At 40.6% G+C, this 62,325-nt stretch overlaps 1 protein-coding gene and 1 long non-coding RNA gene across 2 annotated transcripts; both read left to right on the forward strand.

Annotated features, from left to right (window-relative positions):
• The first annotated feature begins 5,049 nt into the window (after nucleotides 1-5,049).
• Nucleotides 5,050-12,366, forward strand: LOC135443384 (uncharacterized). The gene is made up of 4 exons (XR_010438988.1): nucleotides 5,050-5,129; nucleotides 11,167-11,212; nucleotides 11,317-11,389; nucleotides 11,503-12,366. It is a non-coding gene; the product is annotated as an uncharacterized LOC135443384 (long non-coding RNA).
• A 15,832-nt stretch (nucleotides 12,367-28,198) lies between these two features.
• On the forward strand, nucleotides 28,199-49,886 carry RAD21 (RAD21 cohesin complex component). Its single transcript, XM_064706584.1, has 14 exons — nucleotides 28,199-28,399; nucleotides 34,110-34,283; nucleotides 35,615-35,744; nucleotides 37,866-37,965; nucleotides 38,968-39,074; nucleotides 39,975-40,178; nucleotides 40,716-40,841; nucleotides 41,034-41,156; nucleotides 42,805-43,028; nucleotides 43,334-43,493; nucleotides 43,812-43,963; nucleotides 45,460-45,609; nucleotides 46,035-46,118; nucleotides 48,093-49,886. The coding sequence occupies exons 2-14, from the start codon at nucleotides 34,140-34,142 to the stop codon at nucleotides 48,282-48,284; spliced, it is 1,896 nt and encodes a 631-aa protein (XP_064562654.1). The 5' UTR covers nucleotides 28,199-28,399; nucleotides 34,110-34,139; the 3' UTR covers nucleotides 48,285-49,886.
• Nucleotides 49,887-62,325: the final 12,439 nt, after the last annotated feature.

The raw sequence follows: 62,325 nt of genomic DNA on the forward strand, positions 1-62,325 counted from the left end.
TTTATAATGCCTTTATTAAAAGTGATCAGCTCAGGATTGGGCGGCTCGGCAGGGCTGCAGTCCCCGTCGCGTCTCCCAGGGCGACTCAGAGGAGGAGGATATGCGCAGCTCCGTCCACTAGGGGCAGAGCCGGGGAATCCAGTCCTCGTGGGAGCTTTAGGGCGTGTTGTCCCCGTCAGATGTTGCTCCTGTAACCTTCCCAGGTGGCTAGTCCCGGCGTTGGAACCACTCCCTGCTCAGGGCGAGAGGGGCTCCGCATCTCTGCAGGCTCAGCCATCGGCTCCTCATGTCCAGACATCATTTTAGTCTCTCAATTCTTGGGTGGCTCGTTGTTTTTGGGGTTTTTTCCGTGGGTTTGGAGTCGGGGTCCCACAAAGCATGCTGGTCTTGGAGTCACTTTGCATAAACCCCCCCACACCCTCTCAGGTGTCTTCACTATGCTGGGAAAAGAGCACCTTAGCCTTGGGGAAGGGCCATTACCTCGCCCTAGCCAGGGCTTTTACTAATACAAAAGAAGGAGATAAGCCTTAACGACCCGGTATTACAATAACAAAGCACTAAGAACCCTGGCAGAGACAGATCTGGCTGTGTCTCTGTAACTCTTTCTCACAAAAAAAATATTAACCGATTTTTTGTTCATAACACAGGGACAGAGAAGGAGAGGCCAGAAACACACCCCAGGTATGAGCCCACTGACTTGACCTAGGGGTGACTCATAACATCCAGGTACTGATAGAAATATAATACATACATTGACAATAATGGTGGCATTAAATGACCAAACTCCATAGACAGATGGTACTACAGGACGTTCTGCCTCTTTCATTTGGTGCTTTAAGCACACATAAGTAGATAGTGATGTAAAAGATTGCTAAGAATTCCTGTTCACAGCTGTCTTTTTGCAGAGACTGATTTTTAGATGGTGTTTAATTTTTGGAAACAGAACATTTCAGTCCACAGAACAGGCTCATGAATGGACAGTAAAATCTTTGCCTTTATATTCTCCAGCCCCATTGCTAAGAGCTATATGAGTTACAAACTGTTCATACAAAATTTCACATTTTTCTTCACTAAAACCCCAACAGGAAGAAAAAAAATCTGCTGACATTGATGAAGATTTTGAATAAGCTCCTATGGTTTTGGCCACACCAGGCCAAACTATAAACAATTCCCAGTTTATATTCTGGGATTATTATCACAGTTTCATTTCCACAACAAAAAGGCTCCATTCTTTTCTTCAAGGTTTGGCCTTTAGCCCTGTCCTTGGTGTTCTGCATCAGAAATGCACTTGTGTTGTCAGCCCCTCTATTAGCACTCACTTATCGAGGGTGCCAAGGGAAAGTAAAAGAAAAAGATGTGTCTTAACAGGTTGCTATAGTTTCTTTTGTGCTCTCAAAATTTGTAGGCTTCAGGCATTTAAAAATGTAATTAACATTTGTGCATATGATAAATTTTAAAAATGGGTGAAGTTTTCACACTTGAATGTTAACAATTTCCATTGTCTGTTACCAGTAAATTTCAATGGCTGGTAATTTTTACTCTACAGATTTTGATCAGGCTACAATGCTGATAGGTTGTACTGAGCAGACTATGCCAGGTTGGGTGAGAAGGTAGGAAGGCATTGCAGAGGAATCCAGTCTGGATTCATGGCCCAAGACCAACTGCATGAGGTTCAACAAGGGCTGGGTCCTGCACTTGGGTCACAACAACCCCCTGCAGCACTACAGGCTGGGGAACAGTGGCTGGAAAGCTGCCCCTTGGGAAAGGACCTGGGGGTGCTGGTCAGCAGTGACTGAACATGAGCCAGGGTGTGCCCAGGTGGCCAAGAAGGCCAATGGCATCCTGGCCTGGATCAGACACAGTGTGGCCAGCAGGAGCAGGGCAGGGATTGTCCCTCTGTACTCAGCACTGGTGAGGCCACACCTCGAGAGCTGTGTCCAGTTCTGGGCCTTTCACTACCAGAAGGACATTGAGGGGCTGGAGGGTGTCCAGAGAAGGGCAACAGAGCTGGGGAAGGGTCTGGAGCACAGCTCAGGTGAGGAGCAGCTGAGGGAGCTGGGGGTGTTTGGCCTGGAGAAAAGGAGGCCCAGGGGAGACCTTGTCACTCCCTACAACTCCCTGAAAGGAGGCTGCAGCCAGTGGGGGTCGGCCTCTTCCCTCAGGTAACAGTGACAGGGTGAGAGGATACAGTCTCAAACTGTGCCAGGGGAGATACAGGTTGGATATCAGGGTGAATTTCTTCAAGAAACAGGTTGTTAAACATTGCAACAGAATGCCCTGGGAGGTGGTAGACTCACCATCCTTGGAGGTGTTCAAGAGATGACTGGATGTGACATTTAGTGCCATGGTGTAGTTGACAAGGTGGTGATTGTTCAAAGTTTGGACTCAATCTCAGAGGTCTTTTTCAACCTAAATGATTCTGTGATTTTACAGACACAGAACAGGAAACAACTGTTTAAATGTTCAGTGTAAAATAAAAGGTATTTTCCCTCCAAAAGTGAAAAAAAATAATTTCAATTATTGCAGGCTGGTAGGTGGGAGGCATCTTGCTAATATTACATATTGCCAATTCTTTTTCCTTTCACTGCCATTTTATACAGTCATTTAGTCACAAGCTATGAAAATGTGTAAATAATCCACTTCTGCTATGCCAACTTAACACTGCTCCATAAGCAAATCAAATGTGATCTTGGCAACATCTGAAGGGACAGCAAAATTAATGCAGTGGAGAATGGAGAGATCCTGCAGCCAGAGATCTCACATGACAGTGTTCTTCCTCTGAAGTATCCCTGTTAAATTCCAGAAGTCTAATTATTAATGGAAATATCATTTTACAGTTGCCCTCCAAGGAGTCTAGAGGTTTTAGCATTGTCTAGTTTAAAGCACTGTGGTATCTGCAGCACAAAACTGTATCATGGGTGACAGCCTGGCTGGCAAACTCACCAGCAAATCCAATAACTATTGCATTAGCCCCTGGTGCCAGCATTTGCAGGTCAGAGTAAGGTAACGCAGCACCAGGAAACCTGCACTGTGCGTGCTCTGGGGTACCAACCTGAACTTCTCTCTGAGGCTGGCAGTGATGCCTAAGAAAGGTGCTGAAATGCAGCTGAGGCTCAGATATTATACCCATCTGAGCAATGAGGTTTGGAAAGAGACAGAATTAAGTCAGTACTACTGAATTTTGTTGTCTCTTTAAAGATTGGTGCCCAAGAGAAAGAAAAAATGCTGTAACAGAGAATTTGGACATAAACACCTCAGCATTTTAATAACTGCAAAAGCCATTTTTGCTAGAATGCCATGAACATTATTGCTGTAAGACGAAGTGAAGGACAGTCCTATAAACAATACATAAAAAGACAAAGACACTGCTTATTTCAGGGCTAAAATGCTGCCTACAAGTTACTATTGCCCTATTTTAATGTTCCCAGCTGGCTTCTGCAGGGAAATGCTTACTTTTTCTCATGAAGGAATGAGACTATACTTTCATCTAATACAATTCATCAGGGAACACAGAAGTAGTATTTCCCTGTTACCTTTTTCTTTCCCATCTCCCTGGATGGTGAGACAAAGGTATACTAATTGCAGATCACTAGCAGTGATATGATGAGAATTTCTGGAAAAACCTGTAAATAAATCAATGTTTAATCAAAGGGATGTAATAAATTCAGTTGAGAAGCCTCACTCCATTGCATCTCTCCATGGTCTCTCTAGTTATAGGATGTCGAGTATATCTGCTGGTGGCAGGTGTGACCATCTCAACAGCATTAAAGGCATTCATCTGCCTGCTCATATCAGAGATAGGATGAAGAAACAGAACCCAGAATATTTATTCCTCCCTAAATGAGACCTGGAAAGAAAGGACAATGAAATAAAGAGCTTGGGAGTTAAAAAGAAAAAAAAAAAAAGAAAGAAAATAGAAAAAGAAAAAGAAGGGGGTGGGGGGAGGAGAGAGATGAAGAACGGGCTGCGGCTTGAGGTAAATTCTGAGAGGTTCTTGGAGGGACAGATTATCCAAGGCATTCAAACGGGTTACAGATTTGGACTCGTGAAGCAGATGAAATTATTCAGATTGGAAGAAGACATGATTAGAAGAGAAGGTGAAGAAGAGTTTAGCAAATTTGTTTCAGAATCAGCAAAAGGATTATTAGAAATGAGGGCAGAAAAAGATAAGTATTTTGACAACAAAGATAAATTGTCATGAATAGGCTTGGTGATGCTACGTAGAACAAAATAATTATATTTACTAAGTGAGTAGATGGAGAGACAGAATGAGAAGTCAAACATAACAGTAAGGCTACATGAAAAGGAGGAGAGTAAAATTCTGAACAAACAGAAAAGGGACAAAAGAACATCCTGAGGACATCTAAAAAAAGTCTCATGTGGAGAGAGTGTGAAATGGCAAGGTAATACCAAAGAAGCTATGTCAGAGACAAAAATTCACAACAGGAGGGAAAAAAGACTTGTAAGCAACAGAAATGGTTGGGGAGGATGAGGTAGTCAAAATAAAGACTATAAAGATAAAAGGAGGAGGGCTGAGGGTGAAAACTTGAACAGATAGTGGATAGGGATCTACCAGAGGAGGTGCTGAAGAGAACCTCCTCCTGAGAGTGTTTGATATTAAAGTAAAAAGCAGAGAGCAGAGCTCACCAAAAGGTAAGATGGAAAGGAAGAAGATGTGGAGAAGTGCCAGTGATCCTGGAGATTCCATCAAGGGCATCCCAGGTGGTGGAAGGGGGTGTCCACAGATACTGAAACTAGATTACTAGTTTCAGTAATCTTACTAGTTTCAGCAAAACAGAAAGTCTGACAAATACAAGATGGGAATGAATATTTGTAAGTCTAATTGGGCGTGAGAAAAGCTCAGTGGGGAAGTGCAACCATGGTTCCATGTGGGGGGATAGGATGCAAGAAAATAAAGAAAATAAAGATAGTGCAGAAGGTAATCTCACCCCTGAGGAGTTGCAGCTGTACTAATCACCAAAGATTAGGATCACACAGCTGTGTCCAATGAGGATGAATGCTAAAAAAGAGTGGGTTAGCTGGGTGGGCAGAGAGTTGGAGTTTGTTGATTGTGCTGTGAAGAAGGAGTCAGTTCTGTGAGGAGGTGCCCATGAGAGATCACCAAGAAGGTATGGAACTTTTGCAGTAAGGTGGCAACATTTCCAAGCTGACTGAAAAAAGCTGGAGAAGGGAGGCAGGGCAGAAGAGGAACTGTTGAGGAATGAAAGAACAAAGGGTATTGATTGGACTGTGTCAAACAAGAAGTACAGAGGAAACACCAAAAAAATCTTACCCTCTGAGGTAAAAAAAGCAAGATGAGTTTGGATTTAATTGAGAGTAAATAGAAGAAGTGGGAAAATCAAAGTGGTATTAATTGTCTTAAAGAAGATTTTGCTCTTTAATACTAGTAAAGGATTGCACACTTTGAAATTGTCACTTACAACTGCAAGATCCAGAAATCTCGATAGATGCAGTCCTGTAGCCCCATATATTAAACTGATGCTATGGTTGACCTTGTTTTCTGAAGGAGAGACAAGAGATTAATTTATATGGAACCCTTCCAGCCACTAAAAGCACAATTGAACTAGACAAAATATCATAAAATCTGCCTCAGTTATGGGGCAATCTAGCCATTAGCACTGGGGTGAAAACATTTTGGAGAATGATTAGGGTTGAATAGATTTATAGCCCTGGGAATTGCAGAATAAAACTCTATGGGAACCCTCCTTTTCAGGCTTTCTTTTTCTGAGGAGGGTACAGAACTACTGGGACCATAGCAGCCCAGTATCCATGCAGACTGGTTTTGCTCAGTAACTAGAAGTTTGATTCACCTGGTATGGGTTGAATGGAGAAATTGTGCCTAGATTATTAGTTTAGGAAGTTAGCACAGATCTTTTGTGGTTTTCAGTTATTAAATGATCATGACAAAGAAGCCTAACTCCCAATTTCCAAGCTACTTGTGGCTTACCAAGCAGTCGATGTTTCTCAGAAGGGCTGCTGATGAGACAAGCTCTACTTGCACATTGGCACCAACTATATTATGCCCTGGTTCCATGGCAAGGTGATAATGATGTAATGTACTGTGCCTGTACTGCCATGGAGACTGCAGGCCCCTGACAGATGCGGCTGATGCCTTGGAGAGGCTGCCTGGAACAGAGGCTAGCCAAAGTTAAAAGCATAAAGAAGGTATTTATTAAAAGGCCTTCAAAGGGACACCTTGGGCAGCGCAAAGCCTTGCAGAGGCTACACCCAAGATGGGCAATAGTCACAAGTTTTCAGACAGATGTAAGTCTTGTCTATTTGCATATCAGAGGTTAATTGTCCAATTAATTATAGCTTTAGGTAATGAAGTCCTATTTCCCTGGTTTGCTTCCCCCCAATTCACTTTTGTTTAAACTTCCTGGGGCCTGAGGCCAATGGTGTGACCTTGGTTCCCAGGCCCAGAAGGATTGCTTAGTCTAATCTAAATGTCAAGAAAGCTAACTAGCATTCGATCTAGAGTTCAGAGTTGTACACTAATGCAGTACAGAAACTGGAAAATGTAAAGGCTAAAAAACTTAAGGTATCACAGTGAGTTTGCCTCAAACATCCACCACTGCAGTGCCAGTGGCTGCTGTTGGCTACACCTCCATGGTTTGCAGGGAGTGTAAGCAGGGCTGACAGCTTTACTCCAGGTGAGCACAGAACCTGACCCACAGCAAGCCACTGACTAAGGCTCTCATGTCTTTATCTGAAATATAAAAGTGAATTTATGTATCCAGCAGAGAAAATGTGAGAGCACACCCCCCATTACCAACCGGAAACATATCCTTGCAAACTACATCCTACTCCCCTGCCACAGGACGAGACAAAGAAATTATAAAATGAGCTTTCTAAATATATTGTTCTCTTTTGTTTGGGTTGAAGAGTACCAAATAATAAATCACATGAGAATGAAAAATGCTTCTTAAAAAAGTCCACCTGCTTGAGTATGCTATAGCATAATTAAGTTCATTCAACAGGGCAGTGACTTGCCTCTTCTACCTATCCGCTTGCAGGCTGATCTTGCTAAAGACGTTAGAGAATACATTTTTAAGAAGCAATCACTCAAACTAAAAGATTGAATTTTATCTGCTTTGAAAATTATTATTTTTTAGAAATACAAAATCAGCAATAGAATATCAAAATAGAAAGCTTTCTATTTTGAAACAGCATGACAGGAGGAGGCTTTCAGGTTGTTGGTTTTTTGGGTTTTTTTGTTTTTTGTTTGTTTTGCGAAAATTAAATAGTCATTATGGTTTAAGTAGAGAAGCAGCCTAGCCTTGTTAGGAAGCTGGTTGACAAAAATTTCAGAGGCTCTATACAAATCTATACATTAATGCATCCGATGATTACAGTGTGTGAATTTCTCACAACTCAGATCAACTTATATCTATTAAGAGGCAAAAACTTTTGCAAAACTTCTAGTCAGAAGAACCCTGAATCTGTTCAGAATCTGTTTCCAGAAAAAGTGCAGTTTCTCTCAATTGCACCATTCTGTCCTAGAGGGAAATACGGAGAGATATAATTTCCCTATTCTTGCCTCTTATATAGATGTTGATAGAACTTCTACTTTCCTTTTCAAATCCTCACTCTGAGAAGTGCAAAGGAAGTATAAGAGAATGACAACATCTGTCAGATGAGATTTGCCACAAAATGCTTGAAAGCCAAAAGCATGCATGATTGATGAAAAGGCATGGCATCCTGAGATCCATCAGAAATTTAGAGAGAGCATGCACTGCATACTGCTCACAAACCTGCAGTTTTCCCCATGACTCAAAAACCAGTAATCTCAGCTGAAAAATACCCTGGGCACCACAAACCCAGGACAAATCCAGGTTGGATTTTAATGACTGAAATTCATCAATAATGGCTGGCTAGTAAAAAACCAGCTGTGGTCCAATTGCAAGTCCTTGTGAGTTCATTGCTGCATGGAAAAGCCAACACAGCATTTGACCAATGGTGACTGATGGTGGATCTCCAGGAGCCAAGAACCACACAGGTACAAAGCTGCAAGGTTTTCTCACACATGATGTTACTGGGGCAACTGTACTGGTGGCACATGGTAATAACTTTTCATTTTATTTGTTCTACAAATCATCATAGGATTTTGCTCAACTTCCTTATGATGGCACCTTTAGGTACCAGCTAAGTGACAAAACTCTGTACATGATCATGCAAATGAGAATTAAACCTACGGAGAACAAATGGAACTCAGGATTCTGAGATTTACATTTCATTTATTTTAAAACTGCTAGAACTCTACTTAAGTCTAATTATACACCTTAAAAATTAGGATATACCCATTTTTAACATAATAATCTTTGTAGAACCTACAAATTTTTACTTTGTGCATATAATTTCTTTCCTATTACTAACCCTTTCTTCAGCCTGACCTGACCTGGCTGGGTTTAGGAGCTGTCCCAGGGAGGTTTCAGTCTGAAAGGTGGCACTGGAGGTCCCCTCCACACCCCCACCTGAGTACTGGAGATGTGGCCTCAGTGCAATCCTCCCCAGAGCCTCTCTGAGGAGAGAGGGGAAAGAGAGCATAGCTTGAGTGGCACAGAGTGACAGGAGCTAAAACACTCCTCACATGCCTCAAGGACACTGCAAAGAGAGATGGGCGGAGGACCAGGAGTGTGGATATCACACGGGCACTGCCATCCAAGGATCCTGATGCTGTTGCTTAGTGGATAAACTCTGTATTTGGTTTTGTGTCCCTCTGTATTTGGTTTTGTGTCCCTCTGTATTTGGTTTTGTTGCCCATCACAATCAAACCACTGTGCCAGTTCTGTTATGCTGACAGAGCCCTCCAGTGGGAGGACAGCAAACACCAGACAAACATTTTCTGCAGAGCCAGTTCACAGTGGTTCTCCACAGAGCTCACCCTCAGGGTTCTGCAGCTGACCCTGCTGACCAGTGGTGTGGGCTTTTCCCTCCACCCCTGGCTGGTCACAGACACCACACAGAAACACTCTGTACTCACCAGCCTTGGCATCTGGGGGTTCAGGGAGCTGAGGTTCATTCTGGAGAATGGCTGCACTGGGTTATTGGCATTGCAGAGCTGGGAGCAAGGTCATTTATTCCAATGAAGGGACAGGGCAAAACTGGAGGAGTGCAATGGGCAAAGCAGGAGTGTGTGGTGTGCACAGAGCAGTCTGACAGGAGATGCGTGAGGTTTGCCAAGCTGTCAGCAGCAGGGGGAGTTGGCAAGTAAGGACAGTGTGAGTTGAAGATCTGTCGTGCTGTATAGCCCCTCACTGACCAAAGAAGTTTTAAAACCAACTTTGTCCTACTATGCAAGGATTTAAAGCATAAGCTCTGACATTAATCCCAAACATTATCCTAATCTTCAATTAAATAGCTGCCATTTATTTCAACTCTACATGGATTCTCTGAATTTCTTTCATCAGGAATGGCTAAAACAGTTCAGATACCCCTGGCATCAGTCTGGCATATGTAGTGTATACTGAGACTTCTTCTTTACCCACATTTATTCTGGTCTAAAACTGACATAATAGAGTCCTAAGTCTCCAGCCTCTGTGTTTGAGTTATCAGACATTAGCTTGAGTATAGGGAAAAAAAATAAATCAGTGTATCTGTTACATATTTCTTGTCTTTCCTATCTCCAGAGGCAAAATCATTTTGGATAGTTGCCCCAGGGAGCAGAAAGACCATATGTTTTCAGCTTTTGTGATATTTGTTGCTTATTGGATCAGAAGATTACACAGTAATCCAAAAAAAAAAACACCCACCCAGAAAAAACCTCCAATAATAATATCCAAATGTTATAGCTGTCTGAAGAAAAAACATCTTCTGTGAAGATTTTGCAATGAATTAGGAGGTGATAGAGAAGTTAATTTGGAAGTAATTCTTAAGGTTATTTCACTTGTGACTTGGAGTAGCACTACTGAAGAAAGCATGGTAAACCTCTCTGATAGGAGTTTATTTCAATTTATTTATTTATTTTACAGGACCTTTCACTAGCAAAGGTCCTGTCAAAAAGCTGTAGCAGTGGCCCACAGTTCCCAGGGAGCAGCTGATGCAGGCACTGCACACATGCAGCCTTCAGCACACAGCCCAGGATGCTCAGCTGTTGCTCTGCTTCTGCTCTCCCATTATCATCTCTTCTCTTTGCCCAAAAAAAGGCTCATGGAGCTGACTTTGTGCCTCCCTTCAGCCCCAAACTTCACAGTTTTCTCCTCATTTCTAAAAGGATATGCAAGTATAATCTTAGATAAGAACTTGTTTCCTAAATCTAAGCTCTATGAAAAACAGTTAGATGCTTAGTGAAAGCATTATTTCTCTTCATTCCTATTAATGTTGCAAAATAACAGCAAATACAATGACAAGGGCTCCCTCCCCCTGAGCAAACACTCACTGACACTCCAGTGGCTGTGGTTAAACTGATGAGTGAGCTGCAAGCACAAACTGCTGGCACAGAGGGGCTCAGGGCCAGGCACGTGTTTCTCACAGCTGTTACCTAGCAAACATGAAATTTACTGTTTGAAAAGACACTTCCTTTTTTGAAATTGTTGCTAACTTGGAGAAAAAATAACACATTTCAAGCTTTCTTTGCACACTGTAAAGGAGCACAAACAATAACGGTAAGATTGCGAACAACATTTAGAGATTCTTTGCCAGTCACCTTTAAAAACCTGCTATTTTCTGTAAAAGGATTCTGCTGCATATTTTTTACCATTAAATCCTGTATATTTCAGACCTTCTCAGTTCTTTGTTTCTGCTGGGTGGGGAAAGGTGTGTTAGCAATGTAATATGCCAGGGATGTGATGTGGCATACTACTTCAGCACAGCTTAAGGAATCATCTGGGCTGAGGTCAGATATTAGTTGATATTCAATTATCGTCTTAAAAGATGTGTTACACTCTTTTGGGAAAATGAGGGGAAAAAACAAGATCCAAAAATGCCATGGGAAGTAAACTGTAGAGACATACACTTTTTCCATAAAGAGACACTAAAAATAGGCTAAAGGGCCCAAAAATATGGAAGTTCACTTCTGTACTCATATGTCTTTTCTGATAGATGTTCAAATCAAGATCTACTTGAGGAAAATACAGCTGCTATGATAACAGTCATTTTCTAGACTGAAATATCATCCTCACCTACATTTTCATTCCTGTCATACAGATCGATCTCTTCCCAAGATGTACATCTGCACCCAGCACTATCAGTGGTAATATCTCTCTAAAATTTCTAAATGAACCTTTATGTGGTCATCCATGGTGCCTTTATCTTCACACTTTGTAATCTAAAAGTTGGCCATCTTGTCCAAACCAGCTGTCCAGCACCAGTAAGAGGAACTGCCTTCTGGATGGACCTGTGTCAGCTCACCAAATGTGGAGACAGCTAGGTGAGACAAGCTCAGCCTCTGCATGCCAGAACATGGGGGAGATAAAGCTCACCACAAATGTAACCTTGCACCAGGGCTGCTGTAACGCTCAGATTCACTCCATCTTTATTTAGGTCAACATCCAAGGTACCTATGGGAGAAGTCATTTCCCAGAGGGACTTTCTATAAAGACTGAAGAATAACAGGCACATCCTGAGAGTGAGCCCTACCACAACACTGCACAAAAGAATGTGAGAAAAACACTCAAATTCTATCCAGGCCACCAAACACCTGCTGGGAGACCACAGCCAAACCAGTGTCACCCTGTTCCATTTCAGGCAACCTGGACAAAGGGTTGGCACGTGTGATGAATCCCAGCCTAAACTCCACTAAACTGGATTTCACATGTAATGTACAGCACTAAATATATTGTCATAGCTTGACTTAAATTAAACAAAACCTAAGTAAGTATAAGGCAAGTTCATAATTGCCTGAAATGGTAGCTCTTAGAGACCTTTTATATAGCTGAGGAAACCAGATGTTGATTTTATGGAAGCAGTAAACTGTTTTAAAAACCATAGTACAATAGGATTTCAGCTGTTCAAACGGATTCTGCTAAGTCATCTCTTTATGCCCAAGGAGAAAACCTACCATTAATGACCATGTTTCTGCTTATTTTTAACTTAAAAACATCAGTCAGCATGAAGTATTGGATCCAAGAGGTCACCTGCTATGTTTATTAATTAATTTCAGTACAAAGCCATTTAGCTTTGTTTTCTGACATTGAGGTCTATGCACCATACTCCCTGATAATTCTGCTCACACTAGTGTGGTGCATGAAGATATGCACAGAGCTTGTGTCAGAGCAAAGCCACTGAAGTGTTTCTGTTCCAAAGCATCGAAGTCAAGAGTCCCAATGAGTATCCAAACCAGCACAGCAGGAGTCTGGCTAACCCATGAAGTCCAGTTGCTATGGTTTAGCATTCTTGTCCACCCCACACACTCTGCTCAGCTGTAATACCACTCTCAGCTGAATACAAAAAATTTATTTTTTCTCCAGTCTTCCCAGGTCCAAGCCCTACTCTGAAGTGCAGCTGCTTGGTTATTTTTGTGTTTACTGATATAACTGCTGTTACCTCAGTCCTGTTGGATCATGAAAGTAAAGTCAATGGTGCTGCTAACCTAGGCTGGGCTCCAGTATGCAAAGAGCCAAGGCCAGTTTAGTCCACTCCTTCAGCTTCACTCTACAAACCTCATTAGTTACAACCAGACATCCAGCTCCTCCTTCTCCTCACCAAACTGTCCATTCAGTCATGCAGGAGATGCTTAATGCCATATACCTGTTCATTCATTTTCTTTCATTACTAAGAAAACAACAGCATCCCAATGGTATTTGAGGAAAACATAAACAAAATATACATAAAGATAAATTATGAATATGAAGTAGTGCAATTAATGCAAGGGAATAGAACTAACAGCTATTTTTCTCCCTCCCCACACATGGTGGAGTTTTCTGTGCTTCTAAATAATATTACTATAATTACTATTAATATTACTATAATTAGATCTCATAGAAATTGACTTCAGATCTCTATCTGGGTCATTCTGGACATTTTCCCATCACCACTGATTTGCAAGTGCTTTCCTACAGTCTGATTTTTTTTTTTTTTTTTTCTGTGCTAAGCTAAACTTACCTTACTTAGAAAGAACATTAAAACCAAATCTATAGCAACATGTGGTGTTTAACTGCTGGAAACTGAGGATATTATATACTGAAAGTTTACTGGAAAGTTCAGAGCTCTGGGATTTGTACATATTAGTTATGACATCTCTAGGAATATTTAGATTTTGAATCAAAACTCAGGTGGGTTTTTGTGACATCAATTTTACCTCCAAAGGAATATTATCACAATACGTACTGGTTTGTTCCTATATAAGAAAAACTTAATTTTTATCAAAAATAATGTGCTGATTTGGTGAACTTCTCTGCTGTGCTGGAAGATATTACAAGGTTTGTGCAAAATCTTATTCTGGTTATATGTAGAGACCTCAGAATAGGATGTGAGGGGGTGTGTATATGTTTGGCTTTCATTCTCAAAACATTACAGTAATAATGGCAAGAAAAAAAGTGGGATTGTTGTGCTCCAGTTAGCTTGTTAAATGTTCACACTAATAGATATAGCTACTAACTGGAAAAAGAGCTCTTGATATATAGTGGTTAGAGATAAGCAGGAGTTTCTAGACTGAAACTAGAACAGGCATAGGTACATAGGCAGGTGATTTCAAGCAAAGTCAATTTATCTCTTTCTTGCAATAGAGGGAATCACAAGATAGGAAAAATACTGATTTATCACGTTAAGCCATGTGGATGTGTTTAGCAGCTTTAGTTTTCCAATGACTTGAAGCAGGAATTTGGAGTCTGGCACAATATAAGCATGATCCTACTGATCTGTGTTTGGCTTTCTCTGTGAAATGCTGCCTACAGCAGAGCAAGCTGATAGCCTGGATTTGAAAGGAAATGAGGATTATTTAATTAAGTTCTCTGTCAATCCTTCCCTAATAAGTTTTGAAGCAGATGGCCAGTTGAAAAAAAAAGAAAGGTAAATGGGATTGAAGTCTCTGCAGCTGGAAGTTCCTGGAAGATTTTGGAAAAGCCATAAATGCAAAAGGAAAGAAGGATTAAATATGGCATGGCCAGTGGAGAAGACAAGTGAGTTCAAGTTACCTCTTGTGTTTGGCAGCCCCTCAGCAGCAATATTTAGATTTGAAATTACTGCATGCAGCTTTTTTTTAGATATAACTATTATGGGGAAGCATGAAAACTCTTCCAGCAAATGAAAATGGATTCTAAAATACCTACAGTATGATCCATGGAATAGTATCCCAATACTTCCAAGGAACCATCATCCTGGCAGCTCAGAATCAGCCACAGTACCTGTTTCCTCTTGCCCTGCCCAAGGGAGAAAACTGAGGACACTTGGGTCAAAAAAATGGCTTTTAGGAAATGAGGAAGAAACATTTTGAGAAAAGGGGAAGTGCTAGGGGCAGTGAGAGAGGCTCCCAGGTGAGGGTACAGGGAATATGTAGTGACAGAGGATAGGAAATGAGATTTAAGTATTTCTGCATGTGCATTTTTAATGTGGCTTCCTGCTTATTAAACATAATCATCATAGGACCATATGTAAGCATTTTCACTGACCTGAGCTTTTGCAAGTATACATATACATCTATATATAAACCATCTATACATGTACATATTTAGATCTAATTAACCCCAATTTATCTCAACATCAGGCGCATAACATTATTTCTAGTAGTGACAGGAAAGGCACTTTAGGGAAAGGAAGAACAAGAGGTAGAAATTGAAAATGCTGTTTTCCTCTCCTAACTGTAAGATGAAATTTGGAGTTGCAGTATTTGAATTTGAAACTACTGCTTGTCGTTTTTTCCGTATAACTATTACAGTGAGCATGAAAGCTCCTCCATCAAATTATAACTGATTCTAAAATACTTTCAGGATCACCAGAGTCAGGAACTCCTTTATGTTTTGCATCACCTCAAAAAGAAAGCAAGCTTGAAAAATGTTTTGCAATGCAACAGATGAGTTTGCAGACCTACAAGGAAGGGAGACCAGTATGGTAGTGCCAATTTATTTTACTGCATTTTCTATTGCTGTACATCATATTTTACTTTCTCCTATTGCTTTCATGTTGCTGCTAGTTCTACTAGACAATATATATTCTATATTAAAATTTGTTTTCTGTAGTAAAATTTGCTATCAGAGTATCATAGAATAAAACTCTGACTAGTAATAGTTGTCAATAGAAGATGCTGGAAGCACTGAATTGTCGGGCAGACAGTTTGTAGACCAACCTCCATACAGGAGAAAATGTTCCCTTGTTTTCCTAACACAGGAATACTGGTTTTGTGTAATGATATGCTGCAGAAAAATCTATCTAAAAGAGTGGATATTATATACATAAACAAGCTTTTTACATACCTTAGCCCTTGATCCAAGTCTAATCATGAATGCCCTGGGTCAGCCCTTGCATAAGATGCTTCATGTTTTCTTTAATTAATTTTATAAATATTCCCTTCTAATTGTATTGAAGGTTCCACTGCAAGCTTTTGCTAGTGGCTAAATTTGGCAGCCTATTACAGACTAGAAGCAGGCTGCATTCTCATCTCCTTCTCAATCTGGTCCCTTTAAATAAGGGCTAGAAGGCCAAGTTTACAAACTTAGTCTAGAACAACTTACAGTAGATAAATTTTACCAGACACTTGAAATCCCGAAGATATAAATAAGACTTTTTCCATTGATCTTTTGGGATAGTAGCTGGAGCCATAAAAAACCTTCCTGTCTCCTGGCACCCTGGGGCTGCACTTGGCTAATGGTGTGTGTTTGCCTCTTGCATCACTTGTCTTCAGTACTCCTTGCTTAACCACCACTCAGACCCAACCTCTCAGTTTTCCATCACAGCTTGATTGCTTTGCTCCTTTGCTGACAAGATTCTCACAGGGAGCAGTGATTGAGAAAGCAGTTCAGAACTAGGCCTACCAGAGTACAATTTAGGAACAAATATAATAATCTCCATCACAGTAGAAAAAATTACAATACAGAAATATTACTAATGTGGGGGTTTTTTTGTACTGAAATGATACCAAAACAGCTTATGAACTTTTCAGATATTTGTATTTGAAATTTGAATGCTCTTCCTGAATTATCTGTAAAGATTTAGGAAATAAAATCACTGCTTTTAGGATTGTGAAATAGGAAACAATCTGCCAATCATGTTATATTACCTCCTTTACAAACTAACCAATTTTTGTATGAAAAACAGTTCCAGAGTTTTTTTTACTCACATTTCTATCCTAGAATCACAGTTTTCTCACCTTTGGAAATTTTAATTTCACAGTTTTCTTGTGAAAAATTTTTCCATGTTTGTCCTTGTGTCATTGCTGCTAGTTGGCTGAAGTGAATTTTCACTTTCACTGGCATTTACTTCTCTTGCAAAAAGCAAACTGCATTGTACACCTCTCTGCTTTTGTTTCATGAACTTAAATACAACAATCCTTTTTACTCTCTTGACATGGATGGGTTCTCTGTTCTCCTGACTCTCTCAGTACTCCCAGCACCCAGGCTGAACTGCAAACCTGTTCCTGGCACAACTTCAGCCCACGCCATCCAGTTTTCCTCTAGACATTGCATGGTTCAAGGGACAGAGCCGGTCATGGGCACTTCCAGGAGATGCTTTGGGATGGATCCTGGACTTCTCTTTTAGGTGTGGCACTGGGGAAGAGGCGATACATTTTAGCCTTATGAGACATTTACTTTCATATGAAGGCATAACCACAACATTTCAGACATTAATGACACTTCACTTAGATGCTGAGATACTCTGATTCAGTTGATGATTGCATTTTCTGTTTTCATGAACATACCACATGTATGATACCACATCAACTGACCTTCTGCAGAAGCTGCTTTGGTTTACACTTCAACTTAACTGTAGCTGAACTAATTTCTGATCACTCATTTCAAAGTATTTTCAATGACCCCCCTTTTCAATAACATCACAACACAAAGTCAGTCTTATATAGTACCATTTCTGATGGGTTCTCTAAATGTTTGATGCATGTTCTTTATAATACCAGGCTCAGAAGTATCTAGATTTTAACATTTGTTCTCCAGTCTATACCAGAATGACAGACACTAAATCGAAATTTGAGGGCAAATCTCTGGCAAATTTCATCCTCTCCCTTCAGGAAATTTTCTTGCTCTTTTTAGGAATCAGTCATCAAAAGGGACACTAAATTAGTAAATTAGCAAAACTATTTTTTTTCTTTTTGAAGTCCCTCTTATAGGGAGTACCCACTTATGGACTTAAGGATTTAGCTGTCTGTTCCACTCCAAACTGCCTTTAACATTTCTTCTGAAAATGTGATTTCAAATTATTTATTTCTGAACATTTTATGCTTTACAAAGATGGTTTCTATTCACTACTTTCCTGTTCTTTTTGTAGCATCTCATTTCATATTCTGCATTGATTGTTCTTCTTGCTTTAGTGCAAACCCCTTAAAATTACTATATAGATACTTCAGTTGCTTTTTACTTTTTATAGAAAAATTCTCAGACAGACAAGACACTGTCCTTGCTATATCTTCTTTTAATTAATATAAATACATGCTTCTAGCTATGAATGTTTTCCTACTCTTTAACCTATTCTTTTTTTTGTCTGTGTACTTTTCAATCAAATTTTGTTTTCTTCCTGGTAAAACCAGATGTCTTTTCCACTCCTTGCAATTTTTCTCGCTTCATCACTCACATAACAGACTCCCAAGAGGCCAGCATTCCTGGTGCTCAGTACTGAGCATAACTGTTTTCTAGAAGACAGATATCCCAAAGTCTTTTTTTTTTTCCACAAAGACAATTCCTGTGACTATGTCATATAATTACAGGAAAGATAATAATAATAATAATAATAATAGCTGCAGAAGTTACTGCAGATCATCAGATGCAACCAGATCACCAAATCTAACCATGCTGCTCAAGGCAAGGACAGATCTCAGGCTGTGGAAGCAGCAGCAGGAAGTATCAAAGGCGAGAGTGTCACAGACATCTTTTGTGGATTTTTCCCCCTTCTGGGAAGCTGAGGCCACAGAAGAAGAATGTAAACAATGGTTATCTGCTGCTGTGGAATGCAACAGGTGCACCTGTGATTGGCCCATGTTCCATGTTTACAATTAAGGGCCAATCAAAAGACCAAGCTCTCTCTGAGAGAATCAGAGAGAGCTCCTTTGTTGATTCTATTCTTAGCATAGCAGCTTCTGAACTTTCCTCTCTATTCCTTTTAGTATAGTTTTAATGTATTATATATCATAAATTAATAAATCCAGCCTTCTGATCATGGAGTCAAGATTCTCATCTCTCTCTTCACCCCTGAGGAACCCTTGCAAGCCCGGTAACACGAGAGAAGAGCAATAGGGATGACCTAGGAACAGGAATGTAGCGCCTGATTCTGGAGACCATTGCTACCCACATGGATGACAAGAAGGTGCTCAGGTTGCTCAAACATGATTTACCTTTAATAAAACAACTGAAATTATTTACCTTCTACAATGAAACAATTACATGGAGAGATGAGGGGATAGCAGTGGTTATTGTCTCCCCTGACTTCAACAAGGCTTTCTATACTGTCACTCACAATGTCCCAACAGGCAAACTCAGGAAGTGTGTACTGGATGAGTGGACAGTGAGGTGGATTGAGAACTGGCTGAACAGCAGATCCCAGAGGGTCACAGTCAGTGGCACATGCTGTAGTTGGAGCCCTATCAGTACTGGTGCTCCCTAAAGTTCAGTACTGGGCCCAGTACGGTTTAACTTATTGATTACTTGAATAAAGAGTGCCTCTGTGATGGACCAAACTTTGATTGGATGGGCTGGCTGAGCCTGTGACCAGTTGTTTCCCAAAGTGGGTTTGTGCCAGCTGAGGGAAAATGCTGATAAGAAGCAGCAATACTCCCCCAAGGGAGGTATTGGATCACTCCCACAAATATGGGGAATATATACATGGGAATTATATATATATGAACATAGGTAATCCATCAAACTCTTTATTGCATGTTCCCCCACTCCCAACAGATCAAGACTGGAAGTCTCACTCTGACCACGGACACTGAAATTGCAACTGTTAAGTCTTGTTGCTGGATCCACAGGTAATGATATTTTCCCTCTCTGTTATCTGCTCTTGTCCCTTCCTTCTTTTTCTTTCTTTTCCTTATATTTTTCCTCATGGTATTTTTATATAATTATAGAAAACCAAAATTAGTACATATCTCTTTTCTCTTCCAACCAAATTGTTTTAAAATAAACCTGCCTCATATAGGCGCTGGTAATCCAGCATCATTTCACTCGAATTCACCCCAAAGAATCTGTTAACAAGAACCTCAGTTACCCTGCCTCAGAGGTGGGACATAACAGCCTTCTCAGTAAGTTTGCTGATCTGGCAGGAGTGGCCCATTCCCCAGAGGGTATGAATGTATTGAATATGCTGAATGTACTGAAGGCATCAAGAGATTAGCAGTTCTTTATGATCCTAACACACACACAGCAGCTTCTTAGGACACTCACACAAGAGACAAAAAAGAGTGAGTAAATGCTGACAGCTCATAGAGGCGAGATGTGGGATAGGATTGAAAAACTCATTGCTTAGATGCTCTAAAGGATAGAGAAAGGCATGTGTAAAAATCAACTTTAGCTCTCAGCCTAAGAAGAGACCAGGAGAGAAGATGAGGCCTCAATAGCCAGTCCTTGTCCTTCAACAGGACACCTGTATTCAAGCATCCTGATGCCTGCCTGCTGGACAGACAACCTGGGTATATATGCCCTGGTGCTTGTTTGTGGAAGTCTGGGAGTCCATGTGTGAAATCAGCAATGTTTTAAAGTAAATCACCTTCCAATCCTATTTTCCTGCAACTGCTTCTTGTTCTTTTACTACCCTGTCTCTTCCAAAGCCCCTTTCAAGCAGTGTAAGGCTGCTCTTGGAGCTGACTGGAACCTGCTATTCCCTTGGCTGAAGTCCACTTTGTTCTGCCTGTCCTCACATGCCACCTCTTCCAGCTCTTCACCAAAGAGTTCAGAACTCCCTGCTCCAGCCTGGGCCCAGCCTTTAGAAGTGCTTGGGATGTGACTCACCAGTGTTAAGCAGAGGACAAATGACAAGGAATTCTCCATTTCCTGAGCAGCTCTGCCTTGACCGCCATTACCATTGCTGATCTATTCCAGGTCACGTTGTTTGTAGGCAGAAGTGTGACAACCGGAGGAGACTGCTCTGGTTCATCAGTCTACAAATGTAAATAAACTATGTCTTTGTCACCCTTCAAGGCTGCCATAACAGCCAGTATGTCTATGGCTTCCTTATGACCTTGGTATATGAAAATCTCTAACATCTTCCACTTACATGCTTCCAGGCACCTTCAGCTTATTCTATATGTAATTCACTTAAAACATTTATTGATCATCTATTAATTTCACATTAAGTATTTATAAATGCACCCTTCATATAAAGTATGATTCATTCATCCACAAAAATTTATTGTTTGTGGGGTTATCTTATATAAAACAGATCTTTATTATTAACAGAATGAAATTACAACATCCTGTAAAAATCATTCATGATTATGAAGATAGAGAAACTACACTGACATGTTTAATAGTACTAGAAATTAAGTAGTACAGCTATTATACTGTATATATAATATATAGGTTTTTATGGCTGAACAGCTGTTGGCTTCATTCTTTATTTAATAGCTATTTTCATCCCCTACATTGCACTAACTTCCATCATAATTCTCTATAAATCACGTCACCCACTTAAATGCTGTAATTAATTGTCCTACTTGATCAAAGAAAAAAATATAGCCATACCTATATATATCACTAAAATATCCAGGAGAAAATTTCAACAGATAGTCCCAGACAATTTGTACTGAAAAATATTTAAATTACAACTTTGAAGTGTAAAGCAACTGCAAATAGGAATTGTGAAATGTAAGAACACACAAAGAAAAAGTGCATAGCTAAAAAAAAAGGATAATTTCAGTGAGGTAATGGCCTTTTCACTCCTAAAAGATTTTAAGACCTGATACTCATTTGATATGAAATACTGTATTTCTACTAACTTCCAGTACTTGATTTAATGGCAGGCTGATTTATGCCACTGGACAACCTTGTTCAACATCCATTAATGTTACATAGTTTGACTCAGAATCTCTATTCCACAATTCTTCTCAAGACTTCAACCTTGCCTACAAGGTTACCTTTACAGTAGGAATATTCACTTTATTCATGTCACACTAATGGGGATGTTTCATCCATGCTCAATGTGATGATTTTTATTTCACCATGATGCCCCTGCATACAGAGAATTGAATTTATTTTGAATTACGTGATCAGCTTGGGGAAGGATTGCTTGTCTGTTCACTCCCCTTTCAAACACCACTTTTTGCAGGACAGCTTCTATGAAGACTCAGAGGACACTTAACAAGCTAAGCTGGAAGTCAATGTAATTCTCAGTATGAAATCCGGATTTGTTTCCAGACATCACTTACCATTGCATCAAAGTATAATCCTGATATAATTTTTCATGCTCTTTTAAGAGCCCCCTGTGCTGCAAGAACAGCGTCTGAGAGCAGGATACAACCTGTACCTTCTGTCTCTGATATGTCACCAGGGCATGACAGCACCTCTGGGGGCAGACACAGCTGCGATGGTGGCTTCCAAAACAGCACCCATGTGTTAACCCTGGCATTAACTCAGCTGGACAGACCATGGTGCTAATAATGCCAAGGTTGTGGATTTAATCCCTGCATGGGCCTGACTCACAAATTGGACTTGATGATCCCTGTGGGTCCTTTGCAGCTCAGAATATCCTGTAACACCTGTATTGTCCCTGCGGTATCAGAGACGGACCCCAGTGGGAGCTGCTGTCGGAGAAGATTTATTCTGTGCAAAGCTGCTCCCAGACTTGTGAAGCACTGACAGGTACATTCAGTACAGGAGCTGCAATGTGACCAGAAGGGAGATCACTCCGTGGTTATTGCTTGCACCGTGGTTATCACTTTGAGCAAATGCTGGAATGCAGAAAAATATAATTTGGAAAGCTGACAAGTGTAACTTGCCAAAGAACCAGATTTGTCTTTGACAAATTTAACTGAAAAGACATGCCTACCAACAGAGCACAAGTACTATAAGTACTACAAGTACAGTTGATTAGTAAAACAATAGTTTCGATCCAAATACAGCTTTCATGTCAACATACACAAAAGAAATTATATTAATTGGCATCACAGGAGCCTGAGAAGTCAGATGAAAGAGACATTGCCTTACAACAACTGGACCAACAATAAATACTTTACTCTGTGTCATGAATTCTAATATCTTCTGATCCATCTAATTGCCAAAATCTTGTTAGTTTGTTTTTTATCTTCCAGAGATGTACTAGCCTCAGAGCCACAGTTAAAGAAACTTTCATAATTACTTAATGAATTTAATTATGTACTCTTTTTTTGAAAAAGTTCTCAATTTAGTGAAATATATGGTGGATTACAATTGTTAAGAAATTATGAAACTCCTTGTGCAGTGTAGTTTGGGAATGTTTCCAGACATTACCAATAAGAGATAATTTTCAAATACATCAGCAATACATGCCTTTCTAGTTCTATGGATCAGGTAAAACTATCCTAACTGCATTTCAGTATCAAACTGTTCCCAGAGCAAGCAGTACATGAATACCACTTCACTGATGGAGATCTAAGGTATACTCTCATTTCTGCAAAATTTACATTACTGTAAGACTGCTCTCAACTAAACTGCTGTAGAGCATCAGCACTCTATATTTTAAAAGTTGGCATATTTGACTGAAAAAAACATTTAAAAATCAATGTGTCTTCTGTATTTCTGAAGCTTGCCTTCAGTCTCTCCCTGCAGAGTTGTCCTTGTGCTCTTTTCCCTGGACCATTTACTACCTGCCAGTTTCCTCATTAGTTCCACCATCTGATCAACTCTAGAAGTTAAAAATGACCACAAACTGTGGCTAGCAGGTTGGGAGGAGAAAGCTAAGAATGCATGGGAAGAGTGTAACAGAAGACAGGAAAGAAGAAAGACTGCAATTTAGCAGCAAGTAGAAACCTTTAGCCCCAAGGAAGCATTACAAATGTTTATAGGTGTTAAATCTGAAACCTATTAAGCTCCAGTATGAAAAAAACCTGCCGCTTGATCAGCTGCAATTATTAAAAAAAAAAAAAAAGCCTTTCCAGAAAATTAATATTACAAATGGTTAAACACATATTTCAGTTTACTGGAAACAAAATGTGCTAGGAAGAAAAAGGAAGCATGTTTTCGGTTTTCTTCTTGAATAAAAGCCATAAACTTAAATATTTTTTAAATTATTAAGCAGAAGTGGGCTGATACATAATGCAATCAAAAAGGCCAGTCACAAGAATGCTGAGTCTATAGATAGTTTTAAATACTTATACTACTTCTTCTCAGCTGGGAAAAAGTATTCCTCATTTTATGAAACAAAAATCACAGAAACCTTGAAAACCCCAATACAAACATGTTTACTTGTACTGGTTATGGGATGCATGATTTACTGTGTCAGATCCTAACAACATTCCATCTATCCAGGATTAGCAAATACTGAGAGCTGAATTTCGACGGGAATTTCATAAATCCAAACTTTCTTTGCCTCATTTATATCTCTTTGTGTTCCTCTGTAATGGTCTAATCAGGTCTGGCAACAAAGTACCACACAGTCATTCATTCCCCATCCCAGTGGGAAGAAAAACTGTAAAAAGTAAAACTTAACTATTTGAGATAAGAACAATGTAGTAATGGAAAAAAAAGAAAATAATCATTATTTTAATATTAATAATAGTAGTAATAATAATAAATAATGTCATGAAAAGGAGAGAGAAGGAAAAAACCCATGAAAAACAAGTGATGCATGGTACAGTCGCTCACCACACTGACTGATGCCCAGCCTATCCCTGTGGTCATTGACTCTTGGGCAATTCTCCTGGCTTATATAATGGGCATGATGTTCTATGGTATAGAATAAGCCAGTCAGCCATGCTGAACATGCTCCCTCCAAGCTTTTTGTGCAATTGCTCACTGGCAGAGCTTGGGAAACTGAAAATCCTTAACTTAAAGTAAGCACTACTTATTACAACCAAACACCAGTGTGTTATCAGTTATTCTCATAATAAATTCAAAACACCACACTGTACCAGCTACTGGATAAAAGTTAACTCTGTCCCAGCCAAAAGCAGGACATTCTCAAATTAAATACACTGATGGGAAACATCTCTGACTTGCCATGTAAAGAATTCCCAGTAAGCATAAACCCTTTTTGCTTGTAGCTTTTGGTAAAAGGCTGTATTGTGAACTAAAGGCCAAGTGGCAAGAAACCAGTGTTTTCAGTTATTCTCAATTTTCATGTACTTCACATGGGATCTGTGGCAGGTGGCCCACACTGAAATCAAGAATATTAACGACCAGCCAGAGTGCAAATATTTGCATTCAAATGTCTGCCTAATCTCAGAACAGAGTACCACAGTGATTTTGTGGTACATTTGAATGCCATTTTCAGAAACCATTTCACCTATGGATGACCTAAGGGCAGTCATGGCTTACAGATGAAAACTTCTGTCTGTATGCTCTTGCATAGCAGGTCCCTTTCCAGGACCTCTGGCTCTCCTGTACTGCTGCAGCAAAGCTTATTTGCTGTAAACAGAGGCTGAAATTGCTTCTCAGACAAGGTCCCAACACACTGGACAAACTTTGGATTATCTGCCTTGCAATGCTGAAGTTTTTAGAGGATCAAATCACAAGTTATGGCATTTTTCCTTCTACTTCACATGTTAGAAGTGTGACTGTGACTATCCTGAATTTCTTGTTTGAAGGCTCAAAAAAGCAATTTATTGTTGCCAATACTTGGAAGTGATTGGGCAAAGCAGCTTAGATTGGAAGGAACTGGAGGATGGGCATGCGACTCAAGAGCGGATTTGGATCTCAAATTTCAAGGGAGAATGTTTGTCAGGGAAAAATGATTACTTCAGTTAATCCAAAGTAATGAAAACATGTTGTCCTTTCTCCTAAGAGAAAGTTATTTACATATATGAACGAAGTTGTTCTGCACTTGCAAATTCATGATTGCCTGACAGAAACACTTGACCAAAGCTGAAAACAAAAATAGGCTTCTTGCCTCAGTTTCTTCCTAAATGTCACTGCATAATGTGATCTGCTATATGCTAGCAGGAGTGTACATCCTAGTCACAAACTTGCTTTTTTAAGTACCATCTGGAATGCATGTGTCTGAGCAGAGCCCGAGGAGAAACTCAGCAAAGTACGGAGCGCCGCATACAAATCAGTGCTGGTGGCAGCTCCTGAGAAGGAAAATGGGGACAGGGAGATCAGCTACATTGTGCGTCTCAGGCCAGGGCATTCAGAGCACTTTCAAGCTGAGTTTAAAAAACCCCAAAACTGCAAACAAAGTTAGTAATGAAGAGTTTATTGGTTTTTTTTAAGAAGTGATCTTCATGAGAACCTAAGTGCAAAAGGTTGAAAAATATTGACTTAATCAAAAAAATTTGAAAGAGCCATGTGGTAATTTAATGCAATATTAATAATGAAGAAAACTTATTTTTGGTATTTTAAAATTGATAGGTCAGTGGATGGAACTCAGTGGACATGAGCTCTAACACACACTGTATTTTGATCTTCCTTATTTACTGTACAGTAATTGCTTCAATTTTTAGCAGAATATCTGAAAATTATGCTGAAGTTTAAAAACCAATTTGTTCATGAAGTGCATTTACCTCCAAAGTACAAATGAAACATTGTAATATCAGGCAATTAATGTTAGACCATGCAAATGAATTGTCTTCATTTTTAATTTTGATGAAGGAAGCATTCCTTTTAGATGAAACATAAAAATATCAAACTGAATAGACATTGGAAAAAATAAATAATACTAATTTAGACTGGCATTATTTTGAAGTACATTCAAGAATAAATTAGAGGACAAGATTACTGGCTGATCTTCGGAGTAGTCACATACTGTCACGAGAAACAGATGTGATAACAATTCAAATCCTTTAGATTTAAACTGAGCCAAATTTAGACTATAAACTCTCTGGGATTTGCATATATTTGCTTCTTTGAAGTATGTACATTTAAAGCCCTGTAATAACAAAGAATGGAAAAGCTGAAAACTAAACTTTGGAAAAATGGAAAACCAGCTACAGAGAGTAATCTGGAAAAGACTGGACCTATATATAACCTTAATGCTTTTAACTACATGGTAGGTATTGCCAAAAATTTCACTAGAGCTTCCTAGTTTTACTGTCAAAAAGGATGTCCTTTATAAAAAGAATTGCTTGCTCAAACAGTAGAGAGCATGAGAAAAACAATAGATTCATTTTTATTATTTTATTTTTTTTAATGGGCAGCTATTGAGGAATTGGTTGTGACAACTAAAGAAAAAATAGTAATAATAATTCCCTCCTGTTGTTAACTTCTCCTCAGTCAATGGCAATATGATGTAGGGCTTCTAAACAGGTAAGTGGTAGACAGTAGCTAGAAAGGCAATTTTGACCAATCCTCAGTGTCTGCTGAGCCAGAGGAAGGAGGATTTCCCACTAAAAGGGACCCAAGTGAGGTAAGCTGAGGAGGATTTCACACTCAAAGGGACCCAAGTGAGGTAAGCTGAGGAGGATTTCCCACTAAAAGGGACCCGAGTGAGGTAAGCTGAGGAGGATTTCCCACTAAAAGGGACCCAAGTGAGGTAAGCTGAGGAGGATTTCCCACTCAAAGGGACCCAAGCGAGGTAAGCTGAGGAGGATTTCACACTAAAAGGGGTCCGAGTGAGGTAAGCACTGCGCAGGGCACGAGGCAGAGCCCATCCGTGCTGTGGCCGTGGCAGCAGCACCTCGGGCCCGGGCGGGCCGCGCTGAGGTTTCTGGCTGCACTGAAGGGCACTCTGCTGCCAGGGGCCATTTCCTACAGCATCAAATGAGGCAGCTTCGCTGGTCCACACTCCTGGTGGACCTTGGTGCAATCCAGTGTATCAGCACTGCTAAATTAATGTGAGTGTCTTATGAGCCTGCCAGTGGCCAATGGCCTGGACACTCCCTGGGTCAGTGCCCGGAGCTCCAACTCCACATGGAGATACAGGAGAGCAGTGGCACAGCAAATGTTTTCTTGCAGAAGAAAAACCTTGACATATTACTACACCTGGCAGAAATCCATGTGGGACATACACAGGATCAATGTTTATTTTGAATAAAGATTCTAGTGAGACATTATGAATGTAAATGAATGCTGAAATCTTCAGAATTGAATGTAAGGAAAGAGAACTAGGAGACTGAACCTGCATGTTATTAACTATTATTTGCTGATGTTATCATTCCTTAAGATGTATTATCTGAATGTCACAAATAGCAGTAATACTCCTTAAACCCTCAGTAGGCAGATTTTCTTGGTATTCTGACATTATCTTTGTAAACTGATGGTCCATTGCACTACAAGTATAGTTTCAGAGGTTATTTTAAAGGTTATTTTGAGGTTTTTGAATTTTCTGTCTCTTTGGGCCAAAGGCTGTTTGGTGTTCATGCAGAATGGTATGTACTGGTAGAATTAGATGTCTTAATGCCTGGGAGAGACCAGAAAAATCCATTTCCCAAAGCAGTCCTTGTTTTCCCTGTCTATTGCTTTTACCTAGAGACTCACTCCCTCTGTTTAGAGTCCTGTTGTAGCCATACTTCCCCCTCCATCACATTATACGTGGCCATCATAAATCAGTAAATCAGGAGCAAGAAAACCTTTCTATGTACAGTCGAAATCAAATTGGTCTAAACAAAGAAAGTGAGCGGGGCCCGCAGGTGTTCCCCTTGAGAACAAACCACCCCGCAGCACAAAGCCGTGCAACGCCCCGGCGGCAGGAGGGAGCTACAGAGATCAGAAACATCTCCCGGGGCCGGGCCGTGAGAGCACAGAGCGATTCTTTATCGCGTTTTAAACCCGACATCGCAGAGCCCGCGCGGGGCCCAACGGGGGCGGGGCGCCCTCACAGCCCGGCCGCGCCCCCGTCGAGCCCCCGCCCCCCACGGGGCCCACGCGCCGCTGTCACTCAGCGGCCGTTTCGTCACCCCCGAGGCTCTGCCCCGCCTCCCGGGGCCGTGCGCATGCGCAGTGGCGGGGCCGGGGCCGGTTGGGGGGGGGGAATTTGACCGTAAACATCCTGCGGTTTGAACGGCGCCTTCGCGCGCAGGAAGGACCGCGGCCGCCATCTTGTTTGCTTGGGCGAGCGGCTCGGCTCCGTTCGGCTCCACTTCGGGTTCATTCGGCTCGGCCCGGCTCGGATTCGGCTCAGCTTCGGTTCGGTTCGGGGCCGCTCGACTCGGCTCGGGCTCGGCCCGGCCCGGCTCGGCTCGGCAGGAGCAGCGAGCGGGCCCCGGGCCCGGAGCAGGGTAAGGAGTGGCTCCGGCCGCCGCGGTCGCTGCCGGCGCTCGAAGGGGCCCGGCGGGGCCCAGCTGCAGCCCCGCTCTCGGGCTGCTGCCGTCATGCTCGGGCTCGGAGCTCTTCGGCTGAACCCTCCCGGCGAGGAGAGCCCGCCTGGTGCTCCGCGACACCTGGGGCTCCCCGGGAAGGGCAGGGCCGCCCCGGGACCCTGTGCGGGGCCGGTGTCCGGGCGATCTGAGGCGGGGCCCTGAGCGCGGCCTGGTGGCGGCACGGACACAGCTTGTGGGAAGCGGGGTCCGCGCACCTGGAGCGGCCACACGAGCGGAGCCGCGGGGACCTTCCCGGGGAGAGCCGGGCCGCGGGGCAGCCGAGGAGCCGCGGGGCCCTTCCCGGGGAGAGCCGGGCCGCGGGGCAGCCGAGGAACCGCGGGGACCTTCCCGGGGAGAGCCGGGCCGCGGGGCAGCCGAGGAACCGCGGGGACCTTCCCGGAGAGAGCCGGGCCGCGGGGAGGCCCGGGGGCCGCCGCGCTGTAACCGAGCCCCGCCGTGTAACCGAGCCCAGCGCTGTAACCGAGCCCTGCTAAACGGACAGCGAGGCTGCTGCGGTCTGGGCAGAGGCACGGGAGCAAAGTTCCATTTGCCACTCTTCTGGTTTTGAGTGCAGTTTTCCCTCTGCCGTGGATGGGGCAGGGTACTGAGTGTTCTCACAGGCTCTCTAGTGGCAATGAGCTCCCTTCTAGACGCCGTGGCTGTTTAGCTGCAAATAAAAGGGCCTTTAAAAATTCCGGCCTTTTGGATCTTGCTCTTATGGACACTGCTGGAAATCTTGCTATTGTTTTTAAGATTTCTCTGATCCTTATTAGAAACGCTTCTGTTAAATATAAAATAGGGCGTTGTTTTAATCAATAACAAAGGAAACTTGGGGTCACTGTGACTTATTGGCATTTTTCATTGAAAACAGCTTTTCTTTAAATTCAGACACATAAAGAAACTACTGTAAATTTGGAGAAATTACCATTTAGGCCCACATTGTGCCAATGTGGGTGATAAGCACACTTTTCTTAATCTCCTACTCAGTAGAACTCATTATCAAAACCGGGGGACATCAAAGTATTATTGGGGCCAGGCTTCTGTTTTATTTTATGAAGGTTCATTTATAAATATTAGACATTTTACAAAATTTGGGAAAGCAAGGCCCACTTGTCTAAGGTTTTAACTAGAGTGGAAGCAGATGTGATAGGGGTAATAAAAGGGGGAGCAAAAAGCTAGTGAGACCTACAATAAACTTAAATTACCACACAAATTAATCATGTCTTGCTTATACTGTGAGATTTCCCACAGAAATTAGAGTATTTGCTTTAGTTGCAACATCAGTTTAACTTCTTAAAGTTAAAATTTTAGAAAGTTTTTTACATTTGGGCTCCTAGGATGAACAGTGCAGAGAAATAGCTGCAAAAGATGGAGTAATATAAGGAATGTTCAACTTACATACCTTTAAAAGAGTGTGTTAGTACATGGTTTCTGCAAGTTTATTAGTTTGAATTGGATCTGGAATTGCACAAAATAGGTTGGGATAATGGAGACAGGGCCTTAAATTAACAGGATTTATTTTCTACTGGTTGAGCATTCTGAGTGTAGGGGCAAGGGCAGGATACCTGCTGAGGGTTAGGTGGGAATGTGGAATTGAGGGAGGAGGACAGTGGTGTTCAGAGGGTTCAGTAATTTCCAGCTCTTACAGTACTGGTGAGTGATCTGCCTTTTCAATTGGTAACCTGAGTGGGACGCTGCTTCTATCTGATTGTGTGGGTGTGGGGTGTATGTAATTGGAGACCAGTGGGTGCAGTCCCTGTAACTGAGTGGTATGGTTTGAGGAATTAATAGACCTGGTAGTGCAACCTCAGCCATAGAATTTCTGACAGATTGTTGATGCAAGAAACAAGACTTAGAGACAAAGGGAAAATGTATGTATTTACCAAAGGTATGTAAAGTTGAGCTAGTTCAGTTTTATCTTTTTCAATAATCGAATTTTTAGACAAAAGAAATTAAGGTGACTTGACACTGAGCTTTAGTAAAGATGCAGGTGGCACAAAGAAATATATTAAAATTCAGATAAATGTGGATTAACCAGACAATTTTAAAGGTGATTGAAGGAAGGAGATCAGATAAGGTAGTGGCAGAAAGAGGCCTGGAGCTATGATATTAGTGGAGTTTGTGATGAATTTTTTTTTGACTGGCACCAGATGTTCAGTGTGGTACCAAAACCTGCCAGGGAGGCAGGGTTGGTGAGTGCCCACACATGGGAAGTTTAGTGATGTAAGGATTGGAGAGTGAAGGGGTTATGAGTTCAAGTTGAAGAATTCAAAGAATAGTTTCAGGGTCAGGGTAGTTCTTCTGAATGGTAGAACTTCTGAAGTCTGGTAGGGCCAGCTGAGACTGATGCAGGTGCACAGGGTGATCTCAGACTTCCCCAGATCACCCAGGGCTGCCTGGGCTCAGCAAAGCAGAAACAGCTTAGGAGGAAAATATGCAGGTGGGGAGAAACCAGCAAAGAGGAGAAATTGAAGGATAGCATAAGGACAGATTAATTAAAATGACTGGCTAAGTTTTTAAACTGTAGTGTGGAATTTGTTTACTCATCTGTGTGTGACTGTGGTTTTGGAAAAGCTTTACAAGGGCCTACTTTACAAGTAGGTGACAGTAAAAAACAGAAGACTGAACTTTAGTTGTGGACTGGTGTGTGTGCGTACATAACCTAACCTAGGGAGAGCAGCTGATGAGTGGGTTTAATGAGCTTCAGTGAGCCACAGTCAAATAAAAATATGCTGAATGTTCTGCCTATTGTCAGCTCCTAGTTCAGTAAGCACCTTTCTGCATGCCTTGAAGAATGGGACTAACTGTGCCAGCGTGCTCTTCAGAGGTTAGTCAGTTAGCTCTTCTAGTCAGAACAAGGATTTTAAGATGAGATATATGAGTTGAGGGTTAAGATGAAGCCCGTACTTACACCATCTACCAAATTTTGTTACTGCTACTTTGGAAGGAGCAATTGCCAGAGTCTCAGATGTGAAGGTGAAACGGGCACATTCTGGCTCAGACCCTGTGTATGACCAGTATTATTTAGTTCTGCTTTACATTTCACTTACTTTGTGTGTAGAAGTGCAGTGAAGAGCATTGAGTAGAGGAGATTTTTTGACACATCTGTATCTTTAAATTGTGCAGTTTTTGACCAAGTTAAACAGAGAAAACCTGAGATTAATTGTGGCACATTGAAGCAAATTCAAAGCTAATGGCAATAAAGTTGCAGGTATTTTAAAAGGTTGATTTGGCAATATCAGGATGTGGTCCTACCTGGTCTTGTGTGAGTACATACTCTTTTTGCCTTAGAGGAATCAAGCAAAACAAAAAATGCCAAAGTTCTTAAAACAAGTTTTGTGGTCCCATTTCATACCCAGTCAATTTCAAAAATTGACCGTTGTATTTTACTTTACAAGCTTTTTAAGGGTCATCAGCGACCCTTTTGTGGATTCTTAGGAGTTGCTTTTCAGCCAATGATACATTCTATATGTCTGCCTGAGCACTCTTTAACATTCGTCCCAATCTCAAATTATGCCAGAAAATCTATTTCTCCCTTTAGCCCACTGCATCAACATACTGTGCTATTAATTAAAGATCAGACAAAAAGCCTGAAATGCAGAAAAGGGAGTATCAGAGAAGAAAGACAAAATCTGGAGAAAGCAGGAGGAGCCTTTGGGGCTCACTTTGAAGAGCTGAGGTGCCAAACAGCTGAGCTGTAAAGGTGGGATTGTTCGGTTGCTGTAACCCAGCTATTGCCATGCACAGCATCTGCTGGAATTTGGAAGTGGCAGGGACTCATGTGACAAGAAATTACTGCTTTAGGTAATAGAACCCCTATTTGTTAATAACAGTTCAGATTGAAACACACCTTAAAACTACCTGTAGTGTGATTGTCACTGTTTCCCTTTGTGTATTTCAGTATGGCAAGGCTTCAGTGATGGATGAAAAGAAACAGATTTGAAGTGATAGATAAATAGATTTTGTCCAAGTTGTCTAAATAGTGAGTTTCACATTTAACAGGAAACTTAAGTATGTTTTCAGTTAACTGTAAGTTTGAAGTGTTGTGAAACCCATGTTATCTGTTTTAATAATTGTGCCAAACTCCACTAATCAAAGTATATTATTTTGCAGCTGTTATTGAATGCTTTTAATGGATTAATACAAGTGTTTTTGCTTACTCTGTTTGTGTTCTCCCTTATTCCTCACGTTCAGAGGTAATTACAGGCTCACTGTTGCATGGTTTTGGTAGCAACTCAAGATATTAAAATGCTGGGCTGCAAAGTTATGTCTCTGCATATACGAAAATACTGAGGCCTTCAAAAATATGCAAGGATTGAATTGTCTGCTGGCCTTAAGACAGTGTGATGTCTTTCAAAATATCCTGGGGGGAAAAAGAAGGGCAGAATACCTTCCTTTAGATAATGTTTATCCAAAATTTATTTTGATGTGATTCCTGGAAAAACTTGCTCATGCCCCTCTTTCTTGGACTTGACTTTGAGATGTCCATTTTTTCATTTATTCTCCAGATGTCTGGAGGTTGGCTTTATTTCCACTGAATCAGTAATGTCAGAGCTTCTCTTGCCCCTGTATTTAAATTCTGAGCAGTATCAATTGTGACTTGCTGTGCTTCCTCTGGCTGTGTTTCTGTAGGCGTAGAGGAGGTAAAAACCAAAATGCATTTATTGTGCCCTTTCTGTTCTTCTCTTTTGATTCATTTTTCTGGTTATAGAAACTACTGGAAAAACTCTTTGTGGAGATACTTTTACTTTTTTAAAACAAACTTTTCTTTACTTGTAGTTAACTGAATCATATCTTTACCTCATACATGGAAGTGGCATGTTTAGATCATAAGGCATCATGTTGTTCTGATTCCCCATGGTTTGATGTGTTGGCATTGTATCAGTCGTAACAAAGTAATAACTAGATAAATAGATAAGAATGTCTTTTTTTTTTTTTTTCTGGTGAAGGAGAAAGAAAATGGATTCCTAAGAAAGTTTGGAATAATGCAGTCAATTTTCTCACCACTTTTGTCAACACTTGATTTTAAAAAATAAGAAATGGAGAATGGTCTGCTCAGAAATGGAAGACATGATTGTGCTTTCTGTTTAGGAAGGAAATTATAGTGAAGTCCAAAAAGATTTAGGGCTGTATATTTTATAAAGGTGAATCTTTTGCTGGAACAATGTAAAATATATGCTGGTATAGTAGAGTAGTAGCTACTGAACTAAAAGTAGAAAGTAAAAGTCATAGGAAACTACTGTGGAGTGAAAACTGAGATGTGCTTCTTTGCATTAGGAGAGTTTGGTATCATTACCTTAAAGGTAAAAAGATTCAAGATTGTTTTCTTGAGGGATGGTAAACATTTCTAAGTTGTGTTTGTGGGTGTTATTTCTGTTTAGTAATTCTTCTGTAATAAATACATTACATTACATTATCCATTACAATACATGACATTAACCATGTCATATGCTCTTACATGGATACCATTTGTAAGTGTTGGCTTCTTAAACATATTAAACAAATAGTCTGACCTCAGTGGTTAAAAACTGAATATGTGTACTTCTTCTGAGGATGAGGGAGGCATTTGCAAGGATGTTCCTCATAAAATAAAAGATGTGGAAAGAAATACTTGCCTTTCTCTTTGCAGGTTTGCACTTTGCTTTAGACATCTGGGACCATGTTCTATGCCCACTTTGTCCTGAGCAAACGTGGGCCGCTGGCCAAAATCTGGCTGGCGGCCCACTGGGACAAGAAGCTGACCAAAGCCCATGTGTTTGAATGTAACCTGGAGAGCAGCGTGGAGAGCATCATTTCCCCAAAGGTATCTGTTCTGCACCAGTCTCATGGGACCTTGCACTGAAAAGAACTTGAGTGTACACGTGGTAATTACTGTTTGGCTCACTGAAGCAAATAAAGTTCTTCGTGTTGCTATTTTAAAGGGTGGAAAGGTGTGTTTGGATGTGAAATGGGAGGAAATTTTAAGTAGCTTAATGATTTTACATGTTTTTCTTTCCCTCTACTACTCATGACAAATTGTTCATCTTAAAACCAATGGTACAGTTGTGATTTTTGTCACTTAACAGACATCAGTGTCTTATAAAAAAAGCAGCTACTTGAAAACAAAAGAAAACTTATATCTTCTATTTTGGTTGATACAAATGTTAACAGTTTTTATAGTGCTGAGTTAGATTTTAGAAGAACATTAAGTGTAAGCAAAAAGTGTATTGTACAATCACAGAGATGCTTACTCTTCTAGAACAGTGATTTGTTTCATTATCACTTTTGGAAGGATTTAGGAAGAAAATAATGTTCATAGTCTCACTAGTGAGCTGAAGCATTCTTTTAGAGAAAGGAGAAACTAATAGGCATTTCTTCATATATTTAACTTTGTATGTAACAGTGCATTAGCTGAAATTTTAAAAATATGTTGGAGGAAGTAAAAATCTTGAATTCTTATGTTGATGTTAAATCCTGTATTGCTCACTCTTTCTGTGAGATAATTATTCCATGTACCATTCAACACAAATTTCATGCTCTTTCAGCCTAACACACTTAAAGAAGAGTCCTCTGTGAATTACTTTTTTTCAGTTTTATGTTCCCACAGTAGATACTTCATTACATGGTAAAGCAGTGAGATTGAACTGGAAGAGAACTTAAAATTGTTTTACGGTGGCAGTGCTTGTTTATGGGCACTCCACATCTTCCACTGTTTCTCATTTCAGGACAGAAAATGGAGAGGTAGCTAACAGTTTTTAACCAGGTTTTACTTAATCAAATCATTATTTATGGCTGCCCAACTTTTTGTATTTTTCACTTTTTCCACAATTGAAGTAGCAAAGATGGGAGAAAAGAAAATGTTGTAAAAATAGGCTTTGTCACTTATTTTTTAACTAGACACAGCAGTGTTTGGGAATTCCTGGGGTGACCTGCTATTAATTTAGTGATATTTGCTAGGTCATCTATAAATAATGTAATAGGGTATCATCTTGAACTGTAGACTTTGCATTCTTTGTTTCTTCAATTTCTGCTGATTTTTATACTTGTTTTAGATATTTGATTTTACTGAGAAAATTCATGTAAATGTGACTGAGGTGTCATTGAAGGGAATACTGAGGATACATCTAATTCACTGACTGTGCAATGTGTTTTTAGGTGAAGATGGCACTTCGAACCTCAGGACATCTTTTACTAGGCGTTGTTAGAATCTACCACAGGAAAGCAAAATATCTTCTTGCAGACTGTAATGAGGCTTTCATTAAGATTAAGATGGCTTTTCGTCCAGGTATCTGTCTGTATCTAAGCACTCTCTCAAAAGCTACATTGATAAATGTATTTATTAAGAAGGCATACAATTCTTCCTTCCTATGTCTGTATAATTACATACAGGTATAGGTTATAGGAGAAGTAATTATTGCAGCTGGCTGGCTGACTGAGTTGTCTGCTGAAGAACATTTTTTAACTGAATTCTGAACAAAGACTTCTCTTATCAATGCCGATTCAGTAAAATTCCCACTTACAGTTTTGGCTGTGGCTGGTGTATGATGTTAAATGGAAGTACACTGCGTGGATTTTACCTTCTGTCTGAAAAAGGCCAGTGCCCTACTGAATAGAAGCACAGAAGGGGACTGGTTTCCATCAGGGGTCAGGATTCTTTTCCTATGAGTTACAAAAGAAATTTGAAAGTAAGCTGTTTTTTTGCCACTTTCATATAATAGTTTCTGAAAATAATGTGGACTGTAATGTTGGCATCAAAGATAGTTTTCTTTTTTATCTTTGCAACATAATTTCCCACTCTGTAGTTGCTTACTTAAATATTTTGCATTAAAATGGGGTGCCATATTAATACCTGACATTAGTTTTCTGTCCAGCAGTCAATTAATTATTTGAGTTTCATTCTTTTGTGTCTTTATAGATAGTTCTCTTGAAGTTTGGCCTGGGGAACTTTTTCTCAGCTGAAGTGTAGCTGTGGCACTGATGCTGCTGGATGCTCACAGCTGCTAAATCATATTCTACTTTTTTAAGTTAGTGAGTGCAATAGATTTAAAAGCTGAAATTGAGGGAGACTTTGTTTTTCAAAAGGCAACTCTTGAAAGCCAGTACAGCAGTTACTTGAGAAAAGTTAAGGTATGTAATGCCTTTATCTTCATTTCCTGATCTACAGGTTGTAATTCAGGCACTGAATTCTAGTACTGAATTTTATGTAGCTTTCAGTGGCAATTTGTTGACTGTTACTAATTTTTTCTTTATTACTATGTTTTAACTTCCCTGGGTTATAATAAGAATGTAATTTTAATATCACAAGGCAGCCTATTTTCCTTCTCCTAACAGAGTGCATGTCAAAGCACCTTGAAATCAAGATTTACAAAGAGTGGCATGCTGTCCTGACAGAAGCTGAGGCATTGGTCTTTATTTTCAGGTTATCAGCTTTCTGCCTTAGGCATTGAGTCCTTCTGTTCTGAGAATCATTTACATGTTTCATTTTAAGCAGCAGACAAGTAAAAATATTGAACAGCCCTGAAAGGATGGACTAGATGTCTTCATTCCTAGTCAAGTGCCATGATAAGTAAGCTACAGACTCATGCTTGTTCCTGGTGTCTGTGGACAGTGGTTCTTTGATTATTCATTGCAGAGGGGAGCAGAGTGTTTCTGAAGTATCTGTACCTCAGAATTGCCTGTGTTATATGTGTGGGTCAGAAGGCAGAGCATAGAGCTCAAATCTTCTGCAAGTTACAGAAGGAATTGAACCTGCATTTCCCATGCACTTTCAAGTGCCCTGACCTTTTAAGACTTTGAATAAAACAGAGGGACCAACTGCTGGCACTGGTTTTGTGATGCCCAATCTGATATTCATGCTCTGAGAATGCCTGCTGAATAAGAGTAAGCATCTCTGGAGGATAAGAAAAGGTATGTGGTGGTTTTGGTAATACAGCTCTTTTATGTGCAGAAGCCTATGAGTTAGTGAGCCCCAAGGGCAATCAGTTCTGTTCCAGGACTTCTGGAGCTGGTGGAAGTGAATAAAGGACCAATAGCAAAGCAGTCACGCTGTGCTGCCCCTGCAGTGTAGAACCCTGCAGCTCATACCATGTATCATGATTAAATTCTTTTGGAGCAGGTACCTGTAGTGTTGTGAAATATGATGCCTGTGTTGGCTGCACAGCTCAGCATAGTGCTACACAAACATTGTTTTATACAGACAGTGCAAGGGCTTGAGGATATTTGTTTTGAATTTAGTTTGAATTTCACTTGCTACCATTATCTAAGGTTTCTTTGTAGGTATCCCAGCATCAGTTCAGTTCAACAAATTTAAAGACAGTAGGCACTTGCAGAGAGAAAATGCTAATGGCACAATTAATGCTGTTCTTTTAAGGAATGGGAACTGATGTTTGGGTGTTCTTCCTTGCAGGAGTTGTTGATTTGCCTGAGGAAAACAGAGAGGCTGCTTATAATGCTATTACCTTGCCTGAGGAGTTTCACGATTTTGACCAACCACTCCCTGATCTAGAGTAAGCTTGGGGTTTTGTCCATTTCCATGACATTGAGAATTGGTTTTGGTTGAGGAGAACCTGATTTGAAACAGCTAACTCATTGCTGAATGTAAAAAAATAGTCTGTAGGTAACTTCTATTCTTAGGTCTTTCTTATACACTGATAAGGAGGTGTGCAGTCATTTTTGTGTTGATTTTAAGTTCATAGCAGCATTGACTTTAACTGAAATTAAAGCTGTCCTTACAGGAGCTTTTCAAAAACTCAGATGCCTATTATAACTTTTTTTTTCTTCTATGCAAGGCATCCTACATCACATACATCCTTAGGTTGGACAAGATTAATTTTATGGGGATGTTATTGACCTTTCCAAGTGGCACTTTTAATTCTTAAATCTTAATACTCATGGGTTACTTTTACATATAACACGTATACAACAAATATACAACCTGAATAGTTCTTAATCTTTAAAAGACTGATGGTTTTTATTATTTTATTTCTTTAATCTGAGTTATTCATAACAGAGTTTTTAGAATCCAGCTTACTCAGTGTTCAATTTAGTTTAAATTCCAATTAGAGTATATACTAATTTGAAAGTGCAAAAATTTCATTGTATTTATAAGAAATGTACCTTAATACATCACAAAGGTTGTTAGCTTGGTAGTGCTGCAAAATAGAGTGTTTGATAAACTATATTAATAGGTTTTGAAGTTGAAGGGGTGGAAGATTTTTCTTAATTGTTAATTTGCTCTTTGAAATTAGTAATCCCAACACAGCAAGGAGTCATAGAGGTTACTGATACATTTCCCAGAAGCTAATGCAATTTGGATGATAGGTTTGAACCATTAATAGTCTCGCTGTTTTAAGTAGTAGTTTCTATTCAGTGTTCACTTTATTTTTTTCAATAATGGACTTGAATGAAAAATTGTTTTTTACTGAATAATGTCATGTTTATTTCAGCAGCCTTTATCTGTTCTTTGTTTTTTAATGAGATTTTTAATAATTGCCTTCTGTTTGTTTAAGTGATATTGATGTGGCTCAGCAGTTCAGTTTGAACCAGAGTAGAGTGGAAGAAATTACAATGAGAGAAGAAGTAGGCAACATCAGTATCCTCCAGGATAATGACTTTGGTAAAGATCTCATGTGTTTTTATGTGTTACTAGCTAATTTTAGTTCTTGTAAGATATGGTTTTGCAATAACTGTGGAATGCCCAATGAATTCTAAACAAATTAGATCAAACGTGCTGTGGTTTTGTATATTTAATTTTTAGTTCATGTCAGTTTTTCCAGGAGGTTGTCCTCTAATGCTCAGCGAACTTCTAGCTGCCTAGAATAAGCAGAAAGAAAAGCTGAAGAATATTCAGTCAAGTTCATCATTGAAGTACTGTGACAATTATAATTTTCAAAATGTGATGTGAATATAAAGTGAGCTGTTGCTTTAATCATAAGCATGGTCTCAGTCAGAAACCAGTGGGACATTTCTAAAGCTTAATCAGTCACTGGTGACAAGTTTGCTATTTTAGATATCTTTTCAAGGACAGTATTCTAACATCTGAATCAAAACCTAAAGACAGTTTTATTGGAATGTCTGGTTCCTAACCTGCAGTATTATAAGCCATAATTCAGTAATAGTTTTGAAAGAATAACCTAAAACTGGTGTTGTCTGGGTGTTGGTTTGCTCCCTGTAATTGAAGCCCAGCCTTGAGGCATAAGGCACAATGTCTTTGAATTCCATTGCATTCTTTGATTTCTGTGCAGATAAAGTTTAGTAGGATTTTGCTAATATCAATTCAAATAAGAACAATAAAATGCTTTGAAAAGGAGATAGTTATTTTTATAATTGTTTGAAGAGTATTTTTTTGCTATGGTATTGCTGGTCACAATTCCTTAACATCTTGTCATTAACTCTGCAAATAGGATTAATTGAATTAAAGTTTGGTCCTGCATATGGGCCTTTGTTGATCAGTTAGGTAGGTCTCTTGCATCTTGAATTTTTTAGTACTTAGAGCAGTGCAATTGTATTCTTACAGGTGACTTTGGGATGGATGATCGTGAGATGATGAGAGAAGGTAGTGCATTTGAGGATGACATGCTGGTGAGCACAAGTGCTTCCAATCTCCTCCTGGAACCTGAACAGAGCACCAGTCACCTCAACGAGAAATCTAATCACCTGGAGTATGAAGACCAATACAAAGATGATAATTTTGGGGAAGGAAATGATGGTGGAATATTGGGTAAGTTTGAGAAATTTGTTTTTCCTCTATCCCACCTGCTACCTTAATTAATTAGTTCTTGGGTAGATGAGGGGAAGTTGTTTCCTTTGTTGCCAGATCCTGTAAAAGTTGTGCCTTGTACAGTGAGTATTTATACTCACTATGTATGTATATATATATATGTATGTGTATATGTATATGTGTGTATGTGCACTGAGTATATATTTAGTTTTGTGAGTACTACAGCAGTATAGATGACTCACAGCATGTTAAGTGTTGGCATATTTAAAACAAAGTTCTAAAAAATTAGATGTAAGATGCAAATATGTGGCAAGTATATGGTCATAAATGTTATCTCTAAGCTCAGAATTAGAGCTGAAAAGCCCCTTGAAAGAACACTGCTACCTTCTTCTATGTCAGCATTGAAAGTTCTTTCTAACTTTTGCACTAGCTTCATCTGTGCTGTAATAAACTTGTCTGTACTTCTTTGTAAATTTGGCTATACTTATTTCATGAATTTGTGGATACAAAACTGGTTATTTCATATGGTTTCTTTAGATGACAAACTTCTTAGTAATAATGATGGGGGTATTTTTGATGACCCACCTGCACTCTCAGAAAGTGGAGTAATGATGCCAGAGCAGCCTCCCCACGATGATATGGATGATGATGATAATGTATCAAGTGAGTATGATCCAGGACCAGACCTAGAATTACTTTCAACCCCTGTAGTTTGGATTCTAAGTCCTGAAAAGCATACTGAGCTCAAAAGTGTGAAGTGTGCGAAGCCCCCTGAAGGTGTGGAGGAGGGCAGGGAGGGGTGGCCCAGCCTTTTGGTGTTCTGACCTAGTGCAAGGCTCTCGTTGTCGCTGGCAGTGGGAGGCCCGGACAGCCCCGACTCGGTCGATCCCGTGGAGCCGTTGCCAACCATGACTGACCAGACAACGCTCGTCCCCAACGAGGAGGAGGCTTTTGCTCTGGAGCCTATTGACATAACTGGTGAGTGAGCTGCTGGGGAGTACTGTGCAGTTTGTCAGAGACCACCTTAGCTTGATGGAGTGGAAATGAATGTCTAGCACTGCTGCTGACTCTGCTTCTCACTTGGGAGAGAAAGCTGGGATCAAGTGCTGAATTCCATTTATTCTAATAGTAGCCCTCCAGTACCTTCCAGAGAGGTAGCTTACATGGATGGTGTCGGAGAATACCTAGTTTGTGGTTTCTGCAGTCAGTGCATGTAACAGCATGATACTGTAGCTTTAGATAAATATGCTAGTTAAAATGCACTGAGTTGAAATGGAGCTCAGCATGTCTTTCATTCTGATATGGCATCTGTAGTGCAGCACAGTTCTTGATAAACACAGTCCTTGTGTTTGAAGGACAGGACTGATGGTTTACACTGAGAATGACTGCTGTTCTTGTGATTTGTAGCTTTAATGAATTGCTGATTTCAGGAGGTGCACCTTGTATTTGAATTTCTACTAAGCAGGGATTTTCCTTATGTTTTTCTTGAATGCAAGAAACTTGCCTATTTTAACAGATACTATTTGGCTCATTATATACTGACCCCTGCTTTATTAAAAAGTTAACATCTGGAAAGAAAGTAGTTTGTCCTGTGCTTTTAGACTGAGCTCCAGGCCCTGATTCCCTGCTTGGCCGGTGGGAGAGCCATGGCACTGCCCTCTCGTGGCAGGCTGGCTGCAGGGGATCAGCTCATCTGCTGGTCCAGCAAAGAGCAATTACCAGAGCTTCAGGGTCTGCTGCAGAGTACCAGGCTTTGAGCACAGTCATGTCATCCTGGAACAGGGTCAGAAGTTTACAGTTGAAATAACCACCCACATTAACTCTACCAGAGCTCAGGTAGGGTTTAGGGGAAAAAGTGGGTGTGGTATTTTAAATCAGTGATTAGAGTCATAGAATGGCTGGGATTGGAAGGAATCATGAAGATCTAGTTCCAACTCTCTTGCCATGAGCAGGGACACTTTCCACTAGACCAGGTTGCTCAGAGCCCCATCCAGCCTGGCCTTGAACCCTGACAGGGATGGGGCATCCACAGCTCCTCTGAGCAGCCTGTTCCTGTGCCTCACCACACTCACAGAAGTTCTCACTTCTTCCCAATATCTAGTCTGAATTTACTCTCTGTCAGTTGGCAGCCATCCCATCCCCCTTACCCTGTCACTACATGTCTTTGTAAAAAATCCCTTCCATTTTCCTTGTAGGCTCCCTTCAGGTACTGGTGGGCCACAATTAGGCCACCCCAAAGCTCCCTTTTCCTTAGGCTGAACAAAACCAAATCTCTCAGCCTTTCTCATAAGAGAGGTGCTCCATCTTCTGTTCAACTTGGTGGCCAGTGTTTGCACCAGCCTATCAAGCAAACCATGGGAGAGAGGGGCATGCGCAGCTGAGGGCATTGAGGCTTAGATAGATTTAAATTCACAGAAGAATTTGCAGGTTATGGGAGAGCCTTCATAGTGTTTGATGTTTTGTACTGCACATAGCTTTTAATCCTTCTCCCAAAGCTAGTGTTGCCTTAGATTCTTGAGGCAGCTTTATGTGTGGGCAGGCAAGACCTGTAGAGAACTTGCAGGATTCTTTTACAGCATGGTACCTGTTTGAGCTAACCTTCATTGCTTGCTAAAAATCTCAACAGTCAAGGAAACCAAAGCAAAGAGGAAGAGAAAGCTGATTGTGGACAGTGTGAAAGAACTGGACAGCAAGACTATTCGAGCCCAATTAAGTGACTACTCTGATATTGTCACTACTTTGGATTTGGCACCTCCTACCAAGAAACTGATGATGTGGAAAGAAACTGGTGGAGTTGAAAAGCTTTTCTCTCTGCCTGCACAGCCTTTGTGGAATAACAGACTACTGAAGGTAATGTTTTTTGTGCAAGTTTATTTTTAAATGGAACTATATTCAGAATTGTGCTTCATGTATAGCAAATATCAGCATATATAGTGATACAGTGATGGCAGTATTCATAATTGGAAGAAAAAATATATTAAAAGAATTAAGGTAAATATTTTGAACATTGTTGTGATCAGTTACAAACATAAATAAATTTTTAGAAGTTAGTACTTAAAAACTGAAAAAAAGATAGGCCATAATTACTTAATCCAAAATGAAATAAAAGGACGCTGAGAACTGCAATAGTGAATAATGTCGTGTTTCTTTTGTAGCTCTTTACTCGCTGTCTTACACCTCTGGTACCAGAAGACCTGAGAAAGAGGAGGAAAGGTGGAGAAGCTGACAATCTTGATGAGTTCCTTAAAGACTTTGAAAACCCAGAGGTTCCCAGAGAGGAGCAGCAACAGCAGCAGCAGCAACGAGATGTCATTGGTTTGTGTCTTGTCAAAGATGCTCTGCTTTCCTTTGGAGCATATTTTTCTCTTTTATCTGTGCTTTGTATTAAGTCATCAAAGATTGTGTACCAACCAAGCAATGAGCTTTGTAATGGTTGTTTAGCTTGATGTGATGCAATCTCTGACATAAAATAACTTTTTTTTCCTAGAAATAAGAATTAGGAATTGCTTGAACTAGTAGATTAAAAGTGCAGGCTGTTGAGAGTGCTCAGTTCTAAAATAATAGCAGATTGGATTTTGGTACAGTTTCTAATAACATTCTTAAGTATCAAAAGAAGATTTGTTGTGAATGCAGATGAACCTATCGTGGAAGAGCCGAGCCGTCTGCAGGAGTCAATGATGGAGGGCAGCAGAACCAACCTGGACGAGTCGGTTATGCCACCGCCGCCCGCCCAGACCGGGGTCAAACGCAAACTGCAGCAAGTGGAGCCAGAGCCAGTGTTACCTGTGAGCAACCTTTTACTGGTTTTGATGGGGAATGGGAATGAGCAGTGTTTTTGAGTAGGAAATGACAGATTTGAGGCCCTAGCTTTACAGTGAATCTCCTTTGAGATTCACTGTAGTAGTATCAGAACATTTGTCCCTGGGTATCATTCTGGTGCCTTTGTTAGCTGAAAAGCTTATTGAAATGTTTGAAATGCTGGTAGGATAAAGAAGTTATACTTCTTCCTCCAGTAAAAGTCTTCAAGGAATCTAGTGGATTGCTTATCAAATCGTGCTTGGCAAGTGTATGTGAACAGCTTCCATGAAGCAAGGATTGTGTTAGCTCCATAAATGTCTTTTAAGACAGCCCTAGTGTTCCAGGCTTAAGGCTTCAAAGAAAATCTTTGATTATCTGGAGAGATTTCCTGGTTGAGTTGTGAATAGACTTGGACACTAGCTGTGATGCAGTGTCAAAGGAAACTGTTTGTGAAGGGGAGAGGAAGGAAATGGGCAAAATGAAAGGTGTATTTTTCTGAATGCTTTCATGGTGAGAACAATCCTGTTCATGCTGTGTCTCATGTTTCTGCATTTTTTAACCTCACTTTTCACATTCCTTGGCTGCCAGGTTGTTCACTGTAGAATGGGACTGTCAGATTACATTATCTTAGTAAGCAGGGTGGCAGCTGCTGCTCCTTTTGCCCTTTCATGGGGTGAAATCAGCATCGACTGTGCTAAGTCAGTGTCATTGGGGGTGTTGGTGTGTTAGGAATTCTGTGATTATCTTAGAGGCCAGGTCAGGCCTCTAGCAACAACCTGTAGTGATACCTGCTGTGTGACTACATCAGAAGTTGCTTTGCCATTTTTAGGGTACGTGTAGAAACACTTTCACGTGTCAAGGTAACTTTACTGGCAAACACTTAATTGTTTCTAGATTCAGAGGGAGAGTACCATATATATTAATTTTACTAAAACTGTCTACATAAATCCTATTAAATTTCTTTTCTGTGTTTTCCTCTTGACATAGATATTTTCTGAGAATATACTTCAGCACCAAAGTAATTAATATATTTTCAGAAACTTTGTAGGTACCAATGTTTTAATCCCTTCATTTTGGTATTGATGAGGACAGCATTTTGATATTTTGAAGATGACTAGTTCCAGTGAGTTAAAGTGTGTTCTTGTAGCATTGCATCTGGTGATGTGGGATTTTAAATTTTCATGTGCTGATCCAAGGAATGAGATCAGTAGTTTGGATGGTGGCATAAGTGAAGTTGCTGGAAAGCCTTTATACTTTACAGTGGTGTTATAATTTCTGGTTTGAGTAGAATCTAAAGGATTGAAAATACACATATGGACAGCAAAACAAAATTGCTTTTTGGTTTTCAAAAATGAAAAATCCTGACAAATGGCTAAGATTCTATACTTGGATTTTATTAAACTGGTCTGTAGCACCATTGTTCTATTGTAACAAAACTGACAAAATGATACTGTTTGTTTAACTGTATTGTGTGCTCTTAAAGCATCCACCGTCACAACAGCTGGAAATACCACCTGTAGAAATGCCTCCAGAGGAGCCCCAAAACATCTGCCAGCTAATACCAGAGCTAGAACTTCTGCCAGAAAAAGAGAAGGAGAAGGAAAAGGAGAAAGAGGAAGAGGAGGAGGAAGAAGTAAGAACTCTGTAGAATCAGTCTGTGTGTTTCCCAGACTCTGGATTCAGTAAAAGGCATAAGAAATAACTCTTTTGTCTGTCCTTATAAATAACCCTTGGAGATGTAATTCTTAAATTATTTCATGGCCATTTAATAATATGATTTAATTTTTAAAATTACATATATATTCTGTTCTGAATTAGTGTTCTCTTGTTCTCACCCATGGCTGGATTAAACCACTAAATGTTTATGATGCATAGATAAGAACTTTTGAACTTTAATGGTGTGGTTCATTTTAAATAGCTTGTCCTACTTAATGAAAGTAGCTTTTTGCAAGAAAACCAGCCTGCCTTCAAATAGGATAACTTGTCTCTTAGCTGCAGTATTTAATATCCTATGGTAGCAAACTCCATTGATGTCTTTTATTTTACACCTGCTTCCAGGAGGAAGATGGTACAGGGGGTGATCAGGATCAAGAAGAAAGGAGATGGAACAAGAGGACTCAACAAATGCTCCATGGCCTTCAGGTACTCATGATCATTTGCTTTCTCTTAAAACAGCTTTGGAGTGTGTCCACTGATGCTTTTGAGCTGAGTTAAAATGTCAAGAAAGAGCTTTCTGTGCAGTCAGTGTTACAGAATACCAGTTATCTTAGAGGGGGAATCTGGTATCTAAAATACCAGTTGTCTTAAAAGGGGAAAGAATGCATGTAGTTGATTAAATCTATATCAAATAATTGTATTAAAATGAAATCTATACTTTTATAATTGTCACTGATTGTTTAGAGAAGATTTGAATTAAAATTTTTCACCTAAATGTTTTTCAACCTTCAAGTCCACACTCCATATGCACAGAAATTGAAATTATAAAATAACGGATTGTATTTTTGATGAAATCATAGTGCCTCCCAGAAACTGAAATTATAAAATAACTGATTGTATTTTTGATGAAACCATAGTGCCTCTTTTTGCTATGTGTCTTTAGGCAAACCCTCGTAAGAATCTAGGGATAACACCAGTGTACAGGATGTTTACTTCCTGTCTAGGCTAGTTTGAAAACTGTTATGCCATGAGAAGCTGAATCTATTAACAGCTGTGGAAATGTGACTTTGGCTGGTTTCTAGCACGTGGATTCAGTCTGCACAGACATACCTGTCTGTAGGATGGATTCTTGCTTGCTGGAACTAAAGAGGCTTTTTCTGATGTGATGGCTGAACCCCACAATGTTCACCCTGAAGTGCAAACTGCTCCTTTGCTTATCAGTCTCTGTGTTTGTCCTCCACATACTCTTGGGCTACCTTTGCCTTGCAGCCTGGTTTGTAGCTCCTTTGTTCCCTTAAACATTTTGGCAACTGGTGAGATTTGGCTGTCACTGAGTGCCACGTCCCAAATGGTCACACACCCTCTCTTCTCTCGCCCACCTTTAAATGCAGAGCACGATGCCACAGGGCAGGGATTATCCTTTTGGCCATTTGGGGTCAGCTGTCCTGGCTGTGTCCCCTCCCAACTCCTTGTGCACCTCCAGCCTACTTGATGCAAAACACCATGTGAGCTGTTGTGAAGAAAATTACCTCTGCCCCATACCAAATCAGCACAACTGATTAAAATAAAAAAAGCTTAAAAATAATTTCTAAAGTATGCAGATGTTGAGTTGGTAGTGTTGTGTAATGTTTTCCTCTCTGAATGTTTTATCACAGTTTCTGAAGAGAGCTTTAGAAGTCTCTTTGGCCATAACTGGCTTTTTTTCAGTTCTTTCTTCCATGTCCTCAAAAGAGCATCACATTGGATGGCTGAAACATGAAATCTGCAATGAGATTTGGAGTTAAGGTCTGATTCATATAAAGTAATTTGGTTTGGCCAACCAAATATCTTTTCATCTTGTTGAAATTCATTCCAGGACAGACAGTTCTGCTTTAAATTGAACACTTCAGTTGTTGTCCTGGCCAGCAAAAAGATGTATAATCATGATTTGTTTTTTTTAAATATATTCTTGCCAAGACTTTGAGAAAATCTTAGTGACTTTGGGTACTTAGTTTAAGACAGAGGAGTCTTAGAAATAAACAGGCTTTCACTTTGGGAAATTATGCGTCTTTTAAAGAATGTTAGCTTTTGAAATTTTACTTTATTGTTTTTGGAATTACATTTATTTTGAGACATAAAGCTTGATTTTTCTTTTTTTTATTCCTATTAAGAAAAAACTGTCCTGTAGTCAAAAAAGACTGGTTAGCTATTGTTGCAGAAATAAAATCTTGTTCTAGTCAACATTGTTTCTGGAATACATTCAGCAGATTCAAGAATGATTTTCACACATCCCTGGGAAGCCTACTAGGTTTCATTTAGCTAAGATCCATAAAGAAATTTTCATGTACATGTTGTAATGTTCCCATTCTTCTGAATCCCTCTGTGTCCTGGGGTTGTCAACAAACAGAATCTTGCCAAGAGACATTGTTGTTTCTGTGCAGTTCTCTATTTAACTTGTGGTATCAATGTTGTGTTTTTCAGAGAGCCCTTGCTAAGACTGGAGCAGAATCTATCAGTTTGCTTGAGCTGTGCAGAAATACAAATAGAAAACAAGCAGCTGCAAAGTTCTACAGTTTCCTGGTACTGAAGAAGCAGCAAGCTATAGAGCTGACACAGGAGGAGCCCTACAGCGACATCATTGCCACCCCTGGTCCCAGGTTTCACATTATCTGAATGGTTCCCTAGGGCAGAGCTCGTGCTCCTCTCACCAGTGCGTGGGTACTGCCCTGTCTGCAGGGCCCACAAGACCATTGCAGAAAATTTAGATTTTATTGTCTGTATAAAGTCCTTGGTTTTCTCTTGGGGTTATTTTGGGGTTTGGATTTTAACTTTACCACTCAAATTTTTAGTGAAACTGCTGGCTGGGTTGGGTGACTTGAGTTCCAGCTGCAGAAACCAGACATCTCAAGCACCCAGATAAAGATTGTTTTAGCAGCTCAGAGCAGATGTGTGCAATATTGGTGCATGTGATGTTGAGTATCAATGAAAATGTCTTACAATAATTTGACTAGCTGATTCAGTAGAGATATTTTTAACCTATACAAGTAAATCTGAATGGCCAACCTTTTGTCTGATTAAAAACTTTGCCAAACTCATCTGAAATGTTCGGTCTGCTTCTCATAGTAGTACTTTTTCTCCCCTTCTCTAGATCTTTGTGCATACTGTGGGTCTCTTAAAGCTGCCAATATGAAAGGTAGTGCCTGATATGTCAGCTTGCTGTGTCACTGCATTTTTGCAGTCAGATTTTTGTAGCCCTTGATGCTAAGGGGAAATGAGTGTCTGTGGAAAGCACTTCCTCTACGTGATACATGAAAGGACAGAACATGTGAAGCGTTTTAGACTAAACATTCCTTTTCACTTATCACCTTGTTATGGTCCACTACTGATAATGGCTAATTACTGTTAACAAGTGACAAATGAAAACTAGTAATGTCAGTTAACCATTTAAGAAATCATAATGCTTTAGGTTTGTTAGAGCTGTATATAAACTCCAGACTTTTTAAAACAGACTTCTAGATTGTAAATTATCTGATTTTTTTATTAAGCAAGCATCTGACAGTAAGAATAAGAAAAATTGCTAAAATCAGATACCACCTGTACCAAAAGGGCAACAAACTTTGAATACAGAGTACAGATGGGCACAATTCCACTTAATTGTGTAGTGTATTAATGGCTCTTTGGATATATTTATGGTTTTAGTGTCAATTTTTTCTGATAATGTACACTCCCATGTTCAAAACGTTTTATCAGTTTTGCGAAAGAAGTCCGGTTTGATTTTTATTTCTAAAGAATGAAGCTTTACTGTTAGACCAGGTAGCACCAGAAATTATGTGAATATGTTGATTATGGAGACCTGTCTTAACTTTTTTTAGGGCAAAATTATTCACAGTGAAGGTTCTGGTTTTAATGTTGGCACTTTTGTGAAATAATTTTGGGACTCTTAAATTTCAGTGTATACTCAACTGTAAAATTATGTGAATGTTTAAAAAACTCTGAGACTACATGATGACCATGTTTTACTAATCCTTGGAAAAGTTAATTGTATAAAGTTACTGCAGCTTTATTTTCAACATGATGTGCCTGTAAAACCATAATTTTCTCCTTTGTAAAAAGAGACATTGTAGATAACTTGAATGTTTAATTATAGAAAAGGTCATTAGTTTCTTGTTACACATTTTTAGTCTGTTTTTGTTGCTTTTCAGAGTTAATATTCTTGAAAATAGTTGATGCTGTTATGTATAACTTTTCTAATAAAAGTTGTGTTATAAGCTGTTATGTACTAGCTCTGTATCTTGCTTGAACACCTCCCATTTATGTAGGAGAGACTGACCAGTAAGAAATTGGTTATTTTGGTATTAGGTATGGAAAGATTTAGCTCTTTAAAAGGTTAAACTCGAATATGTAAATAGAATTCTTACCATTAGGAAGGAAGTGTTACTCTACTGGCTGTGCTGTGCTTTTGTTCAAGGATTCTTTGCTAGGAATGTGTGTCCTAGGAAAATTATGGGAAACTGTCTATAAAATGTGATTCATCTGCATACCCGTCCCTTCTGAATGTCAGAACATCTCCAGCTTGGATTCTTTTCTGTTCCCTTGCTTCTGGAATGGCCTCTGCATGTGTGTCAGTGCCTCTGAAGTGACATGCTCCTCCTGGTAAATCCAGACTCTCCGATCCAAGCCTGTGGCTGCAGTACATGGAGTCAGTTGGTTCCCTCTAGAGTTTACACACACACACACACATATATATATATATATATATATACATACATATATATATAGGGGCAGTGAATTCTGACTGACACAGGCTCAGTGGGCTGGCTTACTCTGGGCTCCACACACAAAGGGAGTGTCCTGCTTTTGAGTGACCTGTGGAAGCAGGCAGGCCCACTCTGTGTGTGCTGTAATTCCTGTGGGATGCAGGCTGGCCTGTGCTGAGCCAGCCCAAGTGTGTGTGTGTGTGTGTGTGTGTGTGTGCAGGTGCAGCACTGGAAAAGTGACTTCCATTATTTTGGCTCAATCTCTGTGAAAGATAACTGTGGGAATTTGGGCACTCAGACTAGGATGAAAGCTCTTCTGGCTTTCCTTTTATCAATAGGTTATATCAATAGTCTAGTACAGTTTTATCACCAGTTTGGCTCTGTTACACCACTGTGATCAACACTAATGATAAATTGATTTTGCTCCAACGTATGCTTGGTGACACTAATCTGGGACACTGAATGCAAGCTCTTCTTTATCCTGTACAGGATTTGTTACTGTTCTGACCATGGTACAAGTAGTACCAAGAGGCCTGCATTTCTTGGGAAGGGGGCTTTGTGGTAATGCACTGATCAGCTGTTGGATGAGGTCTAAGGAATGGTGATGGAGTGTTGGCGTGGATGATGAGATGGAGAAGGGCTCTCTGTTGCACAGTGTTCATTGTTTTCCCTATGACTGCTGCTGGTTTTTTTTTTTTAACGTGCTTCAGTATCTTGGTAAAGGAGGACAGCATCTGCATTTTATTGTAGTTCTTCCTCAAACAAATGTTGAAATGGTTTTAAAGAAATTACCATAAGCATTCACTTAGTGTTTACTAGATAGGAGACATTTTTGTCGCAGCTCAGTGAGTAACATCTCTTTTCAGAACGCTGTCTTGGGAGGGATTTAGATTTGATGGAGAGCATTACTGTAGAATGTGTTCCTCACTGCTTCCCAGCCAGGCTGGACTGGCTCTAGTGCCTTTGGCTGTAGTGCTGCACTGCAGCAGTGAGGAGAAGGAACTGCTGGGAATGCTTCTCTGTGCTCCATCCTCCCATTAGTGGCAGTTTTGTTCTGTCTGCAAAGCTTAACTGCTCACAGTAGGGGTACTATGCATGCCCTGCTTTCCAAATTACTCCTCCTTGGTGTGTAAAAAAGAATAGGTGAGGATTCTAAAGAAGTACTTCTTCGAGGAGATGGAGCCATTGAATGAATTCCTGCCCTATGTGTGTGATCACCTTGAAGCCACGCTGCTTTTTATTCCAGCTGGGGTGGAAGGGAAGAAGGCAAGTGATGCTATCTACAGCTGGAGGTTAAATAGTGCTCTCTTTCTGGGAAGAGCATGCATAGAGGATTCTTCCTAATTCACAAGATATGATTTAAACCAGCTTATTAAGCAATGAACTAGCAGCTGTTGTGTGCAATTTTGCTTCAGGGACTTTGTTGGAGGGTCAGGTATATGGTGCTGAGGATGCTGATCTGTGCCCATCTTCTGTGGGCACAAAATTGCCTTTGCTTGGGTGTTTCCTGCTGACATCCTACTGTGGCAAATCAAAGAAGTCAAATTTCCACTTTTTTTTTTTTTGTCCCTGTTGTTGTTCTACTGCTACACACCTGAGTCTGTGTCATGGTACTTAATATTACTTTTTTGGGGGTAGTGGGGTTAAGGTAAATTTTTCTGTTTCTAAATCTCTTAAGGGTCCATAGATTGTACATCTTTGCTCAAGTGGTTGTGTTTATCTTTGTGCTTTTTCAGACCTTTTTCTGTTTCACCTCCAAGAAGCGTCTGGAGTGAATATACCGTGAATTTCTGCAACATGAACATATAGAAAAGCTGAACTACCAAGAAATAAATTGTCCCGACACACAAGGAAGAAAGGACAGTTCTCTGCATTTCTTGCTGGCCTCTAAAGGTCGAGTAAAGCTGTAGGAGAGACAAGAACAGGAGGTAGAAGGGAAGATTTTCAATAGTTTTTATAACAGGACCTGGTTTTATATTTGTTTTAGCTTAAAACATCTTCATGCAGAATTAAAAAAAAATCCAAAATCTCAGGTAGGAGAAAATATATTAGCCAAATACTAATTTTAGTGTTCTGAGTAGAATAAGGTGCCAGAAACTTTCTGGGAGAACACACCCTCCAATTTCATTTGGCCCTAGATATTCCCCAGCAGCCAGGAAAGATGCAAGAGGTAGTTTGGTTGTCATGAGCTGGGTCTCTACATGTTTTGTTTTCCCCAGCCCCCTGCTTTCCTTGTTTGCCTAATTTTTGTTTTCAATAAAAACATTAAAGATCATAACATTGCCTGAAACTAACACAAAATAATTGAGGATGTGTGGTTGACCTTTAATCATGGATGTTTATAAATGTTTGACAGTGATCAAGAAGACATGTGATGAGAAACAGAGAGTTGCTCATGACATTTGGCATCGTTCTGGAGCAGATGGGGATTTAACGTCAGTGGTGTTCTCCATGCAGGAACTCCTCTCTAAATTAAACTGTTCTGCTGCATTCTTGAAACACTTTCTCCTTCCCTGCCTTGCAGTGCCCAGGTAGTGCTGGCAATTATGTGTACAATTTAGTTTTCCAGGTGTGGGGGTATTTGGAACTGATTCAGGGTAAAACCCACCAAAAGAAACACTGGGTTTTTTTTTTTCCCCAGCTGGATCAATTTCTACATCCTGTGCACTGGGCAGCCACACAGAAACTTGTGCCAGCATAACACAAGAAGCACCAGGCAGGAGAATAGAGAAGGGAAGGAGTAAGGATTTCTTTTTCATATGGCTGTGCCAACTTTGCATGTGTGTTAAATCAGTTTAAGAAAACTACTCACAAAGTTGCAGTTTGAATTCAGGAGCCCCAGCCCTGGCTAAAACTGTGTACTGGCCTGTTCATCATCAGCTTGCACACCACTTATTAATATTCTGTTTTTCCAAGGCAGACGTTGGAAGTTCTCCCTGAAATCAGGTATTTCTATGGCAGAGCCCAAGCCCAGCCTCTGCCAGCAGATGTGTCTGCACTAATTTTCTGTTCATTTTGTGCAAGTTAATATATCCAGACCTCAGGTTCCTGAAGAGGAAGCCAGAATCGCAGTCCATTCACCGGCAGCATGTACCACACATCGCACTGGACTGTGAGCTCCGAAACGAAGGGATCACATTACCATAAAACGTTCCACTGCTGAGCATTTCTGCAGAAAAGTTCAGCTAAATTTGTCTTTGTACAAATTAAGCTGCTTCTCATATTTCTTGACTATGGGACTAATCTCCAAAACAAAAGAAATGCTGATGTTTAAGGAATAAGAAACCACAGTCAATGTTATAAGAAAAAATAGAAGAAGAATCAGCTTAGCATTTGGATTTCAAAGCCAAATTTGATGCTTAGGAATGTTTCTCTGGTCAAGTAACTAGTGAGAGACCCTGAAAATAAACTAATGGTACCATTTTGCATTTTGTAATTACATGAATGCAAACTTGTACCTAGTCCCGCTGATGCTGAGGGGGGCAGCAATGAGCTGGAAAAGGCGCACAAAGATTTGTTATGGTGGCAGCCACTTAGCAACATAAGCTGCAGGCTTGATCGTACCTCGAGACTGAATAAGTGCAGGAGACACCAGTGCTTCCAGTGCTCAGTTTCATCTCCACATCTGCGAGAAGTGGTTCCAGTTCGTTAACTGTGGCAGGCTGCTCCCTGGGGTGCGAGTTGGGGCTGGGACCCTGGGATCTCTTGCCTTCACCACTGAGCCTATGGAGTCATATGGAGGCTCTCTGAAAAAAAAAGGTTTAAAACCAAGCCCGAAAAGAGCAGACGCACCACATGCAAGAAGAATCCGTCAGGAATATTTAAATAATCATGTCAGCAGCAAAGCCACCACCATTCCCGTGTCTCTTGTGCTATTCCCTTGGCAGGGTGGGTTGACCATCGCAGTGTTGCAGGTGTTGGGCAGGTTCTGCTGATCACCCACGAGCTGCTTGGTGAGGCACAGCTGAGCAAGCAGCTCAGCCCCAGTGCACACAGCTGTGCAGGAAGACTTTGCTTGTACTCCTGACCCCATTGCTCAGAGCTCTTCCCTGGAGGCCGATGCACGTTACTCTCAACAGAGCTGGGGAAGAGGAGGAGGAGGATGAGCCTTCCACAGAGAACAATGTTAAGTCCAGCAAGAGGGGTGCACATATAGCCTTACATGAAATTATTCTGCATTTATGGCACTTTATTCTTATGTCTCAGTGCTGCCATTTCTGTTAGGAAAGGACCCTTCTGGCTCAGTGTGATGTGCAGATCATTCATGCCCTGAGGGAAATACAGCAGGTACCAAACCCAGCCAGATGTGCTGGGCATGTGTATAATGGAGCAATAGGACTCTGAATCCCTAAGGCTGGACTGAAAGTGAGAGAACTGTTGAGTTTTCATTGCAAGCAAGGTGGAGACATAAGGTCTGCCAGCTGTGGAGGTGGATTCAGCAGGATGAGAGACAGGGCCTGCAGTTTGGCTGCTGGGACAAGGATATGAGAAAGTTTCCCATCTCCTCAATAGATCACGAGTTCAAATATGAACACACTGTCTCTGTGGTCTTTCCTCAAAATCCCTCTCTGCTTCTATCATCCCTGAGCCCCAGTTTTTCAGCAGTAACAAAGTTTTTTGCCTAATTTGAGGGCCAAAACCTTTTCAATTGAAGGACAGAAGGGGTAATTAAACATTGGGATGGGTTGCCCAGGGAAGTGATGGAGTCACAGTACTTGGAGATACTTAAGAAAAGACTGGAAGTGGCACTTTGTGCCATGGTCTAGTTCATGTGGTGGTGGTTAATCACAGGTTGGACTCAATGATCTCAGAGGTCTTTTCCAACCTAATTGATCCTGTGATGACATTTCTGGAACCAAGGTGTACTGCAAAGCAAAGCACACCCTTACCTCACCTGCAAAATAAGCACACCCTTACCTCACCTGCAAAATAAGGTATCATCAGTGGAAAACCACAACCAAAACAAGCTTACCATACTGGAACGAAAGGTGAGACTACACTTTCGAGATTTTCATGGTTACACACTCTTATCTCCTCAGTGTGGTACTTCTAATTTTGTATTAATGCGTGTGGTTTTAGTTAAAAACTAAACAGTAATTTTTTGAACTTGACACTTTCTTCCTTATGGTAAGGGAAGCTAAGCAGCAAAATGCCTGAGTAAATGGCAAGATAAAACCCACCAAAACAGTGGGTTGTGATCTCTTTTCTTCACAGTACTTGTGATCTGTGAAGAAAATGGGACGTGGTATGAGTGGTTGTGCCTGGTTGAGGCAGCATTCTATGAGAAGGACACCACAGCTGCTGGATTGTGGTAGTGTAGTGATGGACAAAACACACCATTCCTGGCTACACAGGTGAGAACCTTGGCCTGTTCTTTTGCCCAAAGGGAAAATGGATGCTGTTACGCAGTGGCCCCAAGTCTGGTAGTCAGCTGTGAGCTGCCAAGAGCTCCCTGCTGCCTTGGAGTCGGGGTTTGCCAGCTCCACGGGAGCAGACTGTGCAAGGACACAGGAGGAAACACTGCTCCATGAACAGCACTTGGTAAGCCACCTGGACTACCAAGTTCCACTCTCCTCCTTCCCCTCCAGCAGAGGAATTTCCCAGCCTGTCCTGGGAAATTTTCTAGTAAGAAAGCCCAGTTGTGCCTGGCAAGGGTGAAGCCCATGTGAGAGAGCCCTGTGAAGATGACTGAGCTGTGTGCCTGGCATTGCTGTCCTACATCCTGTCACCTCAAGCACATCACAGCTGCAGAGGAAAGCCACTACTCTGTTCCCCATCACAGCACAGCCTGCCAGTGGCAGAGGTGAGGAGCAGGTGGAGAGACCATCCCTCAGTTAGTGCAGACAGAGGCCTTGCACCAAAGCCATCGATGCACAATCAGGTCTTTGTCACTTGGGAAAGGCTTAGACTAGAGTACCAGGACAAGGTACGCCCAAGCAAAAATCACCTGAATGTTACACAGATGTGAGTAATGAATGCTCATCCATTATTCTTTTCCACCCACTCCAATGGAGAAGTATCAAGTCGACATCAAGTTTTAAATCCACCAACATAACTTAAAATGCTACAGTAAACCTGGGTCTGACATTTAAAGAAAAAAATAGTGTTTGAAGGTCATTGAGCAAACCTACTATAAAAACTATGCATCATTTGAAAGCTTTAGCTTCTAATTGATATTTTTCAAAAGAATTCTGTTCCAAATACAGGCTAGAGAAATCCAGTTTAACCAAAAGGTACAAATAGTAAACAAGCACAACATATTTGATTGCAGAAGGTATAATTTAATAAATCATCACCATAATGTAGTCTGTGCATGTTTAAAACATATCCTCCTATAACCAGGCCACAGATTCCATTAAATGTAGTAGAAGCAGCTAACATTTAAAAGTCCTCTACAAACTGTATTTTCTCCATAATTTTTTTCCTTCAATCAGCTAATTTAGAGCTTTTTCAGGCTGAGGGTTTAGAAGCTCAATTGTCTGGTAGGTATGAGTTTTTGATGAAAGCCATGTAACAATGGGCAAAAAGTCAAGAAAACATTGCAAGCTGTTCATTTTCTGGTGCCTAAAGGGTGTGTGTGAGGTCAAATCTTTTGTTGTGACTCCATATTCCCTTCCGGAAGGGAAAGGATAGTTGTCTTCATGACATTTCTGCAAGGATATTTTAATTTTAGAAGATCTCACTGTAAAAAGGACCAAGAAGCTGACCAACCCAGGGAAGACTCTTAAATTCTTGAAATATTTAAAGTACTATGAGGTGGAAACAGTCCACAGAAAAATATCATCAGCTCCTTGCTAACAACCTAAATATCTCCCTGCTTCACCACTGAGGACTGAGCTAACCTACTCCCTCCATGTCTGGATTGGTCTCAAAAAGCCAGAAACTTTTCTCAGAAAAAGTCTTTCCCAGAAATCACATTCCTGAATATCCTTTCCGTGAGTTTGCAACTACAGTCATTTGGCTTTCAGTTATTTTTCTCCAGCACTGGCAATTTGTTGTTTCTCTCAAATGTTCATCTGGCTCTGTTTTGCTTAATCATAGTGTCTCCCAAAGGTCTGCTCTAATGAGTTTCTGCATTCGTACCATATGCTTTCCTTGCCATGGAGAGGTTTTGTTGTATACAAAACAGATTTTGAGACTCTTTCTATTCCCTTTCCCTTCTATCCTCATATCTGAAAGGTTTTCTAGGCAAAAGAGTTTTCTCAGGTCTCTTTACCCAGCCAGTTAGACCACTTCTGAACAATGCTCCCATTTAATTTAGGTGTGTGACAAAACTTTGAAAGTAATTGTCCAGTTGCTTGATTTGAATTTAGGTTAAGTAGCATTTTGGAGTCCTCATTTGAAATCCCAGAGGTCAAGGTCATCCACACACTAAGAATGTGGTGGCAACTCCCAGTGACAGGAGACACCAAATTCCTAATGAAGGAGCTGAGCTTCTAGGAGTGGTAGAATTATATAAAAGCAATAAATTCTTTACTGTGAGGGTGCTGAGACAAGTTAGTTGCCCAGAGAAGTTGTGGAGACCCCATCCTTGGAAGCATTCAAGGCCAAATGGGACAAGGCATTGAGTAGGAAAGTGTTCCTGCCCATGGCAGGGGAGTTGGAATGAGATGATCTTTAAGGTCCCTTCCAATATATACCATTCTATAACTCTGATTCTGTGATTATCATCATTTCTGGCAATTTTTCTCTCTCCAAGCCCACAAGTTCCCATTCCAAGTCACTTCTGCCACAGATCTATTATTGACAGCACTGCTTAGCTTACAGAAGGATCTCAATTCCAGTTCCAGTATCACAAAGGAATGTTTTCCTGCATTTTTCCTACATAAAACACTGTCTCTAGTTTTCTCTTTTAGATTCAATGGAAGCCATGTTCAAATGACATTTCAGTTTTTCTGATTGTTCATCAAGCTGAAAGCCTCCATGAATGTTCTTTCCACAGCCTGTTCTCTGGTACAAAATGCAATTTGTTGTCTGGGAACGTGGGGATGCATGGCAGAACCTTGTGCTTTTAGTCTTAGGAGCAGCAGGGAGGAAAACATCTAGTTCCAATACAGCAGTGTCAGGAAGCCTTCTGGGAGGGAGCCATTCATGTGCTGGCCAAGTGTGAAATACAGGAAGATGTTGGCTGACCTGCAGGATGGAGGCAAGGACAATGGCACTGATGTGCACTGGAGCTGGGACAATTGTGTAGGTGAGCATTGGGAACATCAGAACAGATTTGTTTAGAATAACGTTGGGGAGAAGTAACAGTTTTCCTATAGTGAAGGACTTTATTATTTATGGTACTAGATTAAAAACAGGAACACTCCCTGGTATTCCTCAGAAAGACACGATTTACCTTTTGGAAGCTGTCATTTGTTACTGGAGGCTCATGCAGGTCTGATGCACTTTGTCACCATCCCAGAGCAGCATCCAGGAGAGTCAACCCCTCAGCAGAGGTGCCAACTACAGCCCAGCTCAGAGCTGTGCTGGACCTACCTTTGCATCTGTTCATGGCACTGGGAAGGATATCTCAGATCCTCCTGGTGATGAGAACCCTGCCTAAGGAGGAGACTCACCACAGCTGAAGTTCACTGGTGATGTCCCACCCTCTCTGCTTTGCAAGTCCCTTGGCAAGTAAGCAGAGCTTACACCAGAGAATGGTGTTTGTGTCTGAGACATTACCTAACTACCAGCCAATGGTACCAAATCTTACCTGCTTATCTAGGCACTGCCAGAAGAGCAAAACTGTGCTTATGTCTCCAAGATCAGTTCCAGTTTGTCTGCTGAAGTTACTGTGGCTACAACATTTTATGGTATTTGAGATTTTTTGCCACGCTGTTTGTCGTACTTTTTTTTTCAGTCAGAGTGGATTTTCAAATTATCTAGTTTCTTCATTTGCCTGGTTTTACAGACACTTCCCAGCGTTTGGGCTACTTTAATACAAACACTAGCCTTACCTGCAGGATGTCCCCTGGCAAACTTGACTATTAGTTATACAAGATCAGATTTTTCATTAGCTGGCAAGACCTCTTGGAACACTCCAAAAATATGTTGCATTAATGTATGGGAAGAGGCTTAATCTACTTTTATATCCATTTTCAATAAACCACAATTTTCTCCAAAAGATCTGCCTAAAACCCTTGTCTCCCAACTTGAAATATGTTTCTGAAAGCAATAACATTTTCCATTACACCAGCAAAGTAGATATTAACTTTTATTTCTCTGAGTATCAGAACTTTCCATCCCTAAAGGGATGGCTTCTTTGTATCACTGCAAACTTGATAAATGACGTGCAATGAATCAAATTCACGTCCCACCTTCAATGCAGGGTTATTATAAAACAGAGGGAGCTACAGTAAGTGGAGTCGGAAAAACATCTCCTTCTGTTCTGAGCATACTTGGAGATTTCTGGCAAAAATGAGGACAAGGTGTTACTTCTGTATGTGCCCTTAACTGTAAGGGCAGCTTGCCACACGCTTCACTCATTTAGAGAAAACATCCCTGTGATGGATGACCCAACTATATAAAAATAACAGCCTGGTGATAAATTTAATGTGCAGCTTTGACCTCCTGCCTTTCTAATACTCATGTGCTGCTGTTTTGCTTTAGATGTCAGAGGAGGAGGGAATCAAAGCAGGGACCTCCTCTGCTGACCCACCGCCCACACCATGACCACTGCTGGAGAAAGGAGCACAGAAGGAGATCTCTTTCCTTGGTAGGAAAACAAACCTACCAAGAACTACAAATTCCAAATTATAATTAAACCCCCAGTGCAGAAGACCATCCCCTGATTTTTTGCATGTTGAATAAGACAGAAAAATCAGTGGTAGTTCTCAGGGTTTAGAAAGGACAGAACAAATTGCCTGTTGCAATCAGAAGCCACTTGCTCTCTGAAGAGACAGGCACAAGATTGGCTTCTGGGTGAATATCACAGTTCAGCACTGATCACTGGTTTGTTATTTTATTTTCCTGTTTAGTTGTCCTACTGTAGCTGCTGTCTGCCTATTGTCTCCATGTCCAGTTGAAATCTCCATGGTCACCCTCCTCTCAAGGTGACTGGTGTGGTGAAGGCAGGTGAGTTGGGCAAGTGCTGTAACAGAAGCCTGTCCTCCAACCCTGCCCCTCAGATGTCTTCTAGTCAGGCTGTCCTGCTCAGCAGGTACTTTGAAAAACTCCAGTGAGAAATGGATCTGGCTGCTGTCAAAGAGCAGGACATTGGATGAGATGTTTGTTCATTCTTTAAAATAACCTTAAACAAACTGCAGCTTCCTTGGACTATACTTCCATTCAGATATGCAGATAAGCTAGGTATGGTGAGGGTCTCTGGTGCCTCTCTGATGATTCTCCTCACACTTTATCAGAAGCAAAACAAAAATGCTCTTGATGCTGAAATAAATTACCCTGAGGTACAGATGCCTGTGTAGTGGTCAGTCTGATGTCCAGACACATTCCTGGAAGACCCTCAGATTCCTGACATATTTTGTTCAACCCAAACCTGCACTCATCCAGTTCTGGTGCTTGTTGAAAGGTGGGTACCAAACCAAACAGACACTGGGTTTGGTCTCCTGCTCTTAAAACACCCCAGCTTTCTTAAACCCATTGTGTCCACCTCTTCCAGTCAAGCTCCAACCTGCACAGTGGACTCTGCTTTCCAGCAGCGAGCCAGGGCTAGTGCAGCATTCATGTCTGATGGAAATGGCAGTTTCATTACTTCTAAAATTATTTGCTCAATGTACAATGGGAGTGCTTGGCACAGAAAGATGCATAGCAGATACTACAGATAAAGCCAAAGGGTTTGGGGATATCTCATGCCTGCTAAAAGGCATGGCCAGAGAAAGACCCACCCATTTCCCTCTAAAATGTGTGTGTGCAGGTAGCAAAGAAATGCAGCCTAAATTCTGATGGTAGATGAAAATGTTATAAAATCCATTTTCAGGTCACATCTAGCAGACAGACAGGCTGTCATCAGCTCTGATTCTGCCATTTCATTTTCACTCACTCTCATTCATGTGGAAAGATCCTGGAGCGCCCTGGGCTGTGATCTGCTCAGTTCTATTTTTGGCTGTCTCCTTCCTGAAGGAAGGTGATTTCTCACATGTGGTGTTTTCCAATTATCACTTGTTGAGACATACCCCCTGGCTATATTACAAAGAGAATCAGGTGGCAAGTACATATTTACAAGTCTTTATTCTAGGGCACAGGAATACTTTATTGATCTGAGCTTTGAACTGAAGCTCTGGGTACTCTTGAGAATCATGTTTCTTCTGAGTGAGTTGATCCAGCCTCTTACTCTTCTGTGAGAGATAGAGAAAATTAAGTATCATCTAATTTAGTTGTGTGTAGATGTGAATAGTATGTTGGTGGTCAATTGTACAACATGTAAAATATGCAAGTGTCTCCTACAATATCCTCTATTGTATGTGATATAAAACAGGTTTTTTTTTCCCCAGTTACTGTTCACCCACTGCCCACCAAGCTGTGACTCAGCTGCTTCCTTCGTTTTAAGAGCTTAATCTTTTTGGTCTAAAGTATTAGTTTGTAAAGTACTTTATCAGGAAAAGCAAGGATTTGTGGAAGGATGAGTGGGTGAGCAAGCACCCTGCTGTGGCCTTTCTGTTTTCTCTGTACCACTCTCAAGATACACAGGATTACCTCGGAGCTCTCTCAGCTGCATAAGTTCGAAAACTGAAAAAAGCATGATAATGATGATAAATGAAATATTTCCATTATTAGGGGTGTATTTTGCATCAAAAACATTACAGTAACACATCAAAGACAGGAAAACAAAACTCAGCAAGGAGGCTGGGGTCGCACAAGAATTTGGGAGGGGACAAAGCTGGGACAGCTAACCCCAACTGACCAAAGCAATATTCCATAACATATGGTGTCAGCATCACTGTATAAAGGTGGGAGAAAAAGAAGGAAGGAGGGAACATTCAGAGGGGTGGCATTTGTCAAGTCTGTTACATGGG

Source organism: Zonotrichia leucophrys, chromosome 2 (assembly GCF_028769735.1).
Source record: "Zonotrichia leucophrys gambelii isolate GWCS_2022_RI chromosome 2, RI_Zleu_2.0, whole genome shotgun sequence".
NCBI lineage: Eukaryota > Metazoa > Chordata > Aves > Passeriformes > Passerellidae > Zonotrichia > Zonotrichia leucophrys.

Excerpts from the sequence above, each read along its gene's own strand:
- RAD21 (XM_064706584.1), top strand. The coding sequence starts at position 34,140 with ATGTTCTATGCCCACTTTGTCCTGAGCAAACGTGGGCCGCTGGCCAAA. Across the intron at positions 34,284-35,614 it reads AGAGCATCATTTCCCCAAAG|GTGAAGATGGCACTTCGAAC; the intron begins GTATCTGTTCTG and ends ATGTGTTTTTAG. Across the intron at positions 46,119-48,092 it reads AAATGCTCCATGGCCTTCAG|AGAGCCCTTGCTAAGACTGG; the intron begins GTACTCATGATC and ends TGTGTTTTTCAG.